Source organism: Micropterus salmoides, unplaced genomic scaffold (assembly GCF_014851395.1).
Source record: "Micropterus salmoides isolate LMB-PRFRI ecotype aquatic unplaced genomic scaffold, ASM1485139v1 Ms_hic_scaffold_2, whole genome shotgun sequence".
In the NCBI taxonomy this organism is placed as follows: Eukaryota; Metazoa; Chordata; class Actinopteri; order Centrarchiformes; family Centrarchidae; genus Micropterus; species Micropterus salmoides.
In genome coordinates this window covers 20226447-20298535 of record NW_024041150.1, presented here as the reverse complement: position 1 = coordinate 20298535, position 72089 = coordinate 20226447, and the positions used below count along the sequence as shown (strand labels likewise).

At 40.6% G+C, this 72089-nt stretch overlaps 3 protein-coding genes across 7 annotated transcripts; 2 read left to right on the top strand and 1 right to left on the bottom strand.

Annotated features, from left to right (window-relative positions):
* The first annotated feature begins 50568 nt into the window (after positions 1-50568).
* badb (BCL2 associated agonist of cell death b) lies at positions 50569-55314 on the top strand. 2 transcript variants are annotated; one of them, XM_038730646.1, is made up of 4 exons: positions 50569-50736; positions 51444-51596; positions 52215-52435; positions 52568-55314. In XM_038730646.1, exons 2-4 carry the CDS (start codon positions 51452-51454, stop codon positions 52703-52705), a joined length of 504 nt encoding a protein of 167 aa, XP_038586574.1. In that variant the 5' UTR covers positions 50569-50736; positions 51444-51451; the 3' UTR covers positions 52706-55314. The 2 variants fall into 2 exon arrangements, with proteins under 2 accessions (XP_038586574.1, XP_038586573.1); XM_038730645.1 differs by having other exon boundaries at positions 52197-52435.
* Positions 55312-59019, bottom strand: zgc:101765 (uncharacterized protein LOC450036 homolog). Of its 2 annotated transcripts, none has more exons than XM_038730640.1 (6): positions 58806-59019; positions 57140-57456; positions 56734-56879; positions 56332-56471; positions 56087-56245; positions 55312-55971 (listed from the first exon to the last, which is right to left on the bottom strand). In XM_038730640.1, the coding sequence occupies exons 2-6, from the start codon at positions 57406-57408 to the stop codon at positions 55792-55794; spliced, it is 894 nt and encodes a 297-aa protein (XP_038586568.1). In that variant the 5' UTR covers positions 57409-57456; positions 58806-59019; the 3' UTR covers positions 55312-55791. The 2 variants fall into 2 exon arrangements, with proteins under 2 accessions (XP_038586568.1, XP_038586569.1); XM_038730641.1 differs by having other exon boundaries at positions 57140-57344; positions 58806-59018.
* Positions 59020-60812: 1793 nt separating this feature from the next.
* LOC119911742 (membrane-anchored junction protein) lies at positions 60813-71698 on the top strand. Of its 3 annotated transcripts, none has more exons than XM_038730643.1 (10): positions 60813-60869; positions 61091-61203; positions 62304-62349; positions 62480-62555; positions 63992-64102; positions 64606-64634; positions 65178-65317; positions 69261-69324; positions 70657-70844; positions 71403-71698. In XM_038730643.1, the coding sequence occupies exons 1-10, from the start codon at positions 60855-60857 to the stop codon at positions 71440-71442; spliced, it is 822 nt and encodes a 273-aa protein (XP_038586571.1). In that variant the 5' UTR covers positions 60813-60854; the 3' UTR covers positions 71443-71698. The 3 variants fall into 3 exon arrangements, with proteins under 3 accessions (XP_038586571.1, XP_038586572.1, XP_038586570.1); XM_038730644.1 differs by lacking the exon at positions 60813-60869 and adding an exon at positions 60886-60967; XM_038730642.1 differs by lacking the exon at positions 60813-60869 and adding an exon at positions 60906-60971.
* The last annotated feature ends 391 nt before the right edge of the window (positions 71699-72089 follow it).

Genomic DNA, 72089 nt, shown 5'->3' with positions numbered 1-72089 from the left:
GCATTTCCTGAAAAGAGTTTTCTGCTGGACGCTTGACGATGCAGAGAATAATTGTCTATTATGTAGGTGGGAGCGTCTGATCCCACCTCGTTCCTGTAATGATAATGGATTCTCGCAGCTAGCTGTTAATTACTGCTGCTGCCTGCATGTGTCTGAGTGTGTGTGTGTGTGTGTGTGTGTGTGTGTGTGTGTGTGTGTGTGTGTGTGTGTGTGCCTTTATTATGCTGAGCACGCTCAACAAGTGTGTGCAGCCATGGGTGAACCCCTCTGCTGCAGAGAGAAAGAGAAAAGGAGAGACAAAGTCAGATAGAGACTCTGAAAAGCAGGTGTGGTTAGTCCGAGTCACCCTGACCTTATGATTGGTCCTACAGCACACACACACACACACACACACACATGCACTCATGAGCACACATACAGAGCACGTCTGTCTTGATGTGACGTTTTGATGTCAGAACAGTTGATTTCAGTGGTTTGTCCAATAGACTGTTTATAAGGGTAGACGACAGGTCCGCTCCACAACCTCTCGATTATCCCCTGTTGGCTGGCTGCAGTATAGTCATAAAGCCTGCCCCCTACATGTTAGCGGATGGTAAATAAAAACATGTAAGGTCAAACAAATTTTGGTTTCTGTCAAAAAATAAAAAGGGGGTTGGAAGTCAGGATTGACAGCTGAGCCCTGCTCGTGATTGAGTTCGCCGGATGTATGGGCAGGACCTCGATACCGCTCCAAACCCTCTCTACACCAGTACTGCGCAGACTCTGGCTCCAAATGACATCACCAGCAGCGCCCCTATCTGGGATATTTTTGTCATTTTTGTACAGTGGGAGGAAGTGGAGACATCCATCTTTATATCCAGTCTGTGGTCTGTACTTGACACCAGCATCTGGCTTAACTGCAGGGAACCACATGCACACACACACACACACACACACACACACACACATTGTGACTATTAATGTTAGAAGACCACAAAATAACCCACTTAAACACAATTTCAGACACTAACAGCACACAAAATGAGAAAATAAGCACTCAAATTCAGTGTTACTACAGAAACGTTTACAGTAACCACAATATGTTTGACACAGATATGAACACCAACTACTAATACACACACACGCACATTCCTATGCATGAATAATTTATTTATGTTCACATAAATTAAAAAATTATCCAGCCTAAAATCAGTTAAGACGCAGATGTCCTTCTCTCACACAGCTCTCTAACAAATCTCCACTGTGTGTCGCCTTGCCTTTGCCCTACAGTAAAATATATGAGCCTCTGGAGCTTTCGATCAAGCCCTGCATTAAATTACTAGCACTGAAATATTAAATGCAGGCATTTGAGAGAGCATAAACACCCATGTTTGGGGCTGTGGCAACTCTGAAGGTCCTGCTGTTGTTGTGTCTCTGCACTTCACTTCCAAAAACTACCTGTCAATTCCATACTTTACACAAGTGACTAAGTGAAGTACTCACAAAGATGCCTGCATGCATAGATACAATATACAAAATCTGCTTGATTTTTTAATGTGCTGTCATATACACACACACACAATCAAATGCATCAAGGAAAATTGGGGAGCTACTCACAGCCTTCAAAGAAATTAAATAAACATGTGAATGGTGGTGAGAGACAGCTGAAATGCGCTCTTATAGATCCAACAAGTAGATATTAAGTTTTGAATTTCACAGCTGCTGTATCGCACTGCCAACCAGCAAATCAATAGATCTGGAAACATGCAAACATCAAGTTTGGTTGTGTGCCACTCTCCTGAAGTGGAGAAGAGGCTATAAAGATGATACGTTTGTAAATAATACAGATTCTAGTTGTTGACCATCAGAAAGGTTGCTGATATCTTCTAGTAGGTTATCTCACCATTTTCTACTTAATTCGCCACATTATTTTAGTGTTTACTCACAAACTAATCACACATGCACACACCTATACCTAGGCTGCAAATTAATGGCTGCCTTTAACCCATTGACGCCGATTTGTCGCATCACAGCTCTTCCTTTCAGACTGCAAGCCAAGCTAGCGCATGAATTCCCCCAATGCCTGTTTGTGCATATTTGATACGTACCTAGGAACCTTTTGCAAGCCCAGGTTTCTCGTTTATGCCTGTTGTCGCTAATTTGCATCATACCAACATCATACCTGAATTGATATCTTTTCTATGTTTTATAGACAAATTAACAATCTTCACTTAATTTAAAATCAGCTTGAAAGCAAATGAAAACACAAATAATTTTTTTTTTTATTGTAAAAAAATTCAGTGGTCAAGGGGTTAACATACCTGGCACTCACCGATCAATCAGTGCATTTCTGCATTTCACCTGTGTTACTTTACTGGCTATGATGGTGTTACTGCCTGTCAGAGTCAATTCCACCTAAAACCTTTTCAAATCTCAGTGAATTGTTGCATTAATTTTCTGTAATGCACTTTTATATTTGATGCCTTCAGAGTTGTAACAAATGCATTTTTGAACTGGATTTATTTCCAGGTAAACCTAAATTCCACATTTATTTAAGCTATTGAAAATCTTAAAAGCAACTGTTTACATCAAGCTTCAAACAGCATGCTTCTCCTCAGGGACGAACAAAGGAAAACTTGAAGAAGTACAAACATAAGTGTTGGCCTGGGGCTGAGAGGTTTTTTTGGAGATGGCATTCGCAGTTTCATTACAGTTTTTTTGGACTGCTTAAGCACGATTTCCAAAACAGGGCCCGTGTTTTCAAAACACTACACACAATTAGCACAACCACACACCCAAATAGCAAAACACTACAGATCTTTTGCATAATTAAACACTCTTGTAAAAACTATACACTTCTGTTTAAAATCCACACTTTGTTACCATATGAAACACACATGTCTCACATTACTATACTCTGTTTGTACGAGTTACACTCTGCTGTGATAAACCTAAAACACTTTTAGCACTTCTACTTCCCTATGATTAGAGTAGGCTACCATCAACAAAGTACAAATATAATGTAAATTCACCAAACACTACACAAGACCAATGTTGCAGACTGAAGAAACTCATTTATTTCTCAACACGCCCAAAATGTTGACATGGAGATTCATAATACTGAACAAAATGTCACTTTACGTATTGTACTGTAAGTTTACTGTAAAAAAAACCCCCAAAAACTAGACATTGTCTCTTCGCCTAGCTAGATCTGGCCAGAGAATGTCATCAACATCGTAGGCAATGTTGTCATTAGCAAGACACCTTGGAAAGAAATGTCTTGAATGATGAATCCATCCTTGCATTGCTGCTACCTCCATCTGGTCACAGGCCTCCTCCACCGCTTGGATGAGGGGTACCTCAGCCTGGAGACGGAGATCACATACCTTCCACTGCCATGCCGAGAAAAACTCTTCTATAGGGTTGAGGAATGGAGAGTATGGTGGAAGATATAGGATGGTGAAATGTGGATGTTGCTGAAACCAGTTCTGAACCAGAGCAGAGCGGTGGAAAGACACATTGTCCCAGACAACAATGTATTGCATATGATCGATTTGATTTGCTGCTGTTATGTTGTGCAATTGGTCCAAGAATGTAAGTATGAGTGCTGTATTGTAAGGGCCCATATGGGCATGGCGGTGGAGGACCCCATTCTGTGTAATGACTGCACACAGTGTTATATTGCCCTGGGACATTGACTATAGCCCTGTGGCCAATGATGTTTCTTCCCCTCCTTCGTGTTCTCGTCAGGTTGAACCCAGCCTCATCTACGTAAATGAACTCATGCTGGATCTCCTCTCCATCCATTCGTAAAACTCTCTGAAGAACAGTGTCAGGCAAAATTGTGTTGTTCAGTGTAGATCTAGTATACATATTACAGTACAGTAAAAGATTATGAGACAGTATGCAAGATCACACTGCTAAAGTGAATAAATACCTCTGCATAATCATGCCGCAGTCGTTTCACCCTTTCGGAATTGCGCTCGAAAGGCACTCGATAAATTTGCTTCATTTGAATATGTTTTTTTTTAGGATGCGTGCCAGTGTTGATATTGAGACCTGATGGCTGAAACTGGCGTGGTTATTGACAATGTTAGCTTGGAGCTGATTGAGTGTTATAGCATTGTTGGCCAAAACCATGTTTACTATCTCCCTCTCTTGATGTTCTGTGAACATAGGAGGCCTTCCCCCTTGTCGTTCCTGACCCTCAATCCTATGTAGAAAAGTAAAAACAGTAGTAACAATAGTACAGTAATTTCACAGGAAAAGGTAACAGAAGTGCTGATAGTGCATAGAATACAGTACTGTAAGCAGTTACTGAAACCGTGCAGATGTTTTTGATATGATGATATTTTTACAATACCTATTTTCCAGTCGAAATGTTCTTATCACACTTGCCACTGTGTATCGGCTTAGATTTGGCTGTACTCGCAGTCGAGCCTCCCTCAGCGTCAGGACGTGGTTGACAACGTGGTCAACCAGTGTTGCACGGATCTCATATGTCAGATTCGGTCCTCTTTGAGCACCTTCTTGTCTTCCTCTTCCTCTGTTGATTCCTCTTCCTCCCCTTCCTCCTCCTCCTCGTCCTCGTTCTCGTTATCCTCATTATCCTCCTCATCTTACTCTTTCTCTGACTCTTTCCATTGTGCTTGAAGACCATTGAACTCACCTGCTGCTTTTCATAGTGCTTATACACCTGATTGGTGTGTCTACAATTAAGCAAACAAGTGTCTGCACACCTGATGACTGTGTTGAACCAATTGGTTGGGCAGTGCGGTAATTTGACAGTCAGTGCTTTGGTATTGCAAGGAAGTAACTTCATGATAGATTTTTGTGTGTAATGTATGTTAAGTGTTTAGTGTTCAGTGTTGCAAATCACTGTGTGTAGAGTTTTGTGAGGTTGACAATGTGCTTATAGTTGTGCAAATATGGGCTGATGTCTTGCTTCTTGAGTGTAAGGTTTTGCTAATAGTGTACTACTTTTAATTTTAGTGTGTAAGCAATCCAAAAAAACTGTAATAAGTCAATCAGTTTTAGCTTTGCGTTTACTCTTTGTACAAAATGATAAAGCACATATGGTACTGTAAGTATACGTATAGTACATAATGTAGACAATTAGTACATCATGAATTTGGACACAAAAGTGATATATGATTGATTAAAAGTGGATATTGGCTCACTCACTTTTGCACTATATCAATCAGCATAGAGCAACAAAATGTACATCTACATTAAAATGTCACAGATCATTACTCCAACCTTCATCTAGAAAAGGCCTATTAAGCACAGCTGCATTTTTTCATCAAGCATCACACTCAGAGTTATGCATTGTCGCCTCTGTAAGGACTTCAGTGTTTTGTTCAAGGTTAGTGTGACGTGGCAGCTGAAGGAGGACAAAGCAAGTGTGTCTCCGTCTCGCTTCCTGTTCAGACAATTCAGCCTCTCCCGGGATTCAAGCAGACAACTTTGCGGTCGTGGCCTCACCTTATTAACTATTAGGCCTAGGTCGTCTCTGCTAGAATGACTTTTGTGCAACCATATTACCGTGCAGGGCCTAAATATTGTATTAAATGTAATATACAAGCTACTCCAGATTCACCTCCATTAAATTCCAATATTAGGTAATGGCACTGGTACATTTCCATGGATATGCACACTGGAGACGAAGTGTACTGGACTCACATATGAAGCAGTATACTGTGTGCATATGTGTGTGTGTGTGTGTGTGTGTGTGTGTGTGTGTGTGTGCGTGCATGTGACTATTCTCCCAGCTGAGAATATGCAAGAGAGTGAGAGGTTGCTTAAGCTTCCTCTGCTTCATTCAGCCATGAATGCCTGGAGGAGCAGTTACTGAACACACACACAGACACACACAGCAGTATACATGTACTCTAAAGGTAGTTAAAACTATGTAAATGATCCTCTTTGTGTGCTACCACTCCTGACCTCAGTTTCAGCCTAGATGTAGATCCTTCTAAGTGTCACATTAGATGAACCCCTTTAACACCTTCCAGTGAAGTGCGTCTTGTATTACATTTACACCTGGCATTAATATGCGTCTTCGGTGTCCACATTGAGATCTGATCAAGAGCCGACAGCTCAAACTAACGAATGTCACATCCTCCTCTTGTTTGCTTGGATCGAAAAAAATGCTCTATACCGACCCAATAACTGTACAACAACTTTCTGAGCCAGCTTTCCACCGTGATTTGTTTTCCTCTATGGATTACACACCCAATTTCCTCTCTCTTCAGCTGTGCGCAGATAAAAACTTAAGTTCCAGCTGGCATTGCTTCCTTGCACTACCTTGCTTCATAATGTTCATTCTGTTATCTAAGTAGTTTATATTAAGTTTAACTCAACAGCACGAGTTCATGTTAACAAACAGAAACGTTCAGTTTACTCTTCACCAAAAACATGAGCACGTTCAATGAACAGTGCTCGTTGAGCACGTTTATACACAACAACACTATATGGACACACTGCCTGTATGCAGGAGACCGGTATGAATTTCCACCCATGTATGTAATTGTTGTATTTGGATTGACAACGCATTTGGATTTACAGTTGTGTCAGACACTTAGAGAGAGGAGTTATAGAATTTGATGGTCACAGGCAGGAATGACTTCCTGTGGTGCTCTGTGGTGCATTTTGGGGGAATAAGTCTTGCACTGAAAGTGCTCCTGTGTTTGAGCATCACGTCATGGAGTAGGTGGGAGACAATTTCCAAGATGACGTGTAGCTCCATCCCCACAACGTCACTGGCCTTGCGATCTACCCTCAACCTGCTCCCCCAGCATGCAACAGCAAACAGGATGGCACTGGCCACCACAGACTCACAAAACATCCTCAGCATCGTCTGGCAGATGTTGAAGGACCTCAGCCTCCTCAGAAAATAGAGATGGCTTTGGCCCTTCCTGTAAACGGCTTGGGTGTTCTTGGCCCAGTCCAGTTTATTGTCCATGTGCACTCCCAGGTATTTGTAATCCTCCACAATGTCCACGCTGACCTCCTGGATGGAAACAGGAGTGCCCATGCTCTCCTTCCACAACCAGCTCCTTATTCTTTGTCACGTTGAGCTGGAGATGGTTCTGCTCATACCATGTGACAAAGTCACCCACTACAGCTCTGTACTTGTCAGTCGTCACCCTTGCTGATCCATCCAGGACTCTGTGTGGTAGTTGAAGTCCATAATAATCATAATCATAATGTCCTACGCACCGGTTGGCAACCACACACAAAAACAGGAAGAATACCATATAATTTTATTTTTTTTTACTAATGCTCTAAAAGTAGAGCAAAAAAATAGTACTGCTTTATCTTTTGCTCTTTAACTGTGTTTAATCCAAGCTGTTTGAGTCAATTGTATCTTAAACGAATTGGTGCAGATCAGTGACTTCTTCACACCACTACTTCATATACATAAACTGAATGAAGTAGGTCTAGTTTTTGTTTTTGTGGGGTTTTTGTCTCAGTTTTTGAGGTTAAGTGCTCATTGCTGTGATGTGTCAGCCCTACACCCATCAGTCAAACGCTGTGGACAGGACTGTTATGTAAATTACATTATGTAGACAGTAGTGCAGCTTCTTTGTCCGCTCAGCCCTTGAGTCAATCACTGCTAACTACCCAGATCTTGTTCTGTTTATCCAGCAAAACTAAGAGGCTTCATTATCACTAGTGGCTCTGTTCAGCACATTGAGCTAAATGCTATTGACAGCATGTTAACATGCTGATGTTTAGCAGGGATAATATTTCCTACGCTCACCATCTTAATTTAGCTTGTTAGCATGCTAGAATTTGCTAATAATAACACAAAGCACAAATGAGGCTGATGGGACCAATATTGCCATCCATAGAGCCAAACCATTAGCATGGCTAATAAATGTCAAATGTTTCTCTGTAGGCTACCACATGTAATCATAAACTCTCTTTCCTTTCACTAACATTTTCCCTTTGCTTTGTTTTCTGCCCATCTTTTAAAATAACCCTTAATTTTTCTCTTCCTGACATCTTCTTCAACACATCTTTTTTTTGCCTTTGTCTTTCCTCTCCACTGCTGATGAACTCTTTTCTATCATTTTCTCTTGATGTGATCTCTCTTAGTCAGCATCATACTAATCTTCCTGATGCCACCTTTCTCAATCAGTCTTTCTCCACCGCATTTTATTGCACTTCTCTCTTCTTCGTAACTTGTTTTGTCTGCCATTCTGATATATATCTTTATTCTATGCTGCTTAAATCTCTTTTTTTCTATTCCCCTTGTTTATTCTCTTCACCTTTCTCTATTCATTTCTCTGCTCAAGCCTCACTTAATCCATTTCAACCGTACACAGGATTTTCCAAAAAGCTGACCTTGGTTAGGATCAGTGTTATTTTTCATTAAAGAGCTGGCCTGTCTCAGTTCTTTATCTCCAACATAATGGCTACCATCTATATTCGTTTCACCTCACAAAGTCATTATAATGTTCTAATTAGGTTTGATCTTGTGCTACACTCCATTTCCATAGCAATCATCCATCCATTCTCTCCCTCCTGCAGCTGCCCTGTACTCCACTTTCACCTCACCCTCTCATCTCTGGTAATATCCACTGCTTTTTTCCCACCTCTTTTACATCTCACTCCACCTCTTCACCTCAGTCTGTCATCTGCATTTTCTTCTTTACACTCTCTATACTCACATCAATCAAACATTTTCCTCCTTTTTAGCCATCCCTTACCCACGTCCACCTGTTGTTGCATTTCCTATTTTCTGTCTCTTCCCTAAATGACAATGTCGCCTTGCGACTCCTCCATCTTACTGTCGTTCTTTGTATTTTTTCTCTCTCACACATCCCATCTTGTCTCACCTCCATTTCTCGCTTTCTGGCTCTATTGATCTGTACATCAACCAACGCAATAAAACAGCACCATCTGCACACATCAGCACATTTGGAACATATGGCCACAAATTAGACCAGATCAGCAAAACTAATTATGTATAACAGTGGGAATTGTTGCCATGCTTAATGATTCAGAGCCAAGGAGGTAATTCCTAATTAAATATATTATATATACAAATTTTAATGGAACATTTTCATCCAGACAAATAAAGAAAGAAAGAACCAAAGAAAGAGCCAAATAACTGAAAGAAGTACAAAAGAATCAAAGAGGCAACAAACCAATGAATGAAGAAAATGGCAAAGAAAAACCAAGACTTCACTTAAATACCAGAGAAGGAACCAATCAACCAAAGAACCAAAGCAACTACCAAAAAATTAACTTGAGAACCAAAGAAGAAACCAAACCCCCCCAAAAAGATCAAAAGAAAGAATCAAAGAATAAACCAATGAACAAAATGAATTCATTAACCAATAAATCAAAAAAACAAAGCAAACAACCTCAGCTGGCGGTGAGCAGCTAATGAAAAAGACCTTTCTCATTTTTCTGCCCCAATCATGTTAGAATGAGTTCATTTGAATCTCTAGCCCTCGTAGTGAATGACACAAGGATTCAGATTATCATCAGAGCCATGATCCATATACACAAGGCCAGAGCCCGCTTGTGATAGCACCACCCCACACATTCAACAGCTAATAGAAAGCAGATAAGGGTTATTTCATTAAATCTGGAGTGTCTCAATGGCCTTTGACCTCTGCTGCTCTTACTGTTTTCCCTGTGTCCCCCTTTATCACTGTCATTTTGACTCTTTTTCTTATTTCAATTCATGACATTGCGATAATTTATGCCTGCACAATATCAAAATTGCATAAATTCAACTCTGAAATTAAACATTTATGTCATTTCTTCCTCCCTCTCTCTCTCTCTCCTTTTTCCGACTCTCTCTCAGCTCCTCAGTGCACACATACACACACATAAATGAACAGTGTGCGTGCATATATAGTGAAGCAGCAGGGTGCGTCGGTCCTAGGGAATTCTAAAGGTCAAACAGAAACATGGAGCATACTTTCAAATACAGACACACAACAGCACACACACACACACACACACACACACACACACACACAGACAAACACAGACACAGAGAGACACGTAGCTTATGCAACACAGGCACACAATGCAAAAAAATTTTTTTTAAAACACACACAAACACATGGCTGAAATGTGAATGCGTGCCCACTAATACAAGACAAACGCACACCCACACATACTCACACCTCTGAGTTCCGTTGCAGTCTTGTCTATATGGCACCGTATTGAGTCGAGAGTGACTGAGTGACTCAATGTTGCAGGTGACTGCCTATTTGGCTGTCTGCATTGCCAGCCGACACAGGGAGTCAATAACTTGCGTGCACACACACTCACACACACAGACCCAATATGGGCACCAAACGTTTTCAAAGGCAAGCAAGTCAGCTGAGGGGATGACTCACAACTGTCTTCAGACACAGTTCACGACTAGCAGTTCGACTTTGCCATGACCTGGCTGTCTGGCTTACTCTGTGTGCTCTCTGGAGAAGCACACTGCATTTGCATTTACAGTCTAAAAACGCTACACTTGCTACTCGTGGAAACAGTCAAGTAGTAGTGTTGGGAGTAACGCATTACAAAAGTAACCCAATTCCAGTAATGTATTGCTTTTTGCTGTAACGCAGTAATATAGCACATTACAAAAAAAAATTGGTAAGATTATACCCGTTACAATCTCAGTAACACGTTTTAACCCGAAATAAAGTGGTTTTGTTTTTTAAATAATTCAAACACTGAGAAACTTTTCGGCAGCAGAAAATCAAATCCATGAGCAATAGAGTAACGTTATTTCGTAAATGCGCACAGCGCCTTTTGTAAACAGGGAGACAATTCGATATGGTACTGAGAGTTTGATTAATAAACTCTCATAACTAACCTTAACTAACCCTCGACTCCACACTAACACCTTGTCGCCACTTCAGGTTAGTTAGTTTTTAGGTTAGTCGTGGTGCCTGTCTACTTTATAGCGGCACAGTATATTTTGAATATTGCATGTGTCTTGTCTCTCTAAAGTGTCTCCAGACATTTGATTTGGAGGAATTCCTCCTCCATGTTGATCTAATGTGACATGCCTCGGCCTGCGTAGTAGCTGACAAGCCACTGGCAGCAGTGGAGATGAGAGAAACTTTAGGAGGGATCAGTCGTAATGTAATGTAATGTAATCAATTTGATACCAAATGATTGGTCACATTTCTAAATAATAAAGGGACTAATAATTTTATATAAACAAATCAGATTTTCCTGATGCAAAAATGTTAAAATTATACATCTCAAGTTCGTGCTCAATTGTCGGGTCAATTGCATCTCAAACTCTTAAGCCAGTGCACCGATGTGAAACGGTGAATCCTACTATCCCAAATAGCTACACACTCAGCTTACAGACATAAGAGTGGTATCGATCTTTTAATCAAATTCAATAGTCAAAATGTTGCTAGCAATGCAAATGATAGCTGGTACAAATCAGCACCTCCATCTCCTATTTGGCCTCTAGTGCCAGCAGGAGCACTCAATATCAGCAGCCAAGCGGGTCGGCGGATGACAGGCCTGACTGCAAGTCATCTAGTTTTGATGTCTTTGCTTCAACAAGACCAGGAGGCTCAGCTGCCTGACACCAGTCCACTCAATTTCTAATCACACAGTCTTATGTGTTTTCTGCTGAATCACTTGTGTTTGCTTAAAGTGGAACAAATCTTAAATGCGTTATGTTTCTATTGTACCTTTGAAATATATTTCTGTTCATTTGACTTCTCATTGTTCCTCTGAAGATTTTAAAAGGATGTCAGCCGATTACAAGTAGTAGCCATTGCGTGCTTTGCTCTGTCAGAGGTCATTTAAGGAGACTGCGTGCTGATGATCTCGCCTTGGGCACCATATTGGCCAGCACTGTCACAGTCAGCTGCACAGACAGAGACAAAGGCTTTACGTCACAGCCTTAACTTACTCCAAGCACACCATGTCTGAGCAGTCTGTTGGAGGAGAAAATGAAAATACATTAACAAACAACAGAAAAGGGCCAGGGAATTGCAAGGCGTATCACTGGCGTTTAGTGTGATCTTTAAGAGTTGGATGCTTCACAAAAAAACAGTCACACGAAATGATGAGCCCAAGTATCAGTACATTGGGTTATATTTCATTTCCCCACACACACACACACACACACACACACAGCACCCCAGATTTATTGTCTTTCAGTCTGGTGCAGAAGGAGAGTATCGCAACCAATTTTCAACCAGAGGACATGAGCTCAAGATTCCCCAATAGAAAGCATCCCAGAATCAACACTCCCTACAGCTCTGAGGGTGAACTGAGAATGAACTCACTGAAAGAAAGCCCCAGAAAAAGGACAAAATTAACAAGCTACATTGGTGCAACTTGGCTCCATCATAGGCCCTGTAATGTTAAATTGGACCCAAGAGCAGAAAAACACACCACAACCTTTATATAGACTTAGCTGATAATAACAAGACAAAAAGAAGAAACACCATTGCCAACTGGGAAAAGTAACTTCTACCAGCCAGCAACACTTGGCAACAGCAACTTGTATAGCACAAATCACTCTCTTAACTGTTGGCAGTGTGTGAGTAGCAGGCCTGAATGAAATACTGGTTCCTTGGCAATGATGACCCCAAATCTCAGGATCTGCAACAGACATAAGCAGGTTTAGTAATTGATAGAGTAACAACTAACAGGGCCTAGGGGTTTAAGGTGACAATCAAGAGTCACAACATCCCCATTTGGAGTCAGACATCCAACAAAGGTCACCTCCAATGTTCACAGAGACTTTTTTTATCCCCACACGTTCAAAAATTGCTGTGCTTACTCGTCCAAAGTGACACAATTATTAATTTTAAATGGATAAAATAACAAACGCATTCCCTCTTTCTGGAGAGTTCATTAAACGTTCGAAAAGTTTGGATTCCGCTCTAAGATCTTTCCGATCAAGCGTTTATTACTGACATCAAAATGACATTCTACAGTCTCAGTAAAAGGTGATTTTGTTCTGAAGCCAATCTTTGAACAGATTGGTATAATAACCACGCTAAGTGCAGCTTTAAGGTCAGATTAATGGATTAGATGGATTAGAACACTACCTCTTCCAGTCCCACTTTCTATTTGTGAAAACAAAACAGTGTAATCATTTAAATAATTACGTAGCATTGCACACATCTCACATCCCTTGCTGTTTTGTTCTTTGCTGGTTTAAAATTGTGTTTAAATAACCCCCTCAGGGTGGCAACCGCACATATACTGAACAAAATTATAAACGCAACACTTTTTGCCCTCATTCATCTTGAGCTGAAGTCAAAGATCTAAGACTTTCTCTATGTCCATGCACCTCACAGGTGTGGCATAACAAGATGCTGATCAGACAGCATGGGTATTGTACAGGTGTGCCAGTTCCAACACACTACAGACTGTGAGGTGGATGGATTATCTCAGCAAAGGAGAAGTGCTCACTAACACAGATTTTGACAGATTTGTGAACAATATGATTAAGAATATTTGGCCTTTTGTGTACATAGAGAAAGCCTTAGAACTTTGAGTTCAGCTCATGATGAATGGGGAAAAACAAAAGTGTTGCATTTATAATTTTGTTCAGTGTATATACACAATCTGCTCCAATAACACTTTTGTTCCCATCTTGAACTGTTGTCACCTGCTTTACAGCACAGAAACACACACACTTGTGCATTTATACAACCTACATAAGTAATCCATGTTACCTAGTAATGTGGATGCTCCTGGAGCACACACACAGATGTAGAACTGCTCTGTTAACAAAGGAACGGTGCACTTAGGGGGTTACACATCTGCAACCAGCCTCCAGCGGACACTCACTCATGCAGTTTCACCCACACAATCTAAGCAACGATGAGTGTGCGTCAGCAGTATGTCACATTCAATAATCTGCAATACAGAACTGAATATAGATGCCTGTATAGTGGAAGAGAATGGAAACATAATCTGTGTGCGTGTGTGTGAGAGAGAGAGAGAGTTTATCAAAGAGAGAGAAAGGGAGAGTAGAAGGTAGGTCCAATACTGTTGCTATGGTGAATAATGAGATACAAAATCTTTAACGTTATCATTACGGGTATGAGAGGATTGGGTGATTGTGTGTGTGTGTGTGTGTGTGTGTGTGTGTGTGTGTGTGTGTGTGTGTGTGTGTGTGTGTGTGTGTGGAAAGAGACAGAGAGAGAGACAAGAGAAATGAGAAATCCTCAGTTAAATTAGTTTAGACCCCCGGCTTCTTTTCTATCTTCGGAGAGATGATGCTTTCTCACATCTAAACAGAACACCACTTGACAGGGAGGGTGAAGGTGGTCAATAAAAACACACACCATGTATACAGAAGATTTCAGAGTAAATCTGAGTGAGATCAACTTTCTGTCGTTTCTCTTTTAAAATATGAATTAAATTGCTTTTGACCAACAGCTCCAGGCAACAAACCTCTGAGAGAGGAGTTCACCAGGGGACAGGAGAGCAAGGTTAGCGGAGTATGTGTGGGCTTGTGACTGGAAGATTGCCCATTTCAATGTAATGTCTGGCTTTGGTAAAATGTGACTAAAGAAAATGAATAATTAATGTTCTCCTCTACCTCAAGTTTTAGTGCTGCTGCGCCTTTGAGCAAGGAATCAAATATCCAACGCTCAAGAGGACTGTCACTGTACACATCAATTCTCAAGTGTATAGCTGTAAGAAACACAGGCAGTGTCAACTTTCCTCATGAAAAAAACAAGTTACAGAACCACAATGAAGCTGCTGCTTACTTTCCGTGTCTTATTGAAAGATTTTAGATTTTACTTTCTATCACACAGGCATATTGATTTCCATTAATTATAGTACACACAATAAAGTTAGTTCAAAGAAACTTGAACTGAACATTATGTAACCTTTTCTGTCTTTGTCAGATATCAATACATGTAGGTATGTGGCAGTTTACAAAAACATTCCTTTGTGTTGGATTCAAGTGCTGTTCAATATTTAAACTGCTTTTCTGCAGTACACAGCTGAAAAGGGTGTCCTCATGCACAGCAACAGGCAGTTTTCAAAGCTGTCCCTGTTCGCAACTACATTTCCAATTATGTATCTTTGAAAAATGTTCACTGTAAGAGACTATGTAAGCAAGTTTCAAGTCTCTGCAAGTTGATGATTTTCATACCATACTGATATTAACTAAGTAATGGCTCCCCAAACACATTAAATCTATAAACCTTAAAGCTGCACTAGCTAATATTTTAATATGAGCAATTAGTGAAATCATTATATGATGAAATAACTCAAAAAATGATCACCCATCTGCAATTCCCCTCAGCTATACGTAGGACTTTATCGTATTTAGCTCATTGTTTTAGTTATCTGGCACATCACTTAAATGTTTTGATTCACTCTCACCAATCTCCTTACCTTAGTTTACAGCTGTAGAAGGAATAGGTGTTTTCAACTTAACAACTGTATGCTACCTGCCCAGTATCAAACGGCAGACAGACAAAGTTAGCATATTTAGCCACTAAAGATAGATTTTTCTCTCATGAGTTGGTGAGACCAAAACAGAGCTAAAAGGAGAAGAGTGAATATTGGACATTTATCAGGTGGCAGACACCCCCACAAAGAAACACAACACTGTGGTTCCCTTCAGAGCTCCATGAAGCATTTTATCGTCTTTCAGTTCATTGTTTTGGTTTTCTGTTTCAAGCTGCAGCAGACAGCTAGCCTTTTTTAAAAACAACAAAAAAAAAACAACCAACTGTACTGATAAACCAACAGTACCTTCCCAGCATCAAAAGGCAGACAAACAAAGTTATTCTTTAGCTGACATAGTGGAGCATTTAGCTGCTAAAGAGACAGATATTTCCCTTATGAAGTTGGTGGAGACCAAAACATACAGTGGGTACGGAAAGTATTCAGACCCCTTTAAATTTTTCACTCTTTGTTTCATTGCAGCCATTTTCCAAAAATCAAAAAGTTAATTTTATTTCTCAGTAATGTACACTCAGCACCCCATCTTGACAGAAAAAAACAGAAATGTAATTGTTGTAATGTTCTTAAAAAAGAAAAACTGAAATATCACATGGTCATAAGTATTCAGACCCTTTGCCGTGACACTCATATTTAACTCAGGTGCTGTCTATTTCTTCTGATCATCCTTGAGATGGTTCTACACCTTCATTTGAGTCCAGCTGTGTTTGATTATACTGATTGGACTTGTTTAGGAAAGCCACACACCTGTCTATATAAGACCTTACAGCTCACAGTGCATGTCAGAGCAAATGAGAATCATGAGGTCAAAGGAACTGCCTGAAGAGCTCAGAGACAGAATTGTGGCAAGGCACAGATCTGGCCAAGGTTACAAAAAAAATTCAGCTGCACTTAAGGTTCCTAAGAGCACAGTGGCCTCCATAATCCTCAAATGGAAGACGTTTGGGACGACCAGAACCCTTCCTAGAGCTGGCCGTCCGGCCAAACTGAGCTATCGGGGGAGAAGAGCCTTGGTGAGAGAGGTAAAGAAGAACCCAAAGGTCACTGTGGCTGAGCTCCAGAGATGCAGTCGGGAGATGGGAGAAAGTTGTAGTAAGTCAACCATCACTGCAGCAATCCACCAGTCGGGGCTTTATGGCAGAGTGGCCTGACGGAAGCCTCTCCTCAGTGCAAGACACATGAAAGCCCGCATGGAGTTTGCTAAAAAACACCTGAAGGACTCCAAGATGGTGATAAATAAGATCCTCTGGTCTGATGAGACCAAGATAGAACTTTTTGGCCTTAATTCTAAGCGGTATGTGTGGAGAAAACCAGGCACTGCTCATCACCTGTCCAATACAGTCTCAACAGTGAAGCATGGTGGTGGCAGCATCATGCTGTGGGGGTGTTTTTCAGCTGCAGGGACAGGACGACTGGTTACAATCGAGGGAAAGAATGCGGCCAAGTACAGGGATATCCTGGACGAAAACCTTTTCCAAAGTGCTCTGGACCTCAGACTGGGCCGAAGGTTTACCTTCCAACAAGACAATGACCCTAAGCACATCGCTAAAATGACGAAGGAGTGGCTTCACAACAACTCCGTGGCTGTTCTTGAATGGCCCAGCCAGAGCCCTGACTTAAACCCAATTGAGCATCTCTGGAGAGACCTGAAAATGGCTGTCCACCAACGTTTACCATCCAACCTGACAGAACTGGAGAGGATCTGCAAGGAGGAATGGCAGAGGATACCCAAATCCAGATGTGAAAAACTTGTTGCATCTTTCCCAAAACGACTCATGGCTGTATTAGATCAAAAGGGTGCTTCTACTAAATACTGAGCAAAGGGTCTGAATACTTATGACCATGTGATATTTCAGTTTTTCTTTTTTAATAAATTTGCAAAAATTTATACATTTCTGCTTTTTTCTGTCAAGATGGGGTGCTGAGTGTACATTACTGAGAAATAAAATGAACTTTTTTGATTTTTTGAAAATGGCTGCAATGAAACAAAGAGTGAAAAATTTAAAGGGGTCTGAATACTTTCCGTACCCACTGTAGCTAAAATGAGAGTAACTTTTGGCTTCAAATTCATCAGGTAGCAGGGAACACGCCTCCAAATAAATGCTAATGTTGCTCTGTTGCTGCTGGATGTGTAAATGCAATAGGTAACTGTTTGCCACAACTACTTAAAAAGGTGATATTTACAGTTTGTTCCACAAGTGGACAAAAAAAAATAACTCAAGCAAGTTTAATGAGCTAAAAACTAAACATGTAGTATTAAGTCATTTAAAATGTACAAAAAACATTCCACGTTATACTACAACTCCTGTGTTTTTCATAATATTTTGATTTAAACCCACAGTTAAAGAAACATAATAATGTGAAAATAACAAAAAGAAAAGAGTAAAGGCAAACAAAAAAGATAACAAGTATTGGTCATATTGATGATTGCCACACCATTCACATTGCGAAAGGGCATCATCGTAATTTCTCACATCCCTAAAACATCTGTGTGTGCGTGTGCATTCCAAAGTCAGATTAAGGAGTTCTTCCTTCCCCAGAGTCAAATTAAGGCTGGTCAATCGATCTGCAGATCTAGGGGTCGATGTGACCTAACTGAAGCTGGCAAGAGCTTTTGAAGTATTCAACCCTCGCCCGACATCCTACTTAACCAGCAGATCTGAGAATAACAAGCACTTTTTACATACTGCACACACACTTTTATGTTCTCTCACATACAGAAAATCACACATAGCTTTGTTGTAATGTTCCTGCATTCACTTCCATACATATTTTATGCATATGCATGTTACTTGTGTGTACTGTGCAATTTGAGTGGGTGGGTTTGAAAGTGTGTGGGTGTGCATGTGAAATTTCAGTGATATCACACTGCACAGCATTTATTTTTTAGTCTTTGAAGCCAGTAATTCGCAGCGGGCTTATTGTGAGGGTGTGGAGAAACATGCATGCAATGCCCGCATGTGTCCGTGCCTGCGTATGTGTGTGTGTATTAGTGCTTAATATCTACTTTGATCTGTCTAAAAGCATGTTTGAAGCCGCGATTGAGATCCAAGCAAGCAACAGATTGTCATGCTGGTAATGGCAGCACAGGAGAGGAGCAACAGCAATGAAGAGGGAGGGGAGATTGGTAGGAGAGAGAAAGGGAAAGGAGGATATGCATGCAGATAACAGTAAGACCATGGATAGCAAGAGAAAAGAGAATAACGGCGTTGACAATAAGAGAAAAGAGTAATGGCATATAGAGGAGGAAATGAGAAAAGTGTCTGTGGGCCCTTTAGGCTGGAAAGGCCAAGGAGGTTTGGTGGAGTATCAGCACATAGATGAATGGTGAAGCGTGTATGAATGTTTCATTCTACCGCTAGATTAAGAGTATATTACAGAATAAATTTAATGAACATGGCCCTGGGGCTGGAAGTTAAATCACTGCCTTTATAAAGACATGATCAGGGATCAGAGTGAAAAAATTACTGAATGGACGCAGTCAGTGGAAAAGGACTCTCTGTGATCAACAGTACAACTGACTAAGATGTATTAGACGGAGTCAAACGTAGGGTAAATAGATTGGGATATAGACCTACATACACCCAGTTATATAGAGAGGTGAAACAGTGATGTAAACAGGGTGGACAATGTATTAAAAAACACCTCTCAGTACTGAGTGATTGACTGAAACCTTTATTTACAGCGGACATACACTAAGAACAAGCTCTCTTTTGCAGGAGTGTAATTGGAAACTGTGACAACATTTTATAACACAATATTGCCACTAAAAGCTAAAACAAACATAGCTAGTGTACAACATACAAATACGTGTCTCGAGGACAAATATATCAGTTAAAACATTTACACACAACTGCTGGTAACGTTTCAATGACTCAGGTAAAGATTTGTGTTCAATGACCTCTAAAGAATTCCAAAGGGTGTCTTATTTGTAAGGTGTATAATAACTAAAATCTGTTTTGGTTTTTTTCTTGGATTGTTGCTTGTTTGTATGAATATTTAAAAATGTTATGAATATGAATATTAAAAAAAAAGATAAATACTTTGAATTGAATACCTAGTTTGCTGGGACCTTATTTCTGATGGATTTCTAAAAGTGGGGTTTAAGTGAGCATGTGTGCGATATACATAATTTCAGTACTTCAGGAGGTTGGTAAGATTTGTAAGTAGCTTTTGCATAAATGCATTCTAAATTCAAATGAGGCAAGTATAATGCAGTATGACTGAACAGCACCAAACACTTGGTAACACTTTCTTTCTAACTTTCTTTCTGAATGGCATGAGTGAGTGGCTCAGTATGGGATATACATGCCACAGTATATTCAAAAGGACCATAAACTGGAATCAACACCTCTCAAAAACTGAACGTTATCACCTTCCTGATAACAGCTGTTCTGTTGCATTAGCTTGTGCTTGCTGAACTAAAATAATATGTATAGAGTATAGTATAGAGTAGAGTATAGAGTGTAGTTTCAAAAATTCACATTTTACACGTTTATAATTCATTTGATTCGAGAATATGTGCATGTTTTGGGCAGACAGTCACAATGGTTGTTCAAAGACAAAATGCAGCTTAGGTGTTGTAATGTTTTTATTGTTGTTTTTATTTGATGTAACATGGTGTCCAGGTGTTTTGTGATTCGTAATGAGTTACAAACAAAATAGAAACTGTATATAGCCTCCATGCAGCTGTGGAGTGCATGCTGTGAGAGTGTAAGCCTCCCTCTAACTGGCTCTGGGAGTTTGACAGGTCCAGAACTGTGGCTTTAGATAATCCCCATAACATAATATATGCAATCTCATAATGCATACTACACGTATGGTATTACGCAACACACAATCAGCATAATCTGCACCCAGCTTTCTATAGATAGAAAGAATGGTTATGTTTTGTTCACACTCACGGACACACACACGCACTCTGCCCCAGAGCGCACGTCATTTTGCAGATGTTCGTATCCAGTATCTGCCAGCCACCGTTTGTTTGTTTTCCCCTCTGCGCGCGCGTGTGTGTGTGTGTGTGAATGTGTGTATGATGGTGAGAGATACTGGCAGCATGGTGCACAGGCCTCCGTCCCATGCTAATGTCACACAGAGAGGATAGCAGAAAGCCTGAGGGAGCCAGCTAGCTAAAGCACACACACACACACACACACACACACACACACTTACTATAGTGTTCCTTCACTCGTATGGTTTTCTTTTTGCTACAGTGACTTGGTGACACACACACACAAACACACTCTGTGCAGGCTGTTCATTTAAGTCTTATTTTTCCGCTGTGGGGCCCTGATGACACACACATGCACTCACGTGGAGTTCACAACCAAAAGCCGCCACACCGTTTGTTACACACATACACTTTCCAACACACGCACACACAAACAGAGATGAGTTGTTTGTACTATACGCTCACCCTGGATGCTTTTACACCTCCACCCAAAGCTCTCCATTTTTATGTCATGGCCATTTGCAGTAGCTGAGGCCTTTATTCCAAGTGACTCGCAGCTGTGACTATAAAAAAGAAATCAAGATTTAGGCGGACCAGCTTTCACTTCACGAATAAAGCTTCACGAATAGAGGATTTAGTGATAAGAACAAGGAAAGGGGGGAAAGATGAGTGAGGACGTTAGATTCAGTTAATCCTCCATCCTCACCAATTTCTTTATTTTACCCTAATGTGAATAAATCCTCTGTTGTTTCCCCCTCATCTCTCTTTTTCCCAACTCTCTCTACTTTCCCCAAATAGTATTTTCATCCTTCTCCTTGCACTGCCACTGCCTTGTCACTGCTTTCTCTAGAAATAAGTACACTGTAAGTCCTTTGGCTCCACGCTCAGCCATATTCATAAAGGGTTGGCACTCGCCTCTCTTTCTCCTCCATTTCTTTAATTTCAAAAGTAAATATCCCTATACTGATGAGAAATTGCTGCTTCTCCAAATCAGCGCCAAAAAGAGGTGTGTCGCACTGTGTGTGTGTGTGTGTGTGTGTGTGTGTGTGTGTGGGCCTGAGAGCGATGCCAAGAAGCAGTACAGTTTGATAACAGAGCAGATGGAAAACATGAGCGCGTTTGATTTGTTTGTGTTCAGGAAATGGGAGAGCTGTGGTAAAACTAATGAAGTTAAATGGAACCAAGTCTTTCATTAGCACAATGCTTTTTGTGTATGAAAGAACCCCCTCTCTGCCCTTTCTTTATTTCACAGGGGCAGCAGAGAGAGGCAGTGAAAATGGCCAGTGTCCGAAATGTATTTTCAAAGGAGGCCATTATATTCAGGGAGTAAATGAAAAGATAGAAATGCTTTACTATCAGTTTCACGCCGACACCCGTGCCCCTTTGAAATTGGTCACACCTAGGTCTGAGGTGCTTGGAGAGGACACGAAACTTTCACAAAGCTAGGAGGGTGAAAGCAAGGAAAAAGAGAGTTGTATTTGCGCTGCGGTGGTGTGTGAGTGTTTGAAAAAGAGATGTGCATTGACTGTGTGTGAAAGAGAATAATAGATAAGCATAGAGACTAAAATAGCATGACAACAGAGTGGATTATGGGTATTTAGGAGTACCTGTTGTCCACTCCTATTTCATTTCATTTTCCCGTATATTGCTTATGATCCTCATCTCTTCTTTAATCCAGTCAGAAAATCACACGACACGACAATCCTTCCACCACACACACACGCGTATGTACACACAATTTTATACAAACCACCCGATGCACTGAAGCTGACACTTGCAAGATTTCACAATCACACATGCATGCACTTGTGAACACACCGTCAAACACACATTGCATGCTGTAAATCTCCGCTCTCATGCATGCAACATGGCTGGAAAGCTTGTGTGTGTGTGTGTGTGTGTGTGTGTGGTCTTTTACCAAATTATATAAAATAGGTTTATGCTGCTGTGACAGATTACACATAGATGAAGAAGAGGCCGGGTACAACAGAAGGATAGAAGCAGTTAGATAAGTTAGAAAATAAAGATAAAGTTTATTAAAACAAAATAAAGTGTTATATAGGGCAGGATGGGGTAAGACTGAAAGGATGTTGAGTTGCGCAGTAAGAGACAGCAATAAGTACATATGGGAGTGATTGTAGATATTGGACCGACGGAAGACAGAAGAAAGGCCAGGCAGAGGGGATAATGGTGGTAAACAACCCAGGAGTGGAGCAACAGATAAAGGGCACGAGGTGAGGAGGCCGTGAGAAATGGGGCGAGCTGGGAACCAGAGGTGAGAGAGGAGAGGAAGCAAGATGAAGAGGGGGATTTGGGGATGTGAGAGGACAAAATGAAAAGAGAGACTGATAGAGAAAGACAGACAGGAGTGAAGCTGACGAGCGAAAAGACGAGAGCGGCGGTAAAAAGGAAAAAGATGTGGGAGTGGGAGAGACTGTATAGGAGAAAGGAAAAAAGATCAAGGAGGAAAGAGGCGGAAGGAAATGAAAGTGACAGTAAAACAGGAGAAAGTAGAAAGAAATACAACAAAATATTCTTGTTCCGCTGTCTTAATAAATCAAAGAACAACACTAGGACTCTTTTCTCCATATTTGAAGTTTGATTTAAAAGCTGCAATAATCAATATTTTTACACTAACAATGGCTCATGTGTAATATAAATGAAGTTGTTCAAAGTGGCAAACCCAAAGAGAATTATCACCAACTCTGCAGTCCCACCTCAACTCCATGGAGTATTTTAGCATCTTTCAGCGCGTTGTTTTGGTTTTAAGGCTGGCACTGTTAATGTTTTCATGCGGCTGTTTTCAGTGGAAAAACCTCTGATAAACCCACTGGACACTGCCTGCCCAGCACCAAGCAGCAAACAGAAAGTTAGCGACTACCTGGTGAACACAGTGGAGCATTTAGCAGCTGACGAGGCAGATATTTCCCTCAGGAATTGCTGGAGACAAAAGCAGAGCTAAAAAGAGAGTCAACATTGGATTTTTATTCATCTGGTGTAGTGGGGGCAGAAGAAAAATCACAGCACCATTTTGGCTTGTTTCGGTGGTTTGGGGAACAGGAGCATTGTTGATGGATGTTTAGTTGTGATGTTGGAGCTGTCTCTTGCACTCTGATTTGTGGATTGAGGCCTGCATGTAGGATTGAGCCATTGTGCGTGCATAGTTGTCATTTAAAGATTTTGTTTTCCTCCTCATTCAAAATTATTCTAAAATATATTTTGCCACGCTGCTAGATTCTAGGCTGCAATTTTAGCATGGCAACTAACTGGAGAAAGTGTGGCATCTGAAAAATGTATCTAGTTATTTAGTAACAGTATTACCGTAAGAACAGCATTTCAAGGTTTCAAGGACTATAGTGTAGTAGTTAGCAGTAATGAAGATTGGATCTGTGTCTTTGAGTCAGTATGCTGAGGTGTGAACTTAGAGCAGACTTGCGTTATTATATTTACACTAAACAATAAAGTATTGCTAATATAATTTAATGGTAGTAAATGTGTTTTAATGTAGAATTTGTGCACTTGACTGAATGTTCAACGTTTTAACGTTTAAAGTTTTGACCCTAGTTGTTATAAACTGCCCTGAAAATGTTGATTTTAAGGCCACTATACACAGAAAGAGAGAGAGAGAGAGAGAGACAGACGGAGAGTCCAACTACAGGGAGGGCAGACATGGAGACTGGAGAAAATTAAAGTGTGGAAGCTGTACAAACAGGGCGGGGAGGGAAAGAGAAAGAAAAATAACAGGGCAGAGAAAAGAGGCGAAGAGGTAGAGGGAGTCCAACACACACAGAGAAGAAAACCATCAGGAAATAAATCTGTGTGCTTCATCTGTTCAGCAACCAGTAGCCACTCCAACGAGGCTCACGCTCTCCTCGATTTTGCTCAATGCTTCAGAATCCTCCTCAAAAAGAAACTTACAACGCTTTCTGCAACTGCCCACTTCACATTATGCCTATTCAAGTCTGCTCACTAAGACAAGCTTTTAAAAGGTCAGTCTATTCTTCATCTGTGCCTATCCTCACAGCTGACTGGATAAGTCTGTGACTGTCCATTTCACATCATGAATCATGAATTCATGAATTCAAAAGAGCAGATTGTGCTGAATCTGGCCTCGGAGAGCAACCGAGAGCTCCTCCTCTATCATTCAGAAATCATAGTCACTTTTCTCCACTTAGCACAGTTTCATGCTGCCAAGCTTCAAGCCATCCCTGAAATGTCATTTAAGGCAACAACAACAGTGTTACCGACAACGTCTCCGAGACAGTCTGCCCTGTAAATCATCTCACACACACACACACACACACGGACATCTAGAGACGCAGGAGAGACAGATTCACAGACTCTCACACACACTGCTGCCAGTTTTGACTGTGTGTCAAAGGCTGAGGTTACTCATAACAAATGGCTCCCCCTCCATCTTTGTGATGTCTATTCTTAGCAGCAGCAGGGTGAGCCTCTCTGCATGTCAATGCCAGCTCATCATTAAACATCATCTAGTGGCATGACAGTAATGACGGTGCCATCAGGTGTTTTGGTGTTTGTCTGAAATGTATGTCAGTGTCATGTCAGTTTTTGGTTGTTCTGTGTTTTAACTTTTATGGGAGAGACCGTGTGTGAGCACATTTTTGGATTTTGAGGATGTCTGTATTCGTGTGTTGGATGTTCATTGTAACTACATGTAGACCCAAGGACTCTAGGACACTGAGTCATGTGTGATTGTCGCTAATCTTTAAAGATAAATGAGATAACCTGGTCAAGGTGTCCTGTCTGCTCCTATTCACTTTACATGAGGCATTATGGGATAGCAGGCGAGACAAAAGATGAAACATTTTAACCTTAAGCAAATGAGGGCCTCTGAAGCTCTGTAGTGATTCGAAAATGAAAAGTAGTGGAGGGTCTGGAAGTTTAGTCTTTACCTGCTTTTGATAAATGCAATGTTTTGGATCCTGTGGTTTGTATGCCTCTGGTTTGATTGATGAGCATTGGTGGAAAGTGATGCATCTGGAAACAGTGTGATCTACATTTGCCACTCGGGGGAAATGTAAAATACGCTGTGACATAACACATCTAAATCATTAAAACAATGCTACAGTAAGAAAGATATTAAAGTGGATCTTTCTCCTTTAACAATCGTCTCACCCTCCTCTCTCATACATAAATATGTATATAATATCTGGAGCTTTATGACCTTCACAATGCAGAAGGTGTTACTACAAACAGTCTTTATAGCTGTGCTTTATAGAGAAAATAACTTTCCCATCTGTTGAATATATTTAAAACACATTTTGCAAGAGTATTACTCTAAATAGAGTGAGTTCAAACAGTAAATTTACCACAAGTGATATAACACAAACCATTACTGAGATGAGAGCGATACTGCAAGATCCCACTGTCCTCCCTGGTTTGGTCAATATGAGGACTAAGCAAAATGTTGCTTTCCGCATTTATTGCTGCGGGCTATTCACAACTTGGTTCATAATTTGCCACTTTACCTCTGAAGAACTAAGTGAGGTACACAAGAGTGTGGGCCAAATCAGACTGCCGTGCAAGTGGGATCACTGTTGGTACATCAGAAACTGCTGCCCGGCTTGGAAATCACACCATTTGGCAATAAACGTGTCAAATGAATCCCTGAAGTAAGGCTTTGGGAGTGATCAGAAAGTGAGTGGAATGAATGATGCAAGAGGGATAGCCAGCCTGTTTGGCCCCATGAGGGACATCAGGTGATATTAGGTCGGCACTACTCATCTTTATTGGTTTTTTAAACTCTCAGGGTGTTACATCCAGAATATATCTGAAACCTAAATTGTCCCAGCCTTCTGTGGAAGTGGTTATTGATTTTCTTGCAGAGTATTTAGTTTCCTTTGATACTTGATTGAGGCGCATTACTTTGATCTTATGCTATATATTTTTTATTTTATGGCTGCATTTAACAAATGCCTGCGCTGGCTGTAAAGTTTAGAGTTTGATAGTATAAGCACCAGCCCTTGGCCCTCATTCACAGTAGACTCAGGTCCAGCAAGTTTTGAGGTGCCAATATGCGATGTGTCATTCGGGCAGAGCGGGCAGCATCCTGGGCAGTGACTTCCATTAACATTTAACACTGCATAGAATAAAACAGGAGAGGCCAGTGACTTTGTGTTACAGCAAAAGAAAAGATGAACACCACGATCTATCACTGTCCTCACATTCTATTGTTATAAGGACTTAATTAATCAACTTGTAGGCAGGACGCCATGCTCAGGAAGGAGGGGGGGGACCACAGTTAGGTTGCAGTAAGATTAAAATGCCTCCCAAAATGATCCTGATTAAAGCGGCAGTCAGATGAGGGAGATGGAGTGGACTTATAAAAATTTTGATTCAAGCTACTTTCTGAACACAAAAAAAACTAAATTTAAATATAGCTGGCGCGTCGGTAAGAAAGCTTGAGATGTGAACTGAATGTTAAATGATCCCTGTGGAGAAAATGCATAGGAAGACAGGCTGTACTGCACTGCACACCTCAGGCATATGGTGTGTTTAAAGTGTTTAATATAAAATTAATAAAACAGTACTAATGATATTAATGATAACATTAATAAATTGTGTAAATGTATAAATGAGCCATTATTTATTCTATTCTATAAATTATTTCTAAATTATTAAAACGGCTCATTATCATGAAATGTCATTTCATCACTCTTATAATCAGAGCGTTATTGTGGTCACTCTACAGAGGCTAGCTAACAACAAAAAATAATAGGTTATTGTTTTAAATATTTGACTGTTAAGTGACACCTAAAGGGATAAGATACCATTTGTACCTATGTGGACACACCAGCTACAGAGTAGTGTGTCAATATATTCAATCGTTCAATGAAAAACCTAAAAAGGTCAAAAAAGGTAAAATGTCACTTCTCATCTGCAAAGTTTATGGAAGCCCCTGCTTCACATGAATAGTTATTTTCCTTATTTTTCTACATTCCAGTAGTGTCAGCGTCATCTTCCTCCTGCCACACCATTCATAACAAAAGGTATCATCCTACTGGGCAGACAACCCCCCAGTGACACTACTAACACACACACACACACAGGAGAGAAGAAGATTATGACCAGAGGGACTTTCCTGTCCCCAGCTATTGGCAGACACATGCTGGCAGTAGTGGGATCCCAGGGTCAGTAATTAGTAACCAGAGACCGGTGCCAGTGATACACATAACCAGATTAACGTGGACAAGAATAGAGTCCTATATGTGGGTTATCACCTACCCCAGCAAGGAAGTGAGTGTGTTGTTTGAGTCATTAATGGATTAGGCAAGTTGAAGGAAGGAGTCACGGACAGAAAGAGAGAGCGTCTCTTGGGTATTACTGGCACCAGCACAAATACACTGGAGGTACGGAGGCAGCATACACTTTGTGCATCTACAAAGCACACACATACCTAGATGTGAACTACAAATGTGACAGCCTGACCAAATCTATGTCAATATTGACATTTCTAGGATTAGGCCTGCCACAAAATAATGAATAAATGCATGTGGTCTTCTTTCCAAACACCTGGTTTCTCTGGACTTGCAGTCATTTACAGTCATAGCTCACCCAGTATGAATAACTGGGCAGATGGAACAAAATCAACACGGACGACAGGGAAGCCTAAAACACACTGTTACTGTTTCCGAGTTAGTTGAGGGCATAAATAAACACAAAATGAGTGGGTGTGCGGCTTTTTTACAATCAGAACTCAGATGCTAATGGAAATTTACTCCAAATCATCAACAAAGTCTCATCTTGTTTCAAAAAAGAAATTGTTGCTGTGTCGAAGCTTGTAAAACAAGACAACTTAACTTAACCAGCTCAACTCAAGAAAGTGCCCTTTTTATTTTCCTTTAATCGTTAAATCAGTTAACCTTGCTGCCAGAAAATATTGTAGTGCTTTTGTAACAGGGTAGACCTGTATCGGCCAGAGTTTGAGTGCAGTGATAGTGTGACGGGTGAGCCCCGTGTGTGTGTTTGGTGGGTGTGGTCTTCACATGAGTTGATTGCATGGGGATGGGCTGATGGTAGATTGGGCGTGACCTCCAATCTGCAGTCATTTAATCAACCACACACTAGGCTCAGTGAATTTCTGCTTGTGTCCGGTGTACAGGTACAGATTTGTTGCATGTGATAATGTAGAATGTCTTTTTCCCTGGGCATTTAGTATGTGTTATGCGAGTTGGTGGCACACAGGGAACGGAAGTTGAGCACACTCAGCCGCAGATAGGCTAACTCCATTCTACTTAATTGATCCTGAATTTCCCCCATTGAACTGATTTTTAGCTTTCTTAGCTTCGACCTTGTTTTTAACTTTTTATGTCTAATTTATTTAATATATAAATAAAATTTGAGGTTTATATTTTGCACAGCTTGTTGTTGTTTCCCACTTATTTTTCACCACTGGTTGGTCAATTCCGAGCTAAAGAGGGGTATTTTTTTACCCTTTCCTTTGTACGTCTGAATTGTCCAAAATGTTGCCTCATGTATCACCAGCCTCCAGACTTGGTCCACATTGACTCTCGCAGTCAGTAATAATTGCCCACTGGAAGGTAGCAGCCAGCTAGATGGCATCAAAGCTGCTTAAGGCAAAGACTTCTTATCACTGATGTGAGCTGAAAAATGGATGGAAATCTTTATAGCCTACATTTCTTTAGACAGCTTGGGTGCTTGAATTATTTAGAGGGTGACATATCTTTGTGTTAATTATTTACCATTGATGAAAAAAGTCCTCATCACCATCAGCAGGCTTTAGCCATTAGCTACATTACAAAAAAGCTACCACCACATCATCATCATCATCATCATCATCATCATCATTATCTTCATGCAACATTATTCTTGTGATCATCATCAAAACCACCATGGTATGCCATCGTCATGTTTTTTCATCATTATTACCACCATCATCATGCCACCCTTAGCTCATCATCATCATCAAAACTCCCACAACCATTTTTTATCATCATCATCATCACCACAACCATAACAATAATTACTACCATCATCATTATCATCATCATCATAATTTTATTCATCCTCTTTCTCTTTATCAGCAGCAGCAGCAGCAGCATACCACAGACATCAATGTGTAAACAGTAAAACAATTTCAGACTGATGCACTGGAGCAATAAAAATTATGAAAATGTAATAATTACACCAATAAAATAGGCTACATATCATCCAGTATCATCATTGTCACCTGAACTCATCACTAACAGTAAAACATTTAAACAGAATCATCACTACCTCCATAAAGACAGGGCTGTAATCTATATGAAATTATTAATCCAGCTACTATTACTGTATATTTCAATGTATTGTGTGTCATCATCGTTAATCCCGCCTCCTTCATCAACCTCACGGAGTTCATTGTCCGTATATTCCATTTGTCTGGCACCCACCCCACTGCCTATCCATTCCTCTCGTGCACCCTGACCCGGTGCGCAGTCCCTCTGGACCCAGGTGTTTAGTAGGCTATCCCTAACCCTAATCTCATCCTCCTTCACCGGCTACCGGCTTCACAGCCTGCAGTCCACGGCCCCGTTCGCCAGGGTTATACCCCCGCAGCTTTAGGGAAATGTCACTCACCGTTTTTGCACCAAGGCTCTCCCTCCCCAGCAGAGCAGTGGCAACTGCGCGCAGGATAAATGCTTAATTGGAGCGGTAGGCTACTGACGGTGTCTGCCGGACAGGGCAGGGCTCTGCGGAGTCGCACGCACCTGAGAGAGAACCCCCAGCCATGCCTGGCTGTCCGGTATCCGGCAGATTCCTCCGCGTTCTCTCCCTGAATCACACAATCAGTTTCCTTTTCTCCCCTCTCCCGTTCAACCTCATCTCACCCTAACAGCTTTTGTTCTCCCTATTTACGCACGCATGCACCGATCTGTGCAAATTACACCACCCGCTGCAATTAACGGGACTGCTAAAGTGATCGCACCTCACAAATGCGTACACTTCTTTACGCGCACCGACTGTCTCCTGTCACACACACAGGAGTCGGTAATAAGAGAAACTAAAGCAATTATAATAAATGCATATTAACATTCATATTAAAAACAAGAATAATACACACGTTGTTTGCGTCTTCTGACCGGTCCGGTACTCTGAAAGAAGCCCGGGTCGGGGTCCGTTCATTCATTCATTCACTCATCCCTCTATCTGTTCGTGCTTCACTCCGTTCAGTCCCTCATTCAGCAGCTGAATAAGCGGATCCTCTCCTCTGAAGTGGCGGCGGCGGCGACAGAGCACGCGCACTTCACCCGTTGGCTCTTGCGCGCGCCCTCCTCGTCTCTCTCTCTCTGGCATGGATCATCTCCCCCCTCTTTCTCTCGCTTTCTAGTGCAGAACAACAAGACAGAGAGAGGGGGAGAAAGATGTGGAACTGGGAATGAAAAAAAGACAGAGCGATGGAGACTGAGGAAGGATGAGCTCATGTGAGCAGGAGTGGAGGGATGAAGCCTGAGCTAGACAGGGCTATGTGTGTGTGTGTGTGTGTGTGTGTGTGTGTGTGTGTGTGGGAAGGGCACAGGATGAATGTGAACCAAAGGAGCATGCACTCCCAGCAGCATCACTGATAAACACAGATCATTGGAGAGGAGAGGAGAGGCAGCGAAATTGCAGAGCTGAAAAGCGGCAGAGGTGAAAAAGGAGTAAGTAGATAATGAAAAAAGATGGATGAAGGGAAGAGTTTGCGCCTTTTACAAGTTAAGGGCTGCAACCAACCATTATTTACATTATCAATCATGTTCTCGTTTAATCAATTGATTGTTTATGCTATCAAACAGTGAAATGTGTCTATTTAAACTGCTAGTTTTATCTGACAATGAGAACAGAACCCCAAGATATTCTATTTACAGTATGAAATAAAGAATTGCAGCAAATCCTAACCAACTAAGCTAGAACCAACATTGTATGCCTCAAAAAGTCAGCTCATTAGAGGCTTTGCATGAATCTCAGCATCCCACGTTTGTGTCCAGACAAGAACTTTTGTTGCATGTCATTCCTCATCTTTCTCTCCCCTCAATATGTGTAATCTCTTTACTGCAGATATCTAATAAAGGTTGGGTAAAGATAACGTAACATAATTATGGCAGTGTTAAAATTATTGAGGGTTAAAATACAAAAAAGTACGGCTCATGTTATAGATCTTTCTAAAAGAGTGATGAAAACGGCAGGAATGGCCAGAAGAATTGCTTTAGAAAGTTTATTTTTTATCTAAAGATATTCTTGAGGTAGGCCTAATTTCTCAGTCTATTCTACAGTCATTTTAATTATTGCTGTGCAGTGTGGGGCAACGCAGCTCAGAGAGATCTGAGGAGACAGCAGATCACACTAAACCAGGCAGCAAGAATGCTATTATAGTTTTTCACAATTGCTAAAACACTAAACCCCATTCTCTGAACCAAACGCTCAGTGGCCTAAACCTATGTGTCGAATCAGCAGAGATGGGGACTCAAGTTTGAGAATCGGACTCGAGTCCGACTTAAGTCGCACACACAGTGACTTGACTCGACTCGACGAGGCGTGGGACTCGTGAACAATGTTTATTTTTAGGAAACGTCTGATGAGCCAGATATTTTCTCATGAGTTGGGATCAATAGCATTTTATTGACACACTTGTATTGGTAATCCTTATTGGTTCAGTTCTTTATCGATGCTCTTATCAGTCCTATTTATTACTAAATAATTGCATATATTATTTTTAAAAATTATTTAACATTTTTTATTAACTAAATGTTGTTTCTAGAGCAGAACAGCAAAGTCACTAATAGCTCACTGGAAACAAAACTAACATGTCAGTAAAATAAATCATATTCCTGACATCAACACACTGAGTGAAGTTTAGAAAGAATGAACAGCTCAGTCCCTCCTGTCCTCCTCCTCCTTCTGCTGCTGCTGGTAGAGAGGAGGGCTGGTCTGTTTCCACCAGCTGAGTTTATAATGCGCCATATTTTAATGTAAGTGGCAAACTGAGCTGAACAGTTACTAAAGACAGAGAGCTTTCACTTTAGAATGTTTTTTTTTAGCTTGTCACAGTTTGACCAAGCTATAAGTAAGGGACAGGTCATTCAACCTTGGAGCTTTGATTTTGCAGTTGCACAACATTTTTTAGTGTAATGTGCTTTTCAGTTAGAGTTTTTTTTGTTCTTTGTGCTTACTTGTACTATACAAGTGCTGAATGTACATATATTCAATACAGTATTACTTGCAGTACTTACAGTACACTATATATTTTCGTTAAAAACAATATAATATTCTTTTTGTGGTTCATCAACGGTGATAAATTATACAAAAGTCCCACAAGGTGCGGACAACTCAGTGAGGGTCTCAGTCTCTTCAGCAAATGTTCCTCTTCCGCCACCACACACACACACACACACACACACACACACACACACACACACACACGCTATGCTTACACATGCTCACTGACAACCCAGGGTTAGGGTTACAGTTTTGGATTTATTTACGCACTTTAAAAACATTTATTGGAAGTTTTATTCTTTTTACATGTTTATTTACAGCATTAAATGTTGAAATGTGTATTGTAATAGGCTGTATATTAACTTAGAAAACTGGTGGTTCTATGTAAAATCAGTCGTTGAGCACCCCCATATCGCCAAAATGGCATGATCCTTGTTTCGCTGCGAAGCTTCGACTGTGAGATTGACAGTCGAATCAGGCACCGACCATCGAAGCATCGAACCTTTGACTATTGGGAGTTAGCCCTAATATGAACACATGATGATGATGATGATGATGAATATATGTGTACATGTGTATATTATGTGTAGGATATGTGTGTGTCAACAGTTGTGTGTTGAATTATTTGTATGTTTAAATGTTTTTAATGTGCAGTCATGGAAAATCAGCCAATGAGCTGAAAGAGATCCATATAAATCAATCAATCGACAAGTGCTATTCCGCCTCATCTCACCTCGTCTCACCTCTCTACAGAGGAGGAGGCGAAGAATGACAGCCTCCAATGAAATGGGGGGGTGAGAGATGGACGAGAGGGGCAGTGAGAACACTGGAAAAGAGGACAAGTAGAGGCGAAAGAGCTAAGATGGGATTAAAAAGGTGGGGGCCAGAGAGGAGAAATGAGAAAAGGAGGAGGGAGACTAGAAGGCAGTGGGGGAGATGGGTGGGGATGGTGCTGTGGAGATGGGAAAAGGAGTGGGAGGAAGAGGAGGAGTGCTGGAGCCGGTGTGAATAATGAGAGAGAGGAGAGGAGTAGTTTTACATTATCCGTCTTTTCGACACAGTTGATCAGAGTTCTGTCTCTGCATGAAGGATGGCCTTTACACCGCAAGCTAATTTCCACCCTGAGGGGACATCTCATACACACACACACACACACACACACACACACACAGTGAACAGTTCTAGCCAAACTTTTACTTACGCTGAGAGAACACACAAGCATCCATGTCCAAATGCATTCCAGCTAAATGCAGAATTGGAAATTCATAGCTGGAAAAACAAGCACAAACAGTAGAACATATGCATGAAAGAACAAAACACACAAGCACGTGTGCAGACATACAGATGCCAACACATTTACGGCGCCCACACGCCCCAGATTTATATTATAACTCCTGGGGACAGTAGAGTCTAGAAATGATTCAAACTGAGGATTCTGTGAATGCTTGTGCATGCAATGTTCAACTGTTTATTAATGAACAACATCTTGGTCTGTGTTTGAAAACAGGGAGATTTTCTTTGTAAGACAAAGAGGAACAAAGGCAAGGATACTACATTCTCTTTCATCTCGTCTGTTTTTAAAGGCTAAGGCTAGCAATATTCCGTATCCAATGAAAAGAAAACCAAAGGTTTGTTCCTTTCATTCCCCGTCTGTGGCACTCAGATGTGAATATTATCCAACAGACCACACTTACAGTTTAATTTCACTGATCACTGCAGTCTTGCAGTCAGAGGGCAGTTGTGGCTCAGGAGTTTGAGCGGGTTGGCCGGTAATAAGGCGGTTCAATCCCGGCTCCCCCAGGCTGCATGTCGAAGTGTCCTTGGGCAAGATACTGACCCCGAATTGCCCCTGATGGCTGTTCCGCCAGTGTATGAATGTGTATGAAGGTTAGTTTCTGTTTGAGCACTTAGGCTCAGTGTATGAATGTGTGTGAATAGTGAATGCAGATGTAGTGTAAAAGCGCTTTGAGTGGTCGAAAAGACTAGAAAGGCGCTATACAAATACGGAGCATTTACATCTTTACCAAGCATTACTCAAGCAAGAGTAAACAGTGAATTTGTTGGGGAAAGGTGTATAACTTCATTGTTTGTAATTAATTCAATTTGTTTTGGATGATGATGTGGCATAGGGCACCGCTTTATCATGGCTACACAGACTTGTTAAGGTTTGTTCATTTTGTTGTCCTTCAGGGTGCGCAAGCCGCTGAAAAGAACAGATGAGCCTCTGACAGTCTCACTGTGTTCAATTTGATTTTGATCCATCCGTCATGATCAGTGTAGTGAAAGGTTTATTTTTCAGATCAAATGTTGTTTCAAGAGACTGTTCTCGTCCAAAAAACAGCATTTAGGCCTATGTTCAAGTTACTAATCCAAGCAACGCTGTGTTACTGTGTTGCTGAACGCGCCATCCTTGGCATGAATGCGCGACTGTGTGGCAGGTCAGCGGGACTGGACTTTGTTGTTCATGTCCGCTGATAGCCAAACACTAAATGAAGAATGGAGAACGAGGGAGAGAGGCTGTAAGTAGCTACTGCCATTATTGTGTCTGCTGTCTACTGCTCTTATAAATAGGCTACATGTGCAGTAAAACAGTAGTCAAAAAGTCTGGATTACTTGCTTTATTTTTTTATTTCAGCCGGTGGTGTGAAGAAACATTATGTTTTATAAAAAACACACTCCTGCTGCTGTTATGAATATGATATTAGTCAATAAAGTCAGGAGAGACTGCTTTCTTTGGGTGAAGGGGGTGGTAGTGAAGTGTTTCCCATATTTGGTGACGTCTGGGATAATTATCAACTGACCGCCACATGTTGATTATTAGTTTTTTTTATTAGGCGTATTTATAATCGTATTTGATTGATGAGCTGTATTGTGGAGCATATGTTTGTGCAGCACCTCCTCTCTCACTCTCTCTCTCTCATGAACACCCCTGCACAAACCCATCCAATGTTAGAATAGCCTATAGCTGGGGAGATTAGCAACCCAAGATAGTAAATTAACAAGTAATGTAACGACTTACTTTTATCAGTAATAAGAAGGAGTAATAAGTAACTAGTAACATATTACAATTTCTGAGTAACTTGCTTAACACTGTTCAAGAGACAAAGTGCTCTAGTTACCAGAATCACAGTCCGGTGACGTCATTATAGGGCATGGGAGACTGCTGCATGAGAGAATGGGTAGGTTACTATAGTGAAGTGGGCAGGAGGGTAAGTACGTCTTCATGAGGCCGCAGAGATTATGGGTCGCAGATCCATGAACAGCCTTGCAGGTTAACGTTCGTAGGTTAATGTTGATGAATTTGCACTAAATGCGGGATTTAACAGGAAGCCAGTGTAAGTTAGGTAAAATTGGAGTTATCTGTTGATGTGGGGAGGGGCATGTGAGAATAGGAACAGCACAATTTTGAACATCTTGACGTTTACCAGCGATAAGTGATGGGAGACATAAAAACAGGGCATTACATTAATCTAATCTAGAGGTAACGAATACGTTTCCCAATTTTTCAGCATCAGGCCGTGACAAGTAAGGTCTTATTTTGGCAATGTTGTAGAGGTGGAAGAAGGAGATTTTGCTCATATTATTCAGTCATTATCAAATGAGAGCTGGCTGTCAAACATGACACCAATGTTTTGGAAGAATGCGGATGGAGATACTGGATTGTTGTCAGTGATTAGATTTAGGTTCTTTTGCAGCACCAGAGCGAGACTGAAAGCTGGCATCAAGGAGGGCGAAGCGGAGACATAAGCAGAGACTGGAGAGAGACCTCAAGACCAACAACACCAAAGATATGTGGCAGGCCATCAAAAACATCACAGGCTACAAAAGCAGGAGCGGGCACCCTCCATGTGTGAGGCCACATTACATTACCTCCAGAGGACCGTCCACTGTCAGTATCCACAGCAGATGTGAGGAGAGTCCTGCTGAGAGTGAATATGAGTAAATCAGCTGGGCATGATAGCAGCTCCTGTCCGTGTACAAATAGTTGTTATTACTGACATTTTTAACATCTCACTGTTACAGGAGAGGATTCCCTCCTGCTTCAAGACAGCGTTTTAGAGGGCTTTAATTTTGAAATTCAACAACAGAATATCATGTTATGTCTGAGCGATGTGTTGAGTTGGTCTGCTGTCTTTCAGAAGTGAAATTGGTCTGTGGAAACAGGAAGTTTCCTTTTAATATCATTCTTCATTTAGAGGGGTAAAAATGACATTTTAGAGGTCTTAAAATATTTATTATTTATATTTTTATATTGCGTGAATGACACAATTAGTGCTTTTTAGTTTGGTGCTTAAAAGTCATGGATATGTAATCTTTATTATTAAGTTAAACTTTACTAACAAATTTGACTAATTGTTTATACAAGTGAAATGACAAACACTTGATTCCGAAAGCCTCAATTTTGTCTGAACTATAGTTTGCAGGCTAGTTGTGTACGAGGTTGATTGGTGACCCTAAATTGTCCTTAGGTGTGAGTGTGAGCGTGAGTGGTTGTTTGTCTATGTGTGGCCCTGTGATGGACTGGCGACCTGTCCAGGGTGTACCCCGCCTTTTTGCCCGATGGGATTGGCTCCAGCCCTGTACACAGGATAAGCGGTTGACGATGGATGGATGGATGGATGAATTGGAGGACTTGTTGAGATTAATCCATGTATGTCTGTTGAACAAAATGGTGCAGAACGGTATGTAATGTTTTGAATTGCTCCTCCCGCGAGAAACAAAAAAAACATTTGAAACATTGAATGAACAGAAGAAACAGTAAACTGAAGCACCGAGACAGCTCCTATCATTGAACTGGAAATGCCTATTTGCTTAATGCAGTCTGCGAGTCCCTGAAGAATGTCAAGCTGAAAGGTGATACATATCTAAACACTCACGATGAAAACATAATGGCTTTAAACACACTTGTTTCTGATGGATAAAATGCTCAAAGAATTCAATTCAACTCATTGTCAATAATTCAAATTCTATAAACATATTCTAAATACTTTCAAAATAAAATGTTACAATAATAAAATAACTTCTCTGAACTTTATTACAGTACAACATTCTCATTTAAAGCAAAAATCTACATTTCTGTCTCTGTATCAATATCAATTTTATTTATGTAGCACACTTAAAACAACCAAGGTTGACCAAGGTGCTTCACAGGTTAAAATACAACAACAAGACACTACTTACACAGTAAAAGTACAGCAATAAAACATTATAATATACAGTATACGATATATAGTGATATTAAAATTGCCAGGAATGATAACAGACTTAACTCAAAGGAAATGCCAAAGAACAGAGATGTGTTTTTAACAGTGATTTAAAACGTTGGTGAGTTGGGGCGGTTCTGATATGGACTGGCAGGTTTTCCACAGGTTAGGGGCAGCTACATTAAAGGCTCGATCGCCTCTGGTTTTAAGTCTGCTTCTGGGTCCATCCAGGAGGAGGAGATTGGCGGATCTCAGCACTCTAGCTGGAGTATGAAGAAGCTCCGTTAAGTATAATGGAGCCAATCCATTAAGGCATTTAAAAGTTCAAAGTAAGATTTTAAAATCAATCCTGTAATGAACAGGAAGCCAGTGGAGGGAGCGCAACACAGGTGTGATGTGGTCCCTCTTCTTCTTTCCTGTCAGGAGGCAGGCAGCAGTATTTTGGACTAACTGTAGGCGCTGAATAGATGACTACATATAAGGAGTTGCAACAGTCAAGGTGGGAAATTATAAAGGCATTAATCACCCTCTCTATACCTTTAGGAGGGAGATAGGCCTTTACCTTGGCTATACTGTAGTTCTCAACTGGAAAAAGCAGGATCCAACAGTGGCGGATATCTGTTTATCAAATTTAAACGCACTGTCCAATACAACACCAAGACTCCTCTCAGTTAAGCGGCTGTTTGAACTCAAAGGGCCGAGAGAATCTACATCAAGCAGATCTGGGTGTCCAAACACTTAACTGCTTGATGTATCTCGATACCAGCTCCCAACTTCTTCTATTCAGATTACTAGAACTCCGCCACATACCATTCCTTGCTCCTGAACTCTGCCCTTTCCGCCGCACAGTATCAAAGCATTACAGATTGAGTGTATATTAACTTTCCCCATCACCTTGTAGCTTCTGTCTGCCTCACTGCTACATTGCCACAATGCTATCTTCAGAGAAAGCTACATTTCTGAAAACGATATATACCACTTTGAAAGCAGCCGTTTGAACCGTTCCTGTCTGGAGGATAATTTCTGTTCTCCATGAAATGTTGAGTTGTTTCTTTAGCTTGACGACTCGAGAAGACTGTGGCACATTGGTTACAGTTCTGTTAATCATATAACAGGATGACTCAAGTTTCGTGTGATTTTATAATTGTTTATTTGTATGAGATTAGTCCAGAAAATATGTAAAACATAAATAGTTTTGACTGTGCAAAAACCCATATGGATGGCATACACTCATATCAGACATGTCAGAAAAGGCTAACTTTCCAGAGACCATAATCCATTTTAATGTTTCTACAACTTTACTCCACTCTAGCAAGCTAATTAGAGTTGCGTTGAATGTGAGCAATGTAACACTCATTTTGCCCTTTAAGCTCTCTTGCCGCTGCCGCCACAGCATAGCTTTGCATTTCAGCAAAAACAGCCTTTTATCTGATCACAACATAATGGTGGAGCATATTACATATATTCAGTACCCAGATGGTATAAACTATTGGGAAAATGCATATTTCCTTTCCGGAATACGTTGTCATGTTTCTAATCTTTCTAGCGATAATGAGAGTTTTCATGTGTGCAATGTAGATATTGCTTCAGAAACACCATATCTTAGTTAGCCATGGTCAGATTAATTTTGAGTTGATGCCTATTAGTTGGTGCCAAGATGAGCAGTAGACACACTCAAATCCAAATTATTAAGTTACCTCAGCCCCCAGTGGGAAAATTAAAGATTAGGAAAATAAAAGTAGGAAATTAAGCTTTCGTTTGGTATCAAGGTTGCAGGCGGTGACACTTGGATTACATTTTTCAGTAGAGACCCTTCTTAACAGCCGTAGTTTTCAAGCTGCCTTTGGACTGACTCCCTGGATGAACAAACACGCTGCTCTCTGTCATGTATTCCACAGACTTTGGCAGACAAACAGTTGGCGCAGCACAAAAAACAGTTAAAAACTAGGCTAGTTCTTCACACTGATCTGTCCCCTGTTGCTGTTCCTCATCCCCTTTGTAGTCGATCAAAGCTGGTCTACACTGGCAGCATTCAATGTACCTAAGTGTGAGCACCAATGCAACACACTTGCTACTGTGCTACTGTGAAATTTAACATGTGCTTCCCATTCGACATGCATTTATTCTATTGGTGGGAGGAACATTACAGTGCAACCCAAATGTACCAGTAGAGCAGGGGAAAAAAAGTGTAAATGTGCTGCTTGACATTTTGGCAAATATGTTTATTTGCTTTCTTGCTGCAAGTTAAATGAGAAGATCGATACCACTCTCATGTCTGTACGCCAAATGTGAAGCTACATCCAGCAGCCGGTTAGCTTATCTTGGCATAAAGACACGAGAAACAGAAGGAAACTGGCTCTGTCTATAGGTTTAAAAAACCCACCTACAAGCACAAAGCTCAACAATTAGCATGTTACATCTCATTTATTTAAGCTGTCCCAAAACCAAAGTAAAAAAAACCACGTTGCTGGACTATTTCTTGCCCAGGAGCAGTGACTTCCCCATAACGGCTTGTTTTTACACTTCAGTTTCTGTACAAACTAAAGAAAAGATATATAACATGTTAATTACTGAGCTGCAGAGGTTTTGTTTAAGCTCTTACAAAAAGCGAAGGGGGAAAATCTTACAAGTTTTTGTTTTACAGACCACTCCCTCGATGTACAACCGCTCTTCTTATAAGCTAAAGTTTGGGGACTGAAAATGGGTTACTGTTTTTATCCTCTGGTGGATTACATTTTTTAAAACTACAGCTCAACAAGTCATTTAATGTAGGACTGGTCTTGAAATCTTTCTCTTCTGGTAACAAGTGCAAAATCGGCCACAGGGTCAAAATAACTTCCTTTTTTCCAGCGCAAATAAAGTTGTGTCCAACCCCGGATAAGCGGATGAAGATGGATGGATGGATGGAAACAAAGTTGTGTTTCAAGAAATTAACACTGTTAGTTCCACTTTGTTAAAGGAATAATTTTGGGAGGCTTATTTGCTATCTTGTTGCGATAAGATGAGAAGATTGATATTTCTCATATGTCTATATGGTGAATATGTAGCTAAAGCCAGCCTCACATTAGTTTAGCCAAGATAAAAACAGGAAACGGGGCTCTGTCTCAACATAAAAAACCCACCTACGAGCACCTTCAAAGTTCGATAAATTAAAACATTATATTATTTCCTTAATCCATACAAAAACTGAAGTATAAAAATGAAAAGCTGTGGTTTTAAGGGGGTTATGTGTCAGATTATTTCAGGCTCTAAGCAAACCGGCTGGTTTTAGCCTTGTATTTAACTGAACTGATATGAATCTTCTCATCTAACTCTCCCAAATTTCCCAAGTCAAACAGTTTCTTTAAAGCCAAGATGAACAATAACTTTCTGACTTTGTTTGCACGTTTTCCACGTTATGCACAAAAAATGTACTTCTAGTTTCATACTGCAATCACATCACTTTCACTTCTTGGAAATATTTTAATGCTTTTCTAAGAGAGAACATAGAGACAAAATTCAATCGTAGACTGATGTTAGTTTATTGTAGGGTGTTGCTGGAATGGAGCTACTCTAATTAGAGAAACTACCTTTGGTAAATAAAGGCTAATAGAGTCCAGATTCCCCAAATCCCTTTTCATAATCCTCTCACAACTCCTGAAGACAGCTAAAAAAAATGGACATGATTACATAGTAGCCCACCAATCAAGCTATTCAGCTTTAGCTCCAACCTTATAAAGCTTTGTTGGCTTGTGATTATTCACGAGCCGCCTCAGACTCATTGTGTCAGGCCACCGAAGCAATTGTAAGTCATGCTGAGTATGGTCCATAGGGGATCTGTGAAACACAACTAAATGATGAGGAGGAGGATTGCAAGAAAATGAGCCTTGATAGTTTGAAAGGGAAAGGATGCCACACTACATCGTTTCTCTCTCCCACCAACTGATATATGCTGGATAATACATTCGTGCCTGCTTGTACATACACCCACAGTCACTTCCAGACACATGAAGCCACTTATGTGGATTCAGAATCACAGAAACACACATGCTCCCACACCCACTGGTTGATTGTTTTCTGTCCACTCAAGGTTATCATAGCGCTAACGGCCATACGAGTGCATCAAAGCATCAGTTGCTGTGGCGTTCTGGCCCTTGGTTGGTCGTCAAGCACAACAAAAGTTGATTGCTGAGTGCTGAGTGGGACTCGATGCGCTGTAGCTTTCATGGCTGTGTCCATTCACTGAAACAACACACACACATGTTTATGCACCGACACACTCAAAAACAAACACACACACACAAAATATTCAGATGAAATGTAGACCACCTCCATCAGTCTGCCAGGTTATTGATGAGCATTGAAATGGAGCTGCTGATTAATCAGGAGGCTGAAACCAATCAGACCCATGACAGGCACACACTACAGAAAGGCAATCACACACACACACAGAGTATCCCTGCACGTATCCTGCCTGATCTAATTGTAACTCGTGAAAATGAAATTGCACTCTGAGGGCCAGATGATGCTTGCATTAACAAAGGTGGCACTGAGCTGCCATCTGAGACTGAATGCTAACAACTAAACAAGAAGTATTTTCTTATAATCTGCATCATCTATCTCTGCACTTTGTAGCTGTTGCATAATTCAACCCTAAAAATGACAAAGGAGAAGTAGGTCTAAGTGGCTAAGGCACAGTTCCACTTTAAAGTTGACACTATAATCATGAGAACGTCCTGAGGGATTACAACATGCACTTGCCATTTTGCAACTCGATGCCGAAAGCATCTAAGTTCAGACGCGGTCGTTTCATGATACGTGCCTGCAAAAAGGCAAACACTAGGCTTCAAACTGTGAGCGAACATGCACACAAATGTCATTCATGCTGTGTGTACACACACTATACAACATAAAGGTATGACCTCTAACTTTGTCTCTGCTCGTCCACAGACAGAAGAACAAATATTAAATTAAAACATGCATATAGGAGCAAACTATATTATATACACACACACACACACATATGCATGCACCTGCGCTCTACTCTCCGTATCTCATTTACAAAGTTATATATATAACCTGGGGTGTTGCAAGGAAGATGGTCCCAGAGTGCAATTCATCACTTCTGTCTCCTCTGTTTCTTCTCCCCTCAAGCAATACTGACCTTCCCCTATATCACTACACACACACACACACACACACAAATATAATCCTACAGACACACACATCTTGCATTTTTATATACATATCTTATGTTAAAATCACAATTTGGAGCTTTGGCTTCATAATTTTGTAAAACTGCAAGCAGCAGGGACTGGACCTGCAAGGATATATATGAGTTAAATAGTATACTGGCCTTTAAGGAACACAATTGGGATGAAAAATACATTGGGCTATTGGAAAATGGGATCCAATTGCTTTCCATGGCCATCTATCACATTTTATTATTTTTATGCAGATTTGTATTGTTGTGCTAATGTTACAGTTACTTTTTACCATTTCTGCTGACTGGGGCTAGCTGGAGCCAGCAATCACTGTAAGTTCTCATTAGCATTCAGTGGTTTGTTAATGTAATTGTGCCGCTCCGAAGAAAAGTCCTATCAGAGTAAAGTTGTACACAGTGTGAGTCTGTGAAGTGTAACCACTAACAAATTACACCATTTGTATCCCCAAACACCGTATGTGATGGAAAGCTTTTATCTCCCAACAAAAAGTCCTAATGTGAAATCACATCCACCCACAAAAAGTTTTACTTATGTCGTGATTTTTAGCTTGTTCTTGTTTCAGGCCCAGCTCTTGAGAGTTTGTTACCACCTGACTGCATCCAACAAGCAGCTTGTTTCTATCAAACGACATCAATTAAACAGGGGCAATGACGCCATCAGCTAGCAAGCTCTTCGTGAACTAGTTCAGTCAGCAACCCAGATAGACAAGGGGTGAGGAAAGGAGGGGTGGGTGAAAATTCAAAAAAGAGAGGTAGAGAGAGAGAGAGCATGGATAAGAAATGAGGAGAGGAGAGGAGAACAAATAGCGAAAAGCATAGATGGCACATAAGCAGAGACATGGAAGAAAATGAATTAAAGGAGAAAATGTTCAGAGTCTGTCAGTAGGTGAAATGAGAAAGATGGGGGCAATGAGGAAGACAAATATACTAATGCAGATACTATGTACTCTCATCTGGGCTGAAGATGCTGCTTGTTGTACCATGTCTCCATCCAATTTCCTGCATCTCATCAGTGTCAAAACAAAACAAATAAAACCTTTAAGGAGGATGGATTACCCACTCGTGTTGTGAAAGATGGAAAGGAAAACAGGCATGGAGCAGCGCTACTCCAAGTGTCACCTGACCTAATGATTGTCATACAGATCATCACCATCACTTGCTATGATACAAGCACAGACAGCCCAAAAGTACTCTAAATATTAGAAACAAAATATTGTGAGGAAGTATAAGGTTCTGTCTGCAAAGGCAGAATAGAAAGTAAACAGCTTAGTCTAACTTTTGTTAAACCAGTGTATTTATTGCTGAAGAGAGTTATTCTATAACGTATTTTTGGACAGACAACAATTTAGCTTTATGTTTTAAATTTAGACACTTAAATTTTTAGTCAAATCAAAGATCTCCACTGACAAATTAGAGGATAACAGTACCATAAAGTTGTACTAACAATACCCTTCAAAACAATTAAAGAAAATCTAAAATGCTGATGCTTTTCTTTCCTTGTTAATACAGTTCTGACTGTCATTGTTGTCATGTCTAAAGTCATCATAGTCATAACTTGAGTTTCTGATGACAACATTCATACCTGCTCACAATGTTAGTATGAGCTGTGTAACTAAACGCTGGTGGTTTATATAGCTGTCTGTGCTAGTCAAGTCACCTTTTCACCAAGTTCAAATCTCAGCAGAACTTGATTGGTCCTCCTGTGTTTATTCCAAGCACTGATTGGCTATGCAGTACCGTGGTACCTAATGGAGCCATGTTAGAGATAGAACCATTTCTTTTTTCAAATCATAGGACCATGTGTAAAACTAAAATAAACATACACAAAATCTTAATAACGTGTCAATGAATGTGTCGTGAATAATTAATTTTAAAATAAATCTGGACATAAATCTGATAACACTGTATATGCTGTGTTGTGGGATTTCTGCAGTTCTAAAAGTCGAGTATAACGTGTTGACAATCAAAGCAATGTTACATCTTGAGATGTTTTCTATCTTTGTAGAGAATATTTAATTTAATCACTAGCACTTTTGTCCAAACAAACTCCTTTAATACATGCTGTTCAGTAAAAGCAACAAATTACATCTATTTTGTCTTTTACACGTAAATAGGCACCTCACTATGCTGATAAAAGTCAATTAGGAATGAATTGGCCAACAGCATTGCAAATGGCTTTGTTGTATGGCACTATAATGTATGGTGGCTCTACCATAAGGACTAAGTGAAGTATGAAAATATGTTTTGCTGCAGGTGGAGCTTCACAGTGGTAAACATAAACTGATTCGTCAACAGAACCTAAATTAACCGCAGACAATCAAAGCAGCATTATGATAACTACAATTAATATAATAACTACATTGTGATGATAGCCAAATTATTTAGTTCCAGCAAATTGTGAATAATTAAAAAGACCTGGACTCAAATCTATATTTGGCACTATACTATACTAAGATATATATTGAAGGCGATGGGTCTGAGAAACATGACATCGCATCCAAATCATGATCTTGTTTCTACAGCCTGAATCAAAGTGTGGGGGAAAAAAGAATACAATATTAATTAACTATCATTAGACAATGTAATGACAGGGATGTGCCAGTGTACATCTTAAAGTTCACATATGGAGTACATATGTTTCAGACCAGCATGTATACATATCTATATTAGCTCTCTGAGCACACATGACGGTCCAACCACATGAAAACAGCTCAGCCATAAATAAGGATATTACAGAGTTTAAAAGGGCTAGAGGGTGTGTGTGGCTGTAAGTTGACAAGATTGAGAACAGGCATGGGTGGGAGTGAGTATGTGTGTCCACTAAAAGACAAGGCAGAGGTTAATTACAGTTTTTAACCTGGGTTTTAACCTTTGGCCAAGCCAGGACTCGGGAGACAGAATATTTGAAGTTATAATGTTTATTTTCAGCTTTATAATGTTACTTTAGTCTACTTCTGTAAATGAATAGTTTGGCATTTTGGGAAATGTGCTCATTCACTTTCTAGAGGTAAATATAGATAAGAAGATTTATACCATTGTCATGTCTGAAGCTTTGGTAGCTTATAACTTAGCTTAAAGGAAACAGCTAACCTGGCTCTGACCAAAGGTAAATTGCGTTTCTACAGTGAACCTACATGTTAATTACTGAGCTTTAGAGGTGGATTTACGTTTGGATAGAGCCAGGTGAGCTGTTTTCCCCTGTTTCCATCTAAGCTAACCACTACTAACCGTAACTTCATTTTAAGCATACAGACCTGAAAGCATAGGTGTCGTTTACACTTGGGACGCTGGGGACATGTCCCCACCACTTTTGGAAATGGCTGATTTTGTCCATCACTTTTTTAAATCATAATTTGTTAAAAAATGTTCTAAAATATCTTGCAGTTAAATTACAAATGAAAATGCACAGATCTGAAAGCAACACAGACATATATTCTATTATTTTTAACATTTATTTATTCAGAGAGGAAACCTCTCTTTTGCAGGAAGATTCACACTGTTACAGTCACACCTGGCAGCTCCACTGGAGCTGTTGGGGTTATGGGCCTTGCTCAAGGGCACCTCAGTGGTGGTAAATGAGCACTGCTTGGTTTACTTTCCAGGGATTGAACCGGCAACCTCATGATATCAAGCTTGCTTCTCTAACCTTGGGCCACCACTGCCCACTATTATATCATTATATAGATATATTTTGAAAGGTAATGTACTACCTGAATTATGTGTTCCCTTTTCCATAAATAAAAACATTTCCTCCTTAAATTTGTGCAGAAACTTTCACCAGAATGCAGGAAATTAAGTGTTTAATGAGAAAATTTCCTTGGGGAGGTCCCCCGCGAGACCTCCCACTCATATCTGGGCACTGAGGATATCTTTAAAACACTGTTTAAGGCTCTTTTCCTCTCATTCTCGTGAACCTAATATCGCATATCGTGATTTCTCGCGAATTGAATGTCTCTTCATAACCCTAGTCTGACCCGCTATGTCCCCACCACTTTTCAACACAAAGTGACGCCCTTGCCTGAAAGTAATATTGATCTTCTCCTCTGACCCCTGGCTTGAAAGCACATTTTCCAAAATGTCAAACTCTTGAGGAAACAAGATTTCACTTCTTGAAACCTTTATTTGAACTGGGAAAAGGAGACTTTCCTCAACCCTGTGACAGATTTCTCACTTGTCAAAAGAAGAGAAAGATTTCAACACCAGCCCTTGATCAAATGTCTTGTTGAGTTGGACTTTTTTATCCACTGGAGAAAAAGTCAGAAACCCATTTTTAGTCCACAACGTTAGTTTATGAAGAGCTGGGTTATAAGACCGCCAGGCTGCCCAAGGGTGGGGTGGATGGAATTAGAAAGCTGCCATATGTCAGCCTTGTGATCGCAGAGTGACTTAGTTATACAGAGAGGGAGCGGTCTGTATATAATGAGCATGTACTGAGGGCCTCAAACTGAATGATTGTAGAGTGTACTCACTCTGATGTAGATTAAGGTTGCTCTGTCCATGTTCCTTCCTTCTACCTGTGCCATTCCTCTGATTTCTGGCAGCCTTCCAAAACTCTTTTCTGCTCTTCTATTACCTTACCTTCTCTCTCTGCACTCTCAAACACTTCTTGGTATGCCTTTACTTTTGATCCTTCATCTGTTGCCTTTTCAGTTACTTTGTCAGCGTCTCTCTCTCCGTGTCTGGTACATCCTGTCTGTATTTCGGGTGTGCTTCTCATCTTTTTGGAAGTGGGAAACCAAATCATCCTCTTTTTTCCCACACTTTCTTTCTTTTTTACTCTCCAAGCTCTTCCACTAAAAATAATTCAAAACCTACATCTTCCTCATCTCCCAACATTGACTGAACTGGGGTCTGCAGAGAGGGAAAACACTTGAAAGGACAGTGAGTGAAGCAGCGGCAGCGATGGCAGACAGGCAGTGTCCTGGCATTAAATTGAAAGGAACATTTTTGGAGCCGCTTGGAAACGCTGCTGCATTTGCTCTCATACACATCCACACACACACTCACACACACACACACACACAGACAGAGTGGTGGTTTGGAGACAGTGTGGGAGCGCATACGCCTCTGTTTCCCAAAATAACCCCCAGATGAGGGGTAGGGAGGCAGGGCGAGGTTGGTACAGGGAGATATAAATGGATACTAATTGTATGGCTCCTTCAGATTACACTTAAATCCAGCAGATGTATACACACTCTCTGTCCAGTGTGTCCGTGTATGTGTGTGAAAATGATCTTGCTTGTACAAGTAGTTCTCGCACACTCTTACGGATATTAGATTTATGAGAAATGCTACAAAGTTTTTGCATACATGGCTTTACTCTGTCTCAGACACACAACCCACACATATTAAAATCTATAATAACTGTGTGGTTCTCAAACAGCACACAAAAAAACATCCATGTATTATTTCTCTAATCCCTCCTAAAAAATAGAGTTCAAAAGAAGCGACTCTCAACACAGACAGACATTTTCTAGAGCTGCTTCATCCTTACACCAGTGTATTAAAAACTGACTGTGCGGACTCTGCATGTTTGTCTAAGCTTAGAAACTCACATTACTTCTACTTGGATGCACTGAATTAGAAGAAGCCGCATCACATCGCCTCGAGTCTCAACCACAGTTTCCACAAAAAAAGAGCTCCTCCTACTCAAGTGTCACTTACTGACTTTGCAAAACAGACTAATTTTGTTTCTAATCTCAGAAGAGGCTCTTAATGCAAGAGAGGGGAAAGAGCAAGAATGATGCAGACGAGCAGAAGCGTAAAGAGGCCGCTCTAGATATAAATGGTAGATAATTACATGGTTGAGTCTGCTGCGCTGATCTTAGGAAAGCGCAAGAGAGCAAAGTAGAGAGGGAATCAGAAGAGGGTATACAGTGCCATACACACCATATATACATGCAGTATTCCTCTATTATAATGATTTACAATACAGGGACAGAGGGTATGTTTTTCACATGAGCAGTACTCTGTCAAAAACCTTATTTCTGCAGTACCAGCTTTTCAGGAAATGAGATGTGAATTTCATAATTCTATTGACGTGGCAATTTTCATGGTTAGTCCCGATCTTGACATCATGAAAAAATTTCCTACATGTTGTAAAATGTGTTATTACAGAGAGAAAACAAGAAACTTATCAACATATGGGATTTTCCCTTTTTATTTTATGCAAGAAACCAGAGAACTTGTGACATGAGATGAAGCAGTGTGACAGCACAGCACAAGTCAGAACAGATTAGTTTGCAGTCCTGCCTCCCCACCTGCTGTTCATACAAGGTATGACAACAAACTGACCGTTTCCTATCCTCTCTCCTTGTCTTACCTGTCTCAAGAAGAAGGAAGGAAAAACAGAAAAGAGAAGAAAAAGAAGGGAAGACAACATTTAACATGTGGCGCTAATGTCCTTTCTCCTTTTTGCTACCAGTTTGGTGGATGTTTAACAGGTCTTACCACAAATCAATTAAAAATACCTTACTGACTATTGTCATGCTCAGTAAGACAGCATAATGTGTGTGTGTTTACACTTGCATGCCTGGTGTGTCTCGTCCCACCCTCTCCTTATCAGCCTCAACATCTGCCAAAAGGAAATCTTACATAACTGTTGTGTAACATAGGTTCTGCCTTCCATGTCTATTTACATTTGTTTCACCTTTCATACCGTCTGCAAAGTCCCTTTCAAAAAATCCAGAAGAAGAATATCAGCTGGAAACCTAGCATAAGCCAAGCCAAAACAGGTATTGCCATGAATGTCTGTCTGTATGTCCATTTATTCATTTTGTCAACTGCTCTTTCTAAGGTCAAGAATAAAGAATGAAACTCAACTTTTAAGCTAACACAGATAAGAAGTCTTACACTCTATCTGCTTAGGAATACCATGTCATATGATTTAAAGCACAAGTACAAGTACAACAGTGTAAAAGAACAATTTAGAGATACTTGTACCTTACTTGAGTATTTCTATTTTCTGCCACTCCGTCACACTTATGAGGCAAATGTTGTACTTTTTACTCCACTACATTTATTTGACTGCTAAAGAGACATGTAACATGGCATATTAAGATTTTACATTCAAAACATATGATGTATTTATAAAATATAAAAGATTCATTATTATATAGGCCTATTAAACAACCCAACACTATATAAAGTAGCTAAAGATAGCTCCACCTCAATTAGCAACACTAAAATGTGGCTTACACATTTAGATTAGTACATCTGTAATAGTGTTCAATAATGCATTATATAATGTAGCCTACCTCTTAAAGGGACCATTCTGCTGCATAATAAGCACTTTCACTTTTAATAATTAAAGTACAATCTGGTGATATAACTTTAATACTTTTACTTATATTATGTTTTGAAAGCAGTACTTTTACTTGTAATGGAGCATTAATAAACTGTGGAATTACTACTTTCACGTAAGTGTGGGATCTGAACCCCTCCACATGGAAACAGATGAATAGAAATACTGCCCGATAACTGCCCGCTGCGCCTCTACGCTGCACACTACGGTAAGCCGGTGAGACAAACAAAGCCCCAGCCCAGTCCTAGCTCGCAACAGTGACGTCAGCGCGCAGCGGCGGTGTAGTGACGCGCGGCGATTGGGTGAGCGCGGTGCTAAACTGTGTTGTACAGTGAAAAGCCAAGATACCGACAACAAAAACAACAGCTGCGGCCGCATGGGGTAAACTAAAGACACATTCGCACTTTTCAGGACCACGCGATACACATTTCGGGTAAGGAAACCTATTAATAATCGTTTTTTTTTACACGCTTCGTTAGCTAATACAGCCCTTCAGCTGCTTCCGCCCTGTAGTAAGTTTCTTTTGTCCTCTTCAGTCAACAACAACATAAACAGCGAGTCAGTCAGTGTTTGACCGGAGAAGAAGGTGTGTTGGTTGATTTAATTACAGTGTACAACAAGTCTTTAATGGTATAAAATATGGGTCTAAGGCGTCAAAACAAGTCGGATATGTCCCAGGTTGTTACACTGAATACCTTTGGACTGGCTAATATGAGGGACGGCAACGCGAAACAGATAGCCTGCTGGGTGTGTTAGATAGGGGCAGCATCAGCCATACAATGGATGATGCCATTTTATGATTCTTGAATAATTAGCTAATGTGCTGCTTGACAGTAAAATGGTAGCACAGGTACCATGTAGCCACTTGTTTTGCACCTTACTCTTCTCAATAACGGATAAAAAGGAACAAATTGTTTTGGTCATTTCATTTGTATGGACTCATGCCTTATGTCCGTTTACTACCTCTCCCACACAGGTCAAGTGCAGGGCTACACTGACTATATAGAAACTCTTATACATTGAATTGAGTACACTATGTGCATCTCACTTATGGACACTTCCATGTCTGCAATACACAGTTATTTATTTTATTTTTGCTGCGTCCCTGTTTCTAATATTTGTTCAATCTTACTTCTCCAGATGCCACTATGGAAGCACACTTCACCATTTCCGACAGCGAGTCAGAGCCATCGGAGGAGGTAGAGGAAGGGGAAAATAACAAATCATCAATCGCAGAAGAGCAGAAGGTTGTTCATCGCCACACCCTCAACCTGCCTGAGCTCAGAATGGCAGGTAGGAAATTTCAAAGAATTGTGGGAAAGGGGGGAATTAAAGAACTGCTGCAACATTAAGCAGAACATTTGGGAACAGGGCCACAGAAGATGCCACTAGCCAAAGTAGGTTTGAGTATCCCTAACCACAACCTGCACCAGATGAGATTACTTTTCTGTCTGTTAATGGCAGGATTCACACTTCTGTCACAAAAATCCCTGTCAAACAGAAATAAAAACAGAGTTTGTTGTATTTCCACAGTGAATGCAGCTGCATGCTCAACAAAATAAAATTGTTAACCAAGATCCCCAAATATTTTGTAGAAACATAATGCAATATCCTATTACATTTTCTGCTGCATCCAATTTTTGAACAAAGAAAGGGGGGAAAAAACATTGCATGAAACCACTCAGTCTAACATGACTTTTTTCTTTGTATTGCCATTTCTTAGCTTTCTCTCTTATGCCTCCATTTTGCAGAATTGGAAACTGGTCTTTCTCACATAGGTTTTACTTTTGATGCACTCTAGGACATTAAAATGAGATTGTATCGTTAGGTCATTAAAATGTAAGTTAACCTATTTTGCATTTAGATTATCTCTAGCTCTATTCAAAGCAGTAGTTTGTCTCTCCTGTGTAGGGACCGGTCGAATCAGGCTGAACTCAGAGTCCCACGCTTACACGGTCTCCAGAGATGAGGAACTCCAGGCAAGGGGGGAAGACTTGGCTGGTACGCCCACTGAGGGAGCTCCATTCAGGGGACGGTCCAAATCAGCTCCTCCTGTCTTGTGGGCAGCCAAGAAATATGGCCAGCAGCTCCGAAGGATGAGCGATGAGTTTGACAGCCTGCTTGATAGAGGGGTGAGAATGAGGGTGAAGGTGATGAGATTAGATTTGTTTATGGTAAAGGAAAAGGATCGTGTAATGCCGGGATGTGCGACGTGCTAGAATGACTTTGGGAACATTTTTAACTTTACACTCTGTCTCATGCAGGAAATGAAGAGGGTGAGGAGTGCTGGGAACGCTAAACAGATGCACCACTCTAAAAGCTGGTGGAGCTACCTCTTTAGTCACCAGGAGATCGAGGGAGAGAACAGCCACCACGAAAACCACACACACCGCACTGAGTAGGCACCAGGAGAGGAGAAGGGAGTGCTACAGGGTTTGAGAAACGGAGGAGTCGATGGGATGAGCAGAAAGCATTGCGGAAGCCACGAGTACAAATGTGACGAGAGCAATGAGAGCTCCACTGAGAAGCAACGGAAGAAAGGTTGGTTTTGAACAAAAAGATAAAGATCCAAACAAAAAAGGCATGGCCAAGTGGACGGCTGAGTGTCCCGTCCTAGTCACGTCATTTTTATATATCATTGGTAACTACATTTAAATTTTAAAATTGTATTTGTGTTGGTTGTGATGTTAATGGTATTGTTGGGTGACGCACTGTGAAAGTCAGTCAGGCATAAGGATAACCCTACAGAATGAAGAAAATGATGGGCCAGAGAGGAGAGATGATCTCTTGAAAACAGAAGAAGAAAGACGAGCATATAAGTGGATTTGAAGTGTGAAAGTTAAAAGATGCTCACCATGTCAGTCGCCTCTCCTGTCAGCACTATGCAATGTACTGTAGATGGAGAGATAGATGTACTGAAATCACTCAAAACACCCGAGGCCACCTTGAATGCTGTTAGATTTTCCTTCCTTGTTTTCTTAAGAAAATCACTGATGCCAGTGTGAAACACAAGCTAATGGAGATCATTGTAATTGTGTTCCAAACTGATCCGCAGGCAACAACGGAAGGGGTATAAAAAGGAAGGATTTTTTAAAGTGTTCAAATTGGGCCTTCATTCAGCTTCCTGTTCTGCTACCTGCAAGCCAGTACTATTTCTAACAGCTGTACTCGACTATCATTAACTGCTTTATATCTCAAATTTATAAAGACAAGAACAATCTTAATGTACAAGGACAATCTGCAGAAATAATATCTTTTGTAAAACTTCAGGATTAGATTATAGCCGAAGAAAATCACATTAAACGTACATATAAAAGCACAAACCAATATGAATCTATCTTTTTAAAGCCTTGGATGGGCAAAAAAAACAAAAAAAGACTTTGAAATTTTTATATGTAAATATTTTGTTAATATTTTATCAAATGACTGGGACAGTCGGTGGTTAAGCGAGATATTTAGCCAGAAGTTCCTATTTTATGAAGTTACCGTGCTCTTTGATAAGTTTGGCCACCCTAGCAATAGGCAGTGAACAATCCATGGCTGTTGTGGTAAATGTAATGTGCGTGTTTAAAGATGTGGGTGGGGATGAATTAACTGCTGTACAGGGAGACAACACGCTAGCCTTTGGCCCCATTTGCTCAGTAGCCAGTGCATATAGAAGATGGATTTAGCGAGTCTTGTCACATTTAAACACAGGTGTAAGGGATTTAAACCTTATTTTCCCCAACTATTTGCAACGTTTTGGTTTTTTAGGAAAATCAGTTTCCAGTCCTGTTGGATATTTATAATTTATAAAAGGTCTAGGTGTACTGATCTGATGCCAGATTTGTTATGTATGTATTATATTCAGGCATTTTAGGATTACTTGGCTCTTACTACACAGAATATGACCTTTTTATGGAAGTAATTACTCTTCATATTAGTGATTCTAAAGTAAGATCAGCACCTCTACATGGCTTGGTAAATATGATTAGGCTATTTGAGACTTGTTGATCCATACGTGATTAATGAAAATGGTAATAGGCTTGTTCTACGTGTGTCTTATTCTCTTCCTCTTCGACTTGTAGGGTTGAGTTGTGAAGTGCTCGGGTGTGCAGGCTAAGGGGCTGCGTTTGTTTTGTCTTTGAACTGAAACCTTTTCTTAAACGTGGCTGTAGACAATTTTTAAATCAGAGAATTCTCGACAATCTAGAAAGGCACCACCCTTTTTCAAGCTTCATCCAACTCTGCCGTGTGTTTAGCACCATATGCATCACCCTGACTGTGTTAAGATGAACTTATAGAAACATTGATGACCCTTTTTAAAATGAATTGGTATCTGGTATAAAGCTCCCAACACATTTAATACTGTTAGACTCAGTGGGGACATTTAAACGACTTACTCCTTTAAAAAAAAAGAAGTAACGCCAACATTTTATGGTATCAGATTTCTCACACACACACTTGAATATGTACATGTTGTTAAGAGCTTGAGGCCAGATGTGAATGCTTCACTCTCTGGAAAATAAAGTTCAGCTGGAGTATAATATTGTTATGAACTGCCTTGAACATGCTGTTACCTGTTATGTGGCACCACATAGCCAGCACTGTTTACCAAACTACCGCCTTAAAACTTTGCAGCTTGCTGTCGCATATTACGCTCACGAATAAAAGCACAATGTGAAGGTGCGTTTGCTGTCACAACTGTGAGAAAAAAAAACTTTATTAATGGCTAACACTGATTTTAGCTGGAAAAGCCAAGTCAGAAGATGTCGTGGTTTTTGGCTTTTAAACATGTGTAACAGTGAACACACCCCAGAGGAAAAACATGCCTGGGCACCTGGAGTTTTGCAACCATCCTTGGTATTACTTGAATCTGGAGATGTGTATGAAGAAAATTGAATTAAAATATTTACTTCTTTTTTTGTTGGATTCTTTTTTTTATTTTTTTTAAATGACTTTTGTAAATGTATTTTCTCTACAGCTGTGAAACTTCTGGTAAATGCTGTCCTGAATAAATCATTTAAGAGTGGTTTTAAAGTGACTGTTTAATTCATGGCCAATTCAAACAGGAAAGCTGGAACAAACTTCACTTTGTAAAAGTATGATTAAAGAACAGTATGAGGCAACAAAGAATATGGAACTACTCTTAAAATCCTGGCACACTGACAGATTTGTATACAACAGGGAAAATGTGGTTAGTATGTATGTACTGCCTGAAAAGGCTCTCAGTGTTTCATGGGATATGGGTCACATTAAACAGGGAAAACCTATTAGCCAATGTTACTTGAACTCTCACATATCTCATTTAACTAAATCCTCAATACATTATCCTATTTACCACATGAAATCTGCTGGCAACCCAGGAAAAAAAAAAATCAGCTGAACACAATTTCCAGCTTTTTCTGGTGGTTTCCCACCACCACATTATTGACAGGCAGAACTGAAAAACAGCGGCATTAAAGATGCATCAGGGAAGATGATTGAAGTTTGTTCCACTAGTGGTCTATCAAACTACTTCTGATGGATCCCAGCAGTACTTGTGAGCACAGTCCAAAGCTGTCAGTCTGTCCATGTCTGTGTCACTCAGTGCAAAGTCAAAAAGCCTGGCATTGTCCTTTATTCTGTCTGGATTTGACGACTTTGGCAGCACCGGGACGCCCTGCTGCACAGCCCAGCGCAACAGGACCTGGAGAGGAACAAAAAAGACCTAAGTGTTTTTTCTAATATTAGATGTTGAACAATGAGTAGGTGAGGCTGGCCCTAAAAAGACATTAATCAAGATGTTTTGTGTGTGTGTTTACCTGTGCAGGTGTTCGTTCACAGTTCTTTGCCACCTCCATGACCACAGGGTCAGTGATCAGCTCTCCTTTCCCTAATGAGGAGTAGGCTTGAAAACATACCCCATACTCCTCACACACACTCCTCAGCTCCGTCTGGCACAGCCGTGGGTGAAATTCTACCTGTCGAAGAATAACTATGTTGGTATATTCAAGTACCATTATGTACATTAAAAGTTATCTATCCTCCTTTCACTCATGCAATCTACCTGTAGCACCGCAGGAGGGATCTTGCAGCTCTGTATCAGTTCTCTCATGTGCGCTGGTGTGTAGTTGGACACTCCTATGGCCTTCAGCTTCCCCTGGGCATGCAGCTCCTCCAGTGTGGCCCAACTCTGAGCTCGGTTGCCTGGAATCAAAAATTAATTAGGGCCTCATTGTCAGTGTTACTCAAGTACAATTACACAGTGGAGGAGGAAAGTGAGAAGACAGCTTGAATCTTATTTCTTAATTAGTGGAGCACTTATTTATAAAACACTCGATACCCCTGGCAAAAGCAAAGTCAAACATATAACAACATATATGTACTTACAGGCCGTACATACAGGGTTATGTTTTCAGTGATTATTTGATACACGAAGGCAAACATTCACTTAATATGAACTGTTTACCTGGGTTGCGTTGGTCAGCCACTACCAGACCCTGTGTGCCCGGCCAGTGGATCAGGTAGAGGTCAATGTAACCCAAGTCCAGCTGTGACAGACTGTTGAGAGCTCCTTCCAAGGCCCTCTCACCCTGATCCTTGGGGCCCAGCTTACTGCAGAGAGAAAGAGAGAGAGGATTGTTGAGAACGGCAGACTGTGCTTCAGTGCCTCCATATGGCCTCTAAAAAAAACATCTGATGTGATCAATATGTGTATCTTCCAGCTGTATTCAAGACGACGTGTATGTTATGCATAAAATAGCTGGAACTAAAGATTGTGCTATATGAGGCGTAACGCTGCAGGTCACTTATTTACTGACATGCCCGTGCTGTTTTGAAAGGTACTGTATAGGGGCTCATGCACTGTATATCACCTGGTTATGAACACATCCTCTCTGGTTAAGCCATGTTTAGGCAGGAGCTCCTTCAGGGCTCGGCCCAGGTCAGCTTCGTTTCGGTAGACAGCTGCACTGTCAAAGGCCCGATAACCAGCAAGCAGCGCTGCGTCCACAGCCCGGTAGACCTCTTCAGGACTCAACAACTTGTAGGTCCCCAAACCCAGGAGGGGCATCTGAACCCCTGTATTCAGGAGAACGGACGTAGTAGTGGAGGAGGAGTGTGAGGAGGAAGAAGAGGAGGACATCTGATCTTAAAGGCACTTCTTCTTTGTACAGTGTTTGGACTATTTGGTCTAGAATAGAATAGAATAGAATAGCCTTTATTGTCATTGCATTGTCAAAAACCACACAACAGAATTTGGAGTCCAACACTGTTAAAGAGGGAGAGAGTAGAGATGCATCATTTGTATCGGGCGATAAAGGCTTTAAAGTTAAATATTGGTATCGGCCTTCAATAAACATTTTTCGCCTATATATCGCAGGCCAATCAGGTGACACTTTAATTATGTGCACAAGACGAGAGTATGTCTGCAGTGTGGAGGTTTTATGAAGTGTCCAAAACAGATAGCAAAGTTGCTAACTGCAATGATTGCTCGGTGTCATGTGAGAAGGAGCCAAATCACATTCTTTAAACTCTACTAATCAAATTGCCCATCTTATGAGCCATCAAGCAATCATGATGATGAATTCGTGAAGACCAAAGAGAAACGTGCACCAGCGGGAATAAAAGCAGTAGCTGTAGTTTTCTTGTTTTGCCCAGTGAACGTGTACATTTTGAAAAGTGTTGTGTGAGTGGGCCATCACGATAAGAGTAGGCATAATGATAAGATAATTCCACTACAGGAGAGACTTGATATTCATCTGCAATTACAGTATGTGGGGAAAAAATATGATATCAGTATCTGCAATCAGCCAAAATGAGTTGAAAATATCCACATATCGGCCAAAATCCAACATCGTGCATCCCTAGGAGAGAGAGCTAAGTAAGACATAAATTGAGGGTTTCTAGGGTAGTAAATATTAACATGGTTGTATTGGGACTGGTATACTGCACTGGGTGGAGAAGCGGAAAGGTTACACTGATTTCTCCAGGTTCTCCACAACTATTTTCAACCAGTTTCATTACAGAGGAAGGTCATGGTGTTGTAATGTAGTAAATGAGTACCAATGGTGCTACAGTACTGAACCGTTGACAGGTCACAATGCTACTAGTTGTGCAATGAGGCAGTGGATGTGACAGTGAGTGCAAACACTGTATGACACAGACTCTCAGAACGCTGCAACGTCACAATGCACCATAAAGTATTAAAATTGTTACAATTTGCAGTGCCGGACCGATGGTACGTCGCACTGATGTAGAAACATTGTGACGATGACGCAGCGTTAAAACGCTGGAACGTCACAATGCAGTGAGTACAATGATTGCAGTGGGTCAAACAAAGAACCTACAACGATGTAGTTTTAGAACATGTTCCACTGTTACAGTCATGAGAACAAACATTGCAGGGATGCAATGTTAGAAACTTGGAAATCTATAATGGCGTACTATTCGCTGAGACGTAGATACGTTATGTTAAGGCTGGGTAGGAACGTCATTGAATGCTGATGCCACGGTAAAAGATCATACATATTTTCGTCTCACCTTTTGGACCTTTTCAGTTGAATTCTTTAGAGGGAGAGATGCATAAATAGAAACCGACCTGTCGCCTATTCACATACTAAAGAAAAAGTGTCAATGAAAGATAATGTCACGAGTAATAAAAAGCTAATTAAACATTACTTCTAACTTTAACCGTTGGACAGAAGACTATTTACAACGGCTCCTTCCCGCTACACGTGGTCAGCTGACAGTCATGTGAGTGACGGTTTTTGCCGTCACCATAGTGACACCTGCTCTGAAGCCGCTGACTGGAAGAAGATCTAGCTAATCAAAGAAGGCCAAGAGCCCGGAAGGCGGGAACTCGTCCTGTTCAGCGAATCCGATGATCTCGAGGCATTTCATTGACGTCCCGGTTTTAACTGTTGACTTCCTGCTGGAGGGCGAAGTTTCCCCCCAATTTCATGTTCACCATCCTCTGTAGACATTACGGTAACTTGAAGGGCGAGCAAGAGACGCACACCTACACAAATTATTCTTCATTTTCATGTTTTAATTACTATTTAACGTGTGTTCTCTCTACAGCTGTAAAACGTCTGATTTGCTTTCCTGAATAAATTATTAAAAAGTTGTGTTAAAGTGAGTTTCTTGTGTAATTCTTTAAAATTATGCAGGACAGAGGACACTTTGAAAATGTATCTTTTTCGCTGAAAATGTGTAGTACTTCATAGACATTACTTTGTAAAAACATGATTAAATAACTAAATAAATGAGGCAACAAAGTATATGAATATGGAACTAGTCTAAACAAATTTGTAGACCACTGGGAAAATGACGATGTTTGTTCCACTAGTGGTCTATCACAACACTTCTGATGGATCCCAGCAGTACTTGTGCCCACAGTCCAAAGCTGTCAGTCCGTCCATGTCTGTGTCATTGTCCTTTATTCTGTCTGGATTTGATGACTTGGGGAGCACTGGGATGACCTGCTGCATAGCCCAGCGCAACAGGATCTTGAGAGGAACAAAAGACCTAAGTGTTTGTGCTACAAATGTAATTTATTGAACATTGACGTAATATGAACTGTTTACCTGGGTTGCGTTGGTCAGCCACTACCAGACCCTGCGCACAGCCAGTGGATCAGGTAGAGGTCAATGTAACACATGTCCAGCTGTGACAGACTGTTGAGAGCTCCTTCCATGGCCCTCTTACCCTGATCCTCGGGGCCCAGCTTACTGCAGAGAGAAAGAGGGAGAAGATTGTTGAGACAGCTACACTGTGCTTTTGAGAATCAAACCTGACTGAGATTCAGTGCCTCCACATGGAACAAAATCATGTCATGTGGGTATAACAATAAGGCCATTATAGACAAGTAATGTTACTTTCACACAGCCACAACAATCAGATCAAGAAAACATTTTATGTAAATAACAAAAACACATCCTCTCTGTTAAAGCCACGTTTAGGCAGGAGCTCCTTCAGGGCTCGGCCCAAGTCAGCTTTGTTCCGGTGGACAGCAAGCAGCGCTGCGTCAACAGCCCAGTAGACATCTTCAGGACTCAACAACTTGTAGGTCCACAAACCCAGGAGGGACAGCTGAACCCCTGAATTTAGGAGGACAGATGATGTAGTGGAGGAGGAGGAAGAGGAGGACTTGTTTTTGTATGGACTATTTCGTCTATCCAGTACTGTTAAAGAGTGAGAGAGAGTTGAGTGAGACATAAATGTCAGACTTTTAATGTGAAGATGAAACCATATTATCATCTTGTTGCTGTTGTTTACATTCACCCCAGACACAAATTCAAAAAATGCTTAAAAAGCATCAACCTATATTGTACAGAGAGGTAAGTTAACAACTACTTTGCCTGCTGTCATGTGTATATGTGTGCCATGAAGTTTCATTAAAAGCATTTTTAAACAAAAGAGAATTTTTTTTACAACTACTCCTTTCTGCCGCACGTGGTCATCTGATAGTCACGTGACTGTTTGGCGGCGTACCGTCATAGTAACACCAGAGCAGCTAGGCGGGAGGTTGCGCTGCCCTCCGACTCTGAGGCAAGTGAAGCTTTTGATTGACTGTGGGCCTGCTGCTGGATGGTGAAGTTTGATGTGAGGCTTGTTAGACGACCTGCCAATTTCATGCTCTTCGTTTTCTTTAGACATGGTCATTTTAAGAGAGAGGGAGCCAAGAGTTTTTATGCGGGAAGGCAGGTGACTTTAGCTTAAATTTAGCAAGCAGCAAGCAGTTTCACTCTTCTGTATATTGGACGCCCTGTGAACCAAAAAGACCACCAATTAATCTGTTTGTTTGATTTTGTTGCCCAAACCAGTTTAGGTCAGCCATGCCACTGCAGGCCTTCTCCTTCCCTGTCCACGAAACTCGATGCTTCAAAGCTGGTAGTTTCATCTACAAGTTCAGGATCAGAGGAGGCAGCAGCTACAGGCAAGACAGACAATGGCCTCATATTTATGCCTAATGTTTATTCTTCCTTCCTCTAATGTTCTGCCTTTTGGTGAGAGCAAGAAGTACAATATGAGAGCAAGACAAGACCAGAAAAACTGTTCTACAGTAGAAGTACTGCACATTAAATTATTACAAACAAGAGGAAGAGCTAATGAGATACCAACACACATATCAGCTCTAGTGTGTTTCTGGGCGCAACCAGGTGGCCATCTATGTTGCCTATAGGAAGATTAGGGTACCACCAAGATAGAGATGACTAGCCTGAGAAAAAAGGGTTTTGAGACTAAATCTAAAACAGAAACTAGGCTCTTAGAGCAACTGCAGACGTGAGTCATTGTTTGTAGTTTTTCATTCTTTAGATCTCTCCCCATTATTAGTTCCTTCTCTTTTTTCACTCTTCATTTCTTGTCTTGAAAGCAGTGCACACAACACAAGCTCAAAATCCCTAAGACAAACATACCAGTAAGAGGAAGAGTATTGATCGATGCTGCCTCCACTCACAGTTTCCTTCCATTCTTCGCTTTGCTTTTTCTCCTGAAGATAAAATTCTCCAAAGCATTGCAAAATGTTCTGCAGCCTTTAAAGTAGTCGGGGAGACGGCTGAGCTTCAGGCAAGAGAGGAAACATTGATTGGTTTTCTCCATTTTAACTCCAACACTGCTGCCTATAATGGCCCCACTATTACATGTTCTGGTGTGTGTTTCCAGTTTGCTCTGACATTTCGTTTCATCTGCTAAAACAGGCCCCTCAGGATCTCTCTGCCTTTATTCAGAGATAACGTCCTAGAATAAGAGTCCTAACAGATCCTGGATGCCTTAAAGCCATATTTCCTTGTGACTAAAGAAGACTCTCAATGCTCAGCAGCATTGCAACATTATGTATTCTTGCTTTTGACCTTGGTGCTCAACAGTTAAATCTGTTTAAAGCATCCACTGATGTACACATTGCCTTGTACTCTAATCAGCTTTACAACATTTGAAAAATTAGCAAAACCTCAACTGCTAATACTGTATAACAACATCTTTTAAGACACAAATGTGTTGTGAACACAGTATAATGTGTACAATGTATTTTATCAGTGGAGAGGAGGTTATGGGAGGAAGCTGCTTCAATCAGGAACTGGAGGTAATTATGGATACTGCTCGCCTGCTGTGTTGACACGCTGTCATTCACACTATTCTTTATTAAATTAATTGTGTACGTTATTTCTCTCTATTTAATTCTGTCTCTCTTTCTTACTCTTCTCTGATTTCAGGAAATTATCAGAACTGTTCTCGGCAACCTGGACGCCCTCCAACCCTTTTCTAGTACCCACTTCATTGTCTTCCCTTGTATCCTTTACATCTATTTGTCTGTTAGATGTTGACCTATTCCTCTATTCTCCACTATATACTGTAAATCTCTCCACTGCAGTTCCAGCCTTCATGGTACATGGGCATGAGGTCACGCAGATGCGCACCAGCTTTCACCAATAGTATTGTTACATCATACATCTGTGTTTTATGTAGTAAATTGTAAAGAGTAAGGGAATAAGACAAAGTGGGGATCTAATGTAGAGCGGCATAGGTGTCATTTACACTGGGGACGCTGGGGAAATGTCCCCACCACTTTCTGAAATGGCTGATTTTGTCACTTTTTTAAAGCAAAAAAAAACATTTTGAAATATAGCTTGCAGTTAAATAGCAAATGAAAATGCTTTTAGAAAGATTTATTTGCACATTAAGAAAACATACAGTGCAATTAAAATATAGAAGAAACAAATGTGCATTGTCCAGGAAAAGTAACTTGAGCTAAAAACAAAAAAACAAGCTACTGGTTATAAAATAACCCAAAAATGTGCAGCACCAATCAGTAACTTTAAAAACTTCTTGTTGCCTCAGCAGGGATGATATTACATGAGAAAAGTTGATAGAGAAAAGTTGAAGAGCTGCACTGACTTATATTCTATTATATTATATATTTTGAAATGTCACTTACCACCTGAATTTTGTGTTTCCTTTTACATAAATAAAAACATTTCCAGCATAAATTGGTGCAGAAACATTCACCAGAATGCAGGAAATGAAGTGTTTAATGATCAAAATTTCATGGGGGAGGTCCCCCCAGACCCCCCGCTTATTTATCTCAGCATTGAGGATATCTTTAAAACACAGTTTAACGATGTTTTGTCTCGTTCTCAACCTATTGTTGCGTATCGTGATGTCTCGCGAGCTTAGTGTCTCTTCTCACCCCTATGTCCCCACCACTTTTCAACACAAAGTGAAGCCCTTGTAGAGCGGAAACAGTTAGTCAATTAATCAATTAGTTGTCAGCTATTAAATTAATTGTCAACTATTTTGATAAGCAATTAATCGCTTTTAAACGTCCAAATTCTCTGATTTCAGTTTCTTAAATATGAATATTTTGTGGTTTCTTTACTCTGTGACAGAAAAACTGAATGTATTTGGGTTGTGGACAAAACAAGACATTTGAGCATGTCACCTTTGGTTTTGGGAAACACTGATTGTCATTTTTCACAGTTTTCTGGATCTAACAACTAATTGATTAATAATTGTTAAAATAATTGTTATTTGCAGACATAATCTAAAGGAAAGAGGGTCACAGCTAATATTCAGTGCTTTAGGGCACGGTACTTTAGCAGCTAAGTGTCCTGTCTTTAAACCACTGTACTGAAAAATACAGACCAAAGAATATTGCTACTGATTGTGCACTTGCTAAATGCTTGTTAACTAGAAGTTCACTGTGTTTAATTAACTGTAACTACCAGATAAGAAGCGGTGGGAGGGAGCGTCTAAGGTAATGTGCAGAAATGGCGAGAGAAGGCTGAGAGTCTACCCGTTTGTTCTTATCCTCTACCTGGAGAAAAACGTGCTGAATGGTGAGCATGAACACGCATGAGCAAAAGCTCACAGTTGTTGTGATGATAGAGTATTCACAAAATACATCTTGTGCTTGCAAAGCATTACATTATCAGTACAAAGACATGTTACGTTATCAGTACAAAGACATTACTAGATACTGTAGTAATTAAGGTTACGGACTGAAAATTTTGTTCTAAGAAAAGTCACTCTTCCTGACAAGTGCTAAAACATCAGTCACTCTTTAAGTAAATTGTGATTCATCTTTATAAAGAGCTTCAACGGCTTGTGCAAAGCCCGATATGACCCGATATTCTTCACCTGCAGATGAAGAGTGGATACAGGGTGGAGGGGCTGTGCCTTTTTCAGGGCCCGTGTTCATAGAAAAGAAAGAGCTTGTCCTGATTAACTGAGCGTGTACATGCAGGTGTCTTTTTCTGTGTAAAACAGTGGTCAGGCCTGTAAAAGGAAGGTACTCTTCAGGCATGTTAATGTCTCATGTTCTTTGTTTCTCTTGTTTCAGAAAAGCAAGCAGAGAAGACGTTGAGCCCAGTGAGTTGTTCTGTTATTCACGTAAAACGAAGTAAGAATACAGGCTACAGTGTGTAGTATGTCCAGAGTTGTACATTGTGGAGATAAATACAATGTGCGTCTTTCAAAATAACACTGCAATACAACAACACCTCAGAATGCAGCGCCAGACATTATTATTGGCAAGGCAACTTTATTTATATAGCACAATTCATACTCCAGGGCAGTTCAATGTGCTGTACAGGGTATAAAAATCTACAAACAAAAGTATAGTGTAGGTAATAAAAAGTAGTAGAGGCAGGTATTACAAGACATTAAAATAATTTAGTATAAAGTCAAAGAATGAATGAATAAATACAATCATATTAAGGCTATTTAAAAGCAAAGCTAAGAAGATGTAACCTTTTCTTGGAGTAGATTTGACATCAGTTGTGCCGTTTTTCCATAATAATCGTTTGCAGTTTGTTGCAGAGCAGATATATTGTACACCCACAGTTGTGTACAAGTGATCTAATATCCACCCCATGCCATGTGTTATACAGTACATCACTGTGTGTTCTCTAGGAGAAAGAGGTCGCACAGCGATTCCCCTCTGTTTGTGAGCCAGAGTCAAAGCGCTGTAAAAGACATTCACCACTAGAGGAGGCCATAGTAAAGGACTTAATCAATGACTTGGAGGCTGAAAGTGAGGTTTCTGTGGATGGGTGAGTGCTGTAGAGCTAATCTATAGGTCACATTTAACCTTAAGAAAACACAAATCTGTTTTTCTCTTACAGTGTTCCAAGAAAGAAGCTTAGAAAAGAAACTACAATTTGATTAAACCTGTGACCCTATTTCTTATTCCTTATTTTTATTTAGTTAGAGCTGTACAGAACAGCAACATTGTGGTCACAGAGGCTCTCATGTGAATCATGTTTTTAAGAGTGTGTGTGTGTGCGTGTGCACGTGCATGTGTGTGTCTGGCTATAAGTCAGTTATAAGTTGATTCGCCATTGTCTCTACTAGGGTACGTATATCGTTAGACAATATAAATATAAATTGTCACAGATTTCCCCGTACCATTTATACTTATGCTAACTATCCATTGAATATCTTTGTGTCTAAGGGCACTGTGGGCATGTGTTGCAAACCAATCAAATTAAAAGTGGATTTATGTATTTTATTTTGCATCACAAACTTCAAAAACAAACATTCCTATTGTTGTATCCATCAAGTTTCTACATTGATTTAGCAGAAAATGTATAACAAATACATTTTGCAGTATAACATTACATATAGTGATTTTAGAGAGGTTGCTAAATGAGGTCTCTGGATTGGCTCTGGGATAAGAAAGTGAAGGATGCATAAAGCTCTCTCTCTTTCACCAGTATACTGTATAATGTAAGAATTACATTGTCTTTGTATCACCACATCTTAATGATAAAACTGGCAGGTACGTTTTTGTGACAGTAGCAACACAGCAGGCATTATTGGCTTCATCATAGATTACAGTGTGCTGTAAGGTTTATTGACAAAAAGTATGCATGGGTGCATCGATTTGCAAAGCTGTCATTGATTATTTTCCTTATTCCTCGTCAGTGTGAACAGTATGTATTGTTATAAGGGTGGTGATATGGATAATATTAGATTAGATAATGTGCCGAAGATGATGGGAGCAATAATAGAAAGCTTGTTCACTCATCGTCCACACACACACACACACACACACAAACACAAACCTGTATACACATAGTGTAGAGATGACAATAAGTGCTCTTATTCATAAAATCACTAAGACATCCATTCTGACAACTGCCCTGTTTCACACACACACACACGCTCCAGTGATTCTTGCAGTTATGAAACAAGACAAAATAGGCGAACGGGCGCCACCTCAATCACACTGACAGTCAGATCAGTGGGGCGAAAATTATTATTTAAAATGCGCACACTCACACACACAAACAAGGTCTTGCCCTCCACCTAGTTTATATGTAACTTGAATAAACAGAATTGTCTCCATCTTTTAGAGCTGAGGAGCACACACTCAGATGCACAAACTGTGTAAACATCCAGCAAACAGCAGGGCCTCAAGCATCATTACCAGTTCACAGGAAACCAAATTTCAGTGAGCAATTCTCGCTGAATTATGTACACCACATTGACCATTACAATTACATGTCCTTACAAAGGTGCTACACATAAGAGGTACAAGTCCACACACACTGGCAGCACACGGCACCTTCTAGTCTCAGAGGCTTCCTAGATGATGCCCTGGAGAGACAGGTGGTTTGTTTTTGTGTTAAACCTGCTGGAAAAATGGGAGTAGAAAAAGAACAAGTGTGGACATAGAACGGACAATGACAGCTTGTACATTTGTTCTCAACACATTTTTTTTTTGCATTGATTGTTCTACTCAGCAAAAAGTCATCTTTTTGGACTCCTACTCCAGAAGACAGTTCTGCTCTTGTATCCACTCTTTCTCTTTCTCCTCGAGGGTCTGCTGGCTCTCACGTAGGTCCCTGAGGTGACAGCTGGTTAGTGTCTGCACATTCAGCATCCTGCTGAGCCAGAAACATCTCCTCAGACTTCTTCTTTCTCCCTTACTAGAGTTTGCTCTCACTTTTCAAACTCTGAGGCAGGCCTCTTCTGCAGTGTTTCAGCTGCTTGTCATTGTCGCTTATTTGTCTGCTAAGGGCCCCATATTGTGGATTATTTGGTTCTGTTGAGTAAAAGGCCTCCTTTTCCCTTTGACAGGCCTTCAGTTATGTCTGCACCACTATGAATTTTAGATCACTGGAGCTGAGGCTCTGAGTGCTGTAGCCTGTTGCTGGATTCTTATGTCCCTCTGCAGCTGACGCTCATTCAAGTCAGCTGAATACAGTAATATTTAAGCCACTGATCAGCCTATGTAGTTTCTCCTGTCTGCTCTGCACTGTAAGATTATAAATATTTTCGACGACGTCTAGCTCATGCTGCTGTTGGAGGCTGAATGAGCTTCTTTTAAGTCGCTTTGTCACAAAGTGTCTGTTAAAAGACTGTAATGTATTCGATAAGGTGCACCCTGTTGTGACAGCCATGCAATCACACTTGTCAACAAAGAGCATCTAAGAGAGAAATGTTGGTGTTAGTTAGGTAAAAGTTAGGCGTTTTAATTCACTTAGATGTAACTAAAGGCCTTTGGAGGCCTGCACTGTGAGGCAGGACACCCACCAATTTAAATACAAAACAGTGACATTGACAGATGAGCACTGATTTTCATTATATGGTAGACCCTATTCCTATATAGCAGTGGTTGACAATAGGCGGCCTGATTGCTTTGATAGCAGAAAAATATATAACTTAAATAAATTGCAGCAATGCTTCATGTTGAGTTTACGGAGAGCTTTTACTTTGAAAAGTTCTGAAGGACATTCAAAAGAGTCTCTGGCTTGATTGACACACCTCTGAAAAAATGTCTGGAAACGTGTGATTGGATTCGCCTGAATTTCCTCAGGGAAAAGAAAATAAGCGTCCATAGGTTTATGAATGCGGATCAAACGCCGGGACATGCACACACTGCAGCACATGCTTTATTGTGAGCATGTGCAAAAGGGTCCTTATAATCAATTTTTAACAAGGGAGAAATAAAAAGTCTGCAGGATGTTGGGGTCGATCATAGAACTCACCCAACGGGAGTCCTGCACTCTACTGACCGAGCTAAACATGCAAGTATCTAAGGGTTTGAAATAATTTGACTATGCTCTGGCCCGCCATGTAACGGCTTGAAAAAATTTTTGTGTTTTGTGAGATTTGGCACACACCACTGTCGTTAGTAAGGACACCTGTACATGTGCTTTTGGTTTGATTAAATTACTTATGTTAAAAAACTAGCGGGTCGCCAACATTTCTAACACACCAAACTTCCGGCAGCCTCTTGCTTGGTCACTGTCTCTTTCTCTTCTTAATTTCCTCCGTCAACCTCCTCTTCTGACTCTTTGCCCTCTGCTATTAGCTAACGTTACGTCAATAGAGGCTGCTGACCCCCGTTTATGTTGCCTGCTCCCCTGCTCCGGCATGACACCAGCACAGCTCCTCACCAGCTGTTATTTTATGGTAGAAAAGTTACATGATGTTGCTCGGAATTTGGGTGGCAAGCTAACCAACAAAGCTAGACAGCAACTTACCCAAGTGCACATAAATAACAGTACAGATGACCGAGTGTGTTATCTAGTAAGGTTGCTATTATCAACTCAAGTTCAAAAAATCTGATTTTGCTCGAGTCAACAACTTTTAAGTTAGCTACGACTTTCAAGTCAGCTACGAAGTTATAACTGACTAGTCCAACAGCAAGGAGGCCAGCTCGGCATCTGTTCTGCATCCTGACAGCTCTTTCAGCTCACGCCGGTCTTGTCTCTTGTGAACGGTTCAGCCTGCTCTGGGGATCCCTGAATCTTCTAGCAGAGGGTAAGAGCTAGGTGGAGAATGTGAGTTGGATCAGGTACTGTTTTCTGTGCCAGTCTGATAACAGACTGCTCATAGATTGTTTGGGGGGACAAGCATTTCATAACCCTCATGTTGGGTATCCTGGTTCTCTGATGACTACATAAACATAAGAATCAAGAACAAAATTTTACTCACTTGAACAACAGTAATTGCTCTGTTCTTGGTTGTGTCCCACTTTCTCAGGCTGCATGTGGACAATCCTCGTGCAGGGAGAGAGGTCAAGGAAGGTCCAGGACATGCTGACAAGGTGATCCTTTTCTTTGACTGGTTACCTGGTTTGTCGCTCAAATGCCAAATGAATTTGAGCCCAAAGTTGTTTAGAATTAATTGATTGATCAGTCTCATAGCACGCTTTGGTTTCCTCTCTACCACATCTATAAACACACACACTTGTAGCATCACAGTCTTTATTGTTGCCCCAGGCTAACATTAGTGCAGACAGGTAGGATAACAAGTGTGATTAAGGGTAATAATAGCATTACATCAGACAGGGAGTACATGTTTCTGTGTGATTGTGTGTATGTGAGAGAATGTGTGTTTCTGGTGATGTGCTTCAGTTTGATTAGCAACAAAGTCCCAAAATTACCCTCCGCCCCACTCTCCTTCCCTCTATGGCCCTTCATCTCATCTAATCCTTTTGGTTTTTCATACACTTGTCCACGCTGACTTCCTTCTCTAGCTTACCTTTTTCCCCTTACATTTGTTTCAAGTGGAAAAAATGATTTGTCAGCCCATTGCTTTAAAATGGATTAACTTTGAACAATGAAGGTGATCATTAAGCATATGTTTTGATTGCACAAACAAATTCAAGACAAATGTAGTCAAAAGATGAAGAAAAAATGTTGGGTTTCCAATTCAAGCTCAAAAGCCACTTTGACACTGAAGCAAATGGAAGAGTCCAATTGACCGAAGCTAAGCCCCACCACTCATAGTTATTGTTGCTGCCCCAATCAAGTTTTCCATTCTAGCAAGGCACGTATGCAGTTTATAATGATGTCAGTGAGATTTACAGTCGGTCCTCCACTTTAGGTGGAAGCAGGCTTCTCATAGTCACGAGCGTCGATTTTACTGTCTGAAATGAAAACCACCATTAGCATATTTTATTAGCTAGCTAACTAACATCATCTCTCTGGTTGAGTTTTTTACCCTTTTCCTTACCCTCATGCTCCTGTAAAAGACACAACTCTTCAAACTCTTTTCATATGGATTATTGCTGTTACCAAAGCCCATGCACACCGCTTCAAAATGTGGAGAAATCCAAAGCTTTGCAAAGCTATGATTGGACCATTGCCGTTCTGTGGAAACGTAGCATGGATGCATTATTAGAACCCAAAGATGGCGCCTATTCAGTCCAATGAGAAGATGATGTCACCAGTTCAAGACGGCAGCACTGTATCCGGGATATTTTGTACATTGTTGTTCAGTGGGAGGAAGCAAAGATGCGTCGTCAATCTTTATATACGGTCTATGGGTCTGAGGGGTGAGCAAACAGTCAGTTCAATTACGTTTGTATTACTGTAAAAAAGATTTCATATTCTGTTCTATTTTCACTATTATTTTATTTAATTCTCTCTCATAGAAAGGGACCAAGAGGTTTGAGGAACCCCAGCAGACATCCGGTGTCAGCACAGGAAGTGGGACTTCAGGTGAAGTGCATTCTGGGACAACACAGGACATGGGGGAGGAGGAGGGCGATGAGGAGGGAGACAATGCAGAGTCTGTCTCTGGGACACCTGTGGAGCCAGGGATTCTGACTCGACTGGCAAGGTTGGTATGACGGCACAGCGGGCAGTGAGGTAGAGGAGGTAGCCAGGTTCAGAGCAGTCACACCAGCAGTAAACAGTTTCTCGCTAGCATGCCACAAGCAAAAGCTGTCAAATTAACAACAGATCACTAAATCTACACACAGCGATGGTAAAATCTATATTTGTGGAGATGATAGTGACGTAACTGTCTTATTTGCAGATCTGACTGACTTTTACACCCACAGGAGAAACAAGAGCTAATTGGTACTTTACATCTGAAAGACTAAAGTTGTCAGAGATTAAAATGGATCGGGGAAATCCAGCTATTATAAACACAGAAATTACAATATTTCTGTGTCTGTTGAGACAAGCTGAGACGCCAGATGTCCTTAGGCACATAAAAGACTGACAAAGGCGTCTCCGCGTTGAAAGAGCATGCCAAACAACCTTACAAATGCTCTTTTAAGGTAACAATGATAAACAGTAGCAGCCTTGTTGGAGGAGCCCACAGTTGCATTAATCCTATGTGCAGTTTGTTAACAAAAGCAAACTGTAAATGTCTCTGTCTCCCACTTTGCAGCCATATCTTCCCCCTGTCCTTGTTCTTCAGAGACACCTGAGAGCCGTGGCAGAGAGACAGGAGAGGAAACTCACTGGGGTTTGTTTTGGTTAAAGTTCTGCAGTGCAAATAGAAAAGTGTTTCAGTATTTCATAGATTTGTTTTTTGATCTTTTATATTAATGTCATTAATAACATTACATTAATTTATTTAAAAACTATTGCCACTGAGCTCCAAGGTCTGTTTTTTACTTCAGGATTTTTTATTGTAGCTCTTAATTGATACCATTAGCAAATAAATATTGTTCTTATTCCATTGAGGTTGTTTTTGTGATTTTATGTTTTATATTGTTCCGTTATGGATGGAGACTTTGCCTTGCCCATTATTGTTGTTATAGCTCCACATGCAGTAACTGGATGTTTTTCATACTGTACAGTTCTCTTCTTACCACAGAGACTTCTGTGACTTCATATATGTTTATTCGGCTTTCATTAGCAAAACAAACAAAAGAGCAGCATGTCCTTCATATCTCTGTTTCCCATCTTAAATGCTGCTACATTTATCTTTGTGTTCATGATCTGTGACCCCATGCTGTTCAGTGCAAGACAACACATCACAAGTCCTTGCATCGGCACCTCTGTCCCTTCACCTGTTCTGTAATCATGCTGCGTTAATCATGATTTTTCTGTTTTAATGCAGTCTTGGGGT

Excerpts from the sequence above, each read along its gene's own strand:
- badb (XM_038730645.1), top strand. The coding sequence starts at position 51,452 with ATGGAAGCACACTTCACCATTTCCGACAGCGAGTCAGAGCCATCGGAG. Across the intron at positions 51,597-52,196 it reads GCCTGAGCTCAGAATGGCAG|TTTGTCTCTCCTGTGTAGGG; the intron begins GTAGGAAATTTC and ends TCAAAGCAGTAG. Across the intron at positions 52,436-52,567 it reads ACAGCCTGCTTGATAGAGGG|GAAATGAAGAGGGTGAGGAG; the intron begins GTGAGAATGAGG and ends TGTCTCATGCAG.
- zgc:101765 (XM_038730640.1), bottom strand. The coding sequence starts at position 57,408 with ATGTCCTCCTCTTCTTCCTCCTCACACTCCTCCTCCACTACTACGTCC. Across the intron at positions 56,880-57,139 it reads GAGGATGTGTTCATAACCAG|TAAGCTGGGCCCCAAGGATC; the intron begins GTGATATACAGT and ends TTCTCTCTGCAG. Across the intron at positions 55,972-56,086 it reads GTGAACGAACACCTGCACAG|GTCCTGTTGCGCTGGGCTGT; the intron begins GTAAACACACAC and ends GTTCCTCTCCAG.
- LOC119911742 (XM_038730643.1), top strand. Across the intron at positions 61,204-62,303 it reads AGAGGAGGCAGCAGCTACAG|TGGAGAGGAGGTTATGGGAG; the intron begins GCAAGACAGACA and ends GTATTTTATCAG. Across the intron at positions 70,845-71,402 it reads ATTCTGACTCGACTGGCAAG|CCATATCTTCCCCCTGTCCT; the intron begins GTTGGTATGACG and ends CCCACTTTGCAG.